We start from the raw sequence: 72,089 nt of genomic DNA, 5'->3' as shown, positions 1-72,089 counted from the left end.
ATGGCTCCCACGCCCACCTCTGACGCGTCAACCTCAACAACAAACTGACTAGAGATGTCAGGTGTAACAAGAATAGGTGCGGATGTAAAACGATTCTTAAGAAGATCAAAAGCTCCCTGGGCGGAAACGGACCACTTAAAGCACGTCTTAACAGAAGTAAGGGCTGTGAGGGGAGCTGCCACCTGACCGAAATTACGGATGAAACGACGATAGAAATTAGCGAAGCCCAGAAAGCGCTGCAGCTCGACGCGTGACTTAGGAACGGGCCAATCAATGACAGCCTGGACCTTAGCGGGATCCATCTTAATGCCCTCAGCGGAAATAACGGAACCGAGAAAGGGACAGAGGCGGCATGAAAAGTGCACTTCTCAGCCTTCACATAAAGACAGTTCTCCAAAAGGCGCTGAGGACGCGTCGCACGTGCTGAACATGAATCGAGAGAGACGGTGAAAAAATCAGGATATCGTCCATGTAAACGAAAACAAAAATGTTCAGCATGTCTCTCAGGACGTCGTTAACTAGTGCCTGAAAGACAGCTGGAGCGTTAACGAGGCCGAAAGGAAGAACCCGGTATTCAAAGTGCCCTAACGGAGTGTTAAACGCCGTCTTCCACTCGTCCCCCTCCCTGATGCGCACGAGATGGTAGGCGTTACGAAGGTCCAATTTGGTGAAAAACCTGGCTCCCTGCAGGATCTCGAAGGCTGAAGACATAAGAGGAAGCGGATAACGATTCTTAACTGTTATGTCATTCAGCCCTCGATAATCCACGCATGGGCGCAGGGACCCGTCCTTCTTCTGAACAAAAAAAAACCCCGCTCCGGCGGGAGAGGAGGAGGAGACTATGGTACCGGCGTCGAGCGAAACCGACAAATAATCCTCGAGAGCCTTACGTTCGGGAGCCGACAGAGAGTATAATCTACCCCGGGGGAGTAGTTCCCGGAAGGAGATCAATACTACAGTCATACGACCGGTGTGGAGGGAGAGAAGTGGCCTTGGAACGACTGAACACCGTGCGCAGATCGTGATACTCCTCCGGCACCCGTGTCAAATCGCCAGGCTCCTCCTGTGAAGAAGAGACAGAGGAAACAGGAGGGATAGCAGACATTAAACAGGTCACAGGACAAGAAACATTCCAGGATAGGATAGTATTACTAGACCAATTAATAGAAGGGTTATGGCGCACTAGCCAGGGATGACCCAAAACAACAGGTGTAAAAGGTGAACGAAAAATTAAAAAAGAAATGGTTTCGCTATGATTACCAGAGACAGTGAGGGTTAAAGGCAGCGTCTCACGCTGAATCTTGGGGAGAGAACTACCATCTAAAGCGAACAAGGCCGTGGGCTCCCTAACTGTCTGAGAGGAATGTCATGTTCCCGAGCCCAGGTCTCGTCCATAAAACAGCCCTCCGCCCCAGAGTCTATCAAGGCACTGCAGGAAGCAGATGAACCGGGCCAGCGGAGATGGACCGGAAAGGTAGTGCGTGATCCAGAAGGAGAGGCCTGAGGTTGCGCTCACCAGTAGCCCTCCTCTTACTGATGAGCTCTGGCTTTTACTGGACATGAGGTGACAAAATGACCAGCGGAGCCGCAGTAGAGACAGAGGCGATTGGTGATTCTCCGTTCCTTCTCCTTGGCCGAGATGCGGATACCCCCAGCTGCATAGGCTCAGCATCCGAGCCGGCGGAGGAGGGTGGCAGTGATGCGGCAGGTGGCAGTGATGTGGAGAGGGGAGCAACGGAGAACGCGAGCTCCTTTCCACGAGCTCGGCGACGAAGATCAAACCGTCGCTCTATGCGAATAGCGAGGGCTATTAAGGAGTCCAGACTGGAAGGAACCTCCCGGGAGAGGATCTCATCCTTAACCTCGACGAGGAGACCCTCCAGAAAACGAGCAAGCAAAGCCGGCTCGCTCCAGTCACTAGAGGCAGCGAGAGTGCGAAACTCAATAGAATAATCCGTTATGGATCGATTCCCCTGACATAGGGAAGACAGGGCCCTGGAAGCCTCCTCCCCAAAAACAGAACGGTCAAAAACCCGTATCATCTCCTCCTTAAAGTCCTGAAACTGGTTAATACACTCAGCCCTCGCCTCCCAGATTGCCGTGCCCCACTCACGCGCCCGTCCGGTAAGGAGAGAAATGACGTAGGCGATGCGGGCTGCGCTCCTGGAGTAAGTGTTGGGCTGGAGAGAGAACACCACATCACACTGAGTGAGGAATGAGCGGCACTCAGTGGGCTCCCCAGAGTAACAGGGCGGGTTGTTGATCCTGGGCTCCGGAGACTCGGAAACCCTGGAAGTGGGCGGTGGATCGAGGTGGAGTTGGTGAACCTGTCTTGTGAGGTCGGAGACTTGGACGGCCAGGGTCTCAACGGCATGTCGAGCAGCAGACAATTCCTCCTCGTGTCTGCCTAGCATCGCTCCCTGGATCTCGACGGCGGAGTGAAAAGGGTCCGGAGCCGCTGGGTCCATTCTTGGTCTGATTCTTCTGTTATGTACTTGAGTGAAGACCCAAAAGCGGTTTTAACAGAAAACAGAGTTCTTTAATGAAAAACAGGAATGGCATAAATCCTCTTCCAACGTTGACAATGGAACAAAAATAACGTAGTATAGTGCAGGATGCACCTGCCAGGCAGACTCCGACAGGATAGGACAAGGTGGAAGCAAACGAGACGACAGCTTGCTTCTGGCATCAAAAACACAAACAAGAATCAGACACTGAAAGTAGCAGGAACAGAGAGAGAAATAGAGACCTAATCAGAGGGGGAAGAGAGAACAGGTGAGAAAGAGTGAATGAGCTAGTTAGGGGAGATGTAGAACAGCTGAAGAATGAGAGACAGAGAAGGTAACCTAAAAAGACCAGCAGAGAGAGACAGAGTGAAGAGAAAGGACAGGAACAGACATAACAAGACATGACACTAGGGCCCTGTGAGTGTGCATAGAGACAGTGGTAAGAATAAAACAGAAGGGTCATGTCAGTCCTTGTAGCCATTTTGTTAGCTATTTAGCAGTCTTATGGCACGAAGCTGTTCAGGAGCCTGTTGGTATCAAACTTGATGCACCGGTACCGCTTGCCGTGTAGAAGCAGAGAGAACAGTCTAAGGCTTGGGTGGTTGGAGTCTTTAAGGATTTTCCAGCTTTCCTTTCACACCCCGTGATATATAGAGGTCCTGGAAGGCAGGGAGCTCGGCTCCAGTGATGTACTGGGCTGTCCACACCACCCTCTGTAGCGCTGTGCGATCGAGAGCGGTGCTATTGCTATACCAGGCAGGGATGCAGCCAGTCAAGATGCTTTCAATGGTACAGCTGTAAAACTTTTTGATGATCTGAGGGCCCATGCCAAAACTTTTGGACCTCCTGAGAGGGAAGAGGCACTGTCCCGGCTTCTTCACGACTGTGCGTGAAGAAGTCTTTAGTGATTTGGACACCAACAAACTTTGAAGCTCTCGACCCACTTCACTACAGCCCTGTCGATGTGGATGGGGGCGTGCTCAGCCCTCACCATTTCCTGTAGTCCATGATCAACACCTTGGTCTTACTGACGGTGAGGGAGAGGTTGTTGTTTCAGCACCACACTGCCATGTCACCAACCTCCTACCTGTAGGCTGTCTAATCGTTGCCGGTGATCAGACCTACCACTGTCATGTCATCAGCAAACTTGATGATGGTGTTGGAGTTGTGCATGGCCACGCAGTTATGGGTCAACAGGGAGTACAGGAGGGGACTAAGCACACACCCCTGAGGGTCAGCGTGGTCGGCTCGTCGGGAAGTCGAGGATCCAGTTGCAGAGAGTGGTGTTCAGTTCCAGTGTCCTAAGCTTGGTGAATAGCGTGGAGGGGACAATGGTGTTAAACACTGAGCTGTATTAATCTGTTCTAGGTGGGTGAGGGCAGAGTGGAGAGCAATTGAGGTTGCGTCGTCTATGCATCTGTTGGGGCAGTATGCAAATTGGAGTGGGTCTATGGTGTCTAGGATGATGGAGTTGATGTGTGCCATAACCAGCCTCAAAGCACTTCATGTGCTACAGGGCGGTAGTCATTGTGGCATGAAGCCTTAGAGTTCTTGGGAACAGGAATGATGGTGGTCATCTTAAAATGTATGGACTGTGACACCAGGAGGTTGAAATTACGGAAAATATGCCTGCCAGCTGTTCTGCGCATTCTCTGACAAAGCACCGTGGAATACCATCAGACCTTGAGGGTGTTCATCTGATTAAAGACTTTACTCACATCGGCCTCGGAGAGCGAGATCACCCAATCTTCTGGGTCTGTGGCGGCCCTCATACCCGAAACAATGTTATTATCAAAGTGTGCATAAAATACATTGAATTTGTCTGGTAGAGAGGCATCATTGGGCAGATCACGGCTGGGTCTTCGTTTTGTAATCCATTATGTACCGTAGGGCGTCGGAGCCTCTGTAATATGATTCCACTTTATTCCTATATTGTCCTTTAGCTAGTTTCGTGACTCTGCAGAGGTCATAGCGGGACTTCTTTTACTTGTTCCTAGCTGCCTTGTTGACAACATGACCGAGCGGCGCATATAACTATTTATTTTGAGAAAGGTGCTCCTCCCTCCCCACTTTCGCTCCATGATGTGCCGGGTCATTGCCAGGTTCAAACCCGTCCATCTTAATATAACGCCCCCAATATCAGTGTTGCCAACTTAGCAACGTTGTTGCTATATTTAGCGAGTATTAAGACCCCACTAGCGACACATTTTCAAAAAAGCGACAAGTGTTCTGGTGTTATTGGAGACTGATGTGAAAGCACGTATTGTTCTTACTCTTCTCAACGAGCAGCGGTATTGTTCTTACTCTTCTCAACGAGCAGCGGGTGAGTAACGGCCGTTGGTGGAAGAAGGTGAGGACCAAGGTGCAGCTTGGTACGTGTTCATATTGTTTAATAGGAATAGATCACTGAAAATACAAAAAACAACAAATTGAACGAACGAAACCGAAACAGTTCTGTCTGGTGCAGATACAAACACTCGACAGAAAACAACTACCAACAAAACCCATGTGGGCAAGAGCTACCTAAGTATGGTTCTCAATCAGAGACAACAATAGACAGATGTCCCTGATTGAGAACCATACCCGGCCAAAAACAAAGAAATACAAAAACATAGAAAAAAGAACCATAGAATGCCCACCCTAGTCACACCCTGGCCTAACCAAAATAGAGAATAAAAGCCTCTCTATGGCCAGGGCATGACAGGGTGCTGCCATGGGCCCCACCCCCGTCCACAACACTCACAGGCGGCCCAGTCCTCGCGCAGCAGTCCCTCCCAGCTGCAGTCAGAGCAGCTAATCTGAATTAGGGCCAGAATAGTTATCATAATTTTCTCACATTGTCATTGACAGTTTTTTCTATTGTCTCTTTTTGGTCCATTTAGATTGTTATTGTAGATTTTATACAAAAATAAAATGTAACAAATGTTATGGTTAAAAATGTTCATGTTTTACTGTGACTTGTTGTAGGCTCCTAAGTGGACCATAAGGTTAAAAACTAAACCAAATTAAATAAAAAATGAAAAACGATGTCACTCCGCCAGAGTGTCTCTTTTGGGTCACTTTTGCTGGTCCAAAGCCCGGATAAAGGAGGAAGGTTGGAATTGTTACATTAAAAAAAACAAGAATCGATAGAAAGTTCATTTGTAGTTCTAAACATATTTAGGATGTTTTTTACTCACTTTCTGTCTCTCCCACTATGTTATTCCTCTCTCCGACAGCATCCATCACAATTACATGCACATGGGCAATTATGCAAATTAGGTAATTTAGAGACTTAACTAGAGACTTTTAGGACAGCCAATAGCTACTTTCCTCCTTGGCAACACTGCGCTGTCTTGTCAATATAATGGATCATCACTCATGAAACTCACAACTGTGCAAACTATTGCACAACTTCAAATTCTATCCACTTTTTGCAGTAGAAGGCTCTGACCCGGTACAGAATAAAGCTTTCCGATATCAGATTTTCTCCGTAGGTGATCAATGTCCTTGACTCTACTGAAGATGGATGTACTTCATATTTTGCAGACGAACTTTGTGTCTATTGTAATCGGATTTGTCGTTATTATTTTATTGTGGATGAATCGAGGCAAACAAAGCAACTCACGTTTGCCTCCTGGTCCTTCACCGATTCCTCTGCTTGGTAACTTGTTGCGAATGGATGTGAAAGCGCCATACAAGCTCTACATGGAGGTCAGTCAAATACTTGAGACAGATCAGTGGGCAGGGTTAGTTCAAAGATGCAGAATCAGGTGTAGAATGGGATATCCATTTAATTACTTTTCCACAGACCTTGGCAAAAATTGATTATTTGCATTAATACAAGCTAAATGTGGGCTAGATTATTATTGTTTTACATGATTTTCTGTGTTGGTTACTGTAGCAATAAAGCAGTTCAGTATTTTCATGTGACTGCTAAGTTACTAGCCTTCTGTACATTTTTATTGAATTGCCCCTCTTGGTTCAATACTCATTCAAAGTATACTACATGCATGTATTTGAAAACTAAAAAAGTGTGTATATATATCGATTACATAAATTCATTTGTGGAATTTCTTTCCTTCTTAATGCGTTTGAGCCAATCAGTTGTGTTGTGACAAGGACATTTTCCGCTTTGACTGACCTTCATGTCTCAAAGTAATGATGGACTGTCGTTTCTCTTTGATTATTTGAGTTGATCTTGCCATAATATGGACTAGGTCTTTTACCAAATAGGGTTATCTTCTGTATACCACCCTTATCTTGTCACAATAGAACTGATTGGCTCAAACAAATTCGTTTGTAGAATTTCTTTTCTTATTATCTTTTAAAAAGGCACACCTGTTAATTGAAATGCATTCCAGGTGACTATCTCATAAAGCTGGTCAAGAGAATGCCAAGAGTGTGCAAAGCTGTCATCAAGGCAAATGGTGGCTACTTTGAAGAATCTAAAATATATTTTGATTGAACACTTTTTTGGTTACCACATGATTCCATATGTGTTATTTCATAGTTTTGAAGTCTTCACTATTATTCGAAAATGTAGAAAATAATACAAATAAATAAAAACCCTTGAATGAGTAGCTGTCAATCTTTGACTGGTACTGTATTTGCTTGTTTGTGCATGTGTTGGTTTGCAGCCTTTGTGCATTTACGACAACTACCGTAAAATGCAGTGATGAAAATGAAGTACATACTAACAATTAACGTCACACCTTGACAAATTTGGACTTTTTGTATAATGTGATATTATACATGATATTGAAGATTAACTTTTGGTTGAACAGATTTGTGGTTGCCAAAAACTTGATCGTTATTTACTCGTTAACCATCAGGTACTGACTGCCTTCTAAGCAAATCATTTCTATCTCTGAGGCCTCCAATGCCAACATATCAAACAGAGTAGACACAGACACATCCTGGTTGATATATTACTGTGGAAAAGGTGCTTCTGTAAAATATATTTGGGAACCAGTGGCGTGTATTCATGAATGCCAGGCTTCCCAAAATTGTTGACACATTTATTTTGTTTTAAATCTTTCGTCTCTGTTTTCATAATTTCCCTTCAATTTGCAAGAGGCTGAACGCATCTCACAGGAGAAAGCACTGAGCGAGTGAAACAACGCCCCTCTGTCTCTCTAGTTGTAGGCCATCTGTCTGATGCTGTCTGGTCCAAACGAGTATGACATTGTTCCAACCTCACTTTGCGGAATTCAAAATGATGATGCTTGTCTTCCATAATTCAGATATACAGTACCAGTTAAACGTTTGGACACACCTACTCATTCCAGGGGTTTATTTTCTTTTTTTACTATTTTCTACATTGATAAATAATAGAAGACACCAAAACTATGAAATAACACTCGGAATCATGTAGTCAACAAAAAAGTGTTAAACAAAACTAAATATGTTTTATATGAGATTCTTCAAAAGAAGCCACACTTTGCCTTGATGACAGCTTTGCACAATATTGGCAGTCTCTCAACCAGCTTCATGAGGTTGTCACCTGGAATGCATTTCAGTTAACAGGTGTGCCTTGTTTAAAGTTAATTTGTGGAATTTCTTTCCTTCTTAATTAATGTATTTGAGCCAATCAGTTGTGACAAGGTAGGGGTGGTACACAGAATATAGCCCTATTTGGTAAAAATCCATATTATGGCAAGAGCAGCTCAAATAAACAAGATAAATGACAGTCCATCATTACTTTAAGAGATGAAGGTCAGTCATTCCGAAAAACTTTGAAAGTTTCTTCAAGTGCAGTCGCAAAAACCATCAAGCGCTCTGATGAAACTGTCTCTCATGAGGACCGCCACTGGAAAGGAAGACCCAGAGTTACCTCTGCTGCAGAGGATGCAGAAGTTAATTAGAGTTGATGAGTCCAAATTTGAGATTTTTGGTCAAGTGAGGCTTCTGTTTACTCCTCATTACACACAACGGACCAACAAATAGTCTTTACATCAACATAGGAATCACTACAACTTTTTATGTGACCTCTTATACACTATATTAGGCCCAGCCTTTGGAACGTTGATCTTCCTAGATATGGCTACGATATTGTGATCACTACATCCGATGGGTCTAGATACTGCTTTCAAGCCTATTTTTGCAGCATTAGTCATGATTTGATCAATACATAGTGTTAAACAAAACTAGTGAGTCACTGGTGCTTCCAGCTTTAATTTTAGCTTGTAAGCAGGAATCATGAGGATAGAATTATGGTCAGATTTGCCAAATGGAGGGCGAGTGTCACGGCAGATTTTTTCCTCTTCCTCTGAAGAGGTATAACAAGGATCGGACCAATACGCGGCGTGGTAAGTGTCCATGGTTGTTAATGTGAAAAACTTAACATGAACACATATACAAAATAACAAAGTGAACTCTCAACGAAACAGTCCCGTGTGGCACAAATACAGACACAGGAAACAATCACCCAGAAAATACCTAAAGAATATGGCTGCCTAAATATGGTTCCCAATCAGAGACAACGATAGACAGCTGCCTCTAATTGAGAACCAATCTAGGCAACCATAGACATACAATTACCGAGACCGGACACAGCCCCATAAACTTACAAAACCCCTAGACAAGGAAAAACACATAAATCCCCCATGTCACACCATGACCTAACCAAAATAATAAAGAAAACAAAGATAACTGAGGCCAGGGCGTGACAGCGAGGGAGAGCTTTGTACTCGTCTCTGTGTGTGGAGTAAAGGTGGTCTAGAATTGATTTCTCTTTGGACACCGCCTCCTTTTTGCTTATGGCGGTATACAGCTCATTGAGTTCGGTTTTAGTGCCAGCATCGGTCCAAGGTGGTATGTAGACAGATGAAAACTCTCGAGGTAGATATTGTAGTCTACAGATTTTCATGAGATAGTCTACCTCAGGCGAGCAAAACCGTGAGACTTCCTTCCAGCTTTTGTTTACCCCGCCCCTTGTCTTACCAGAGGCTGCTGTTCTGTCTTGCCGATAGAGTGTATAACCCACCAGCTGTATGTTCTTAAAGTCATTGATCAGCCATATTATTTATTTATTACCCCCTTTTTCGTGGTATCCAAGTGTTAGTCTTGTCTCATTACTACAACTCCCGCATGGACTCGGGAGAGGCGAAGGCCGAGAGCCATGCGCCCTCCGAAAAAGAACCCAACCAAGCCACACTGCTTCTTATCACAGCACGCATCCAACCCGGAAGCGTGCTGTGTCAGAGGAAACACCGTACACCTAGCTACCTGGTTAGCATGCACTGCACCCGACAGGAGTCGCTAGTGTGCGATGAGACAAGGATATCCCTGCCGTCCAAACACTCCCTAACACGCAGGGCAGAACAGGGAACTGACAGGATGTACGAAAACAGCTGTTCATATACTGTGATAGACATAGTTCCAACCCGTCTGTTGGCCTATCACAGTAGAGGCTGAGCGTGGTTTAGACTTGCTCAGCCTATCGCAGGCGCTCAGGCTTGTCCCCGCCTCTTGGTGCTTCTTGGAGTCCTCCCTCTGTCGATGTATAGATTCTTACTGTTCTGGTATCGCAGCCTAGTTATAACAGTTGCTCAAAGGTGTTTTACAATAGGCTGTGAAGTATTTGTAGTTAATTATATCAGTAATGTTAGTAAATCATATCAGAGCTGTAGCACCGCACACTGTTGAAGTGGAGCAGATCATGCTGGGCTAGCTCCAGCTCAGAGAAGATCAGCTTGAGAGAAGTCGAGAGAAAGTTCCAACCATCCTTATTTTCCTACCAGTTAACTTTAATTTTGTTAGCCAAGTCCTTAATGATATGTAAGTTCATATTTCATATCTTTCAGGTGTTTATGTCTGAAGATGCACTCTGCGACGATAATGTTGTATTTATGGTTATGCGAATTAGTAGTTTCTATCACTAGCTACTATAGCTATTGTGCGCTGGCTAGCTCTGTTTTGGTTGTCGTTATTTTGGACATTTAACCCTGTATTTGGATAGGGTAACGCCCCCAGTGTGTCGTTTATATGCCCAGTAATTGTATACGTGTATGGTACATCATTATATGGCTATTAGATCCTATTTCACTGTTTAGAGGTATTCAAGTTAATTGTGCAATTGTAGCCTTGTACTGAAGATGATGGTATGCTTTGGAGTGCAGGTGCGGCGGCTCCCCTACAATCTCAAATGAGTACAGTCAGATTCAAGTTTTTTTGCACTGTATGGTCCTGTATAGTATTAAGTCATCATAGTCATGTTAAACCAGGCATATTGTTCATAAGAGATGTGATTTGGAGACTGTATTCTGTCATTTACTATTGTATCTTTATTTATCTCTTTACTTGCAGACCACGCACGCACGCACGCACACACACACACACACACACATTGGTTGAAGCAAGTTGCCAGACCACTAAGTGCCTTATCCCATCCATACTACATACACTCTGCGGTGCTGTTCTGTGCCTGTGCATCTTAGCCGTTATTAAACCACCTCAACTGGAATCCTACCTGTCTGTCATCTGTGCCTTTACCAGTGTAATGTAGTGAACATTAAACCACAATTCAGTCCGTGTATTGGTACTGTGGGATTCCAGGTCAATGTTTTACAGTAGCCAGACAGCGGGATTGATATGCTATGTGAACTGTGTAATACCAGCATACTTCTGAATGAAGTTAAACTAAAGTATACAAACGCCCCGACGTCAGTTCTTATAAACATAAGCAATCGAAATAACTGTGGATGTTACAACCAGCACACGGAAGAGAACACATAAAGTAAACCTAACCTACAGAATATACAGTCCACCAAGTCCTCACTTTCAGGTGTGGTTGAATGGTCTTCTTATTGGCTCGACCTTTAGGCCTATATATCGCAAGGCATATGAATTGAAAGGTTATGGAGCAAACAATTTAATTATCACAACACATAAGTTGTAATAAGGCTTGGGGGGGAGGGCTCGACTTCCTCAGTGATTTTACCCACACACCGCTACTGTTGGGAACATAAAATGACATGCTATAAATACACTTATTTTGACACATTTTCAATATCTAAGTGAGTATAATGTACTCTATCAATTTGCCACTGCATTTCTTGTTCTCTTGTGTCTCTCCATCACCTATCCAAAGGAATAGCAAGGCCACAATCATTTCACTTCCATGTCATACATCCCAGGACTGTCAGCTGTGCTCCATATAAACCTGGGATCTGAGACATCACTGTCCTGGTTCCCTAACTATAATCCTGTGGTTCTTCTCTCCTCAGCTCAGTAAGAAGTATGGCTCAGTGTTTACTGTATGGCTGGGCTCCAAACCTGTAGTGGTGATCTCTGGCTATCAGGCTATCAAGGATGCTTTTGTCACACAAGGAGAAGAGTTCAGTGGCAGAGCCAACTACCCCGTGATCATGACAGTCTCTAAAGGATATGGTGGGAGATATATATATATTTTTTTAATGGGAGTGGGTGGGTGTCATTGTCCTTGCCACTGTCAGTCTGTGTGGACATTACGTTACATTAGGTTTATGTTATGCTATTCTAATTCTTCCTCTTTGTGCTTCTGCCATACTGTTTACTGTAGGGGTGTTGGTGAGCAGTGGGAAGAGATCAAAAGATCTTCGCAGGTTCTCGCTGATGACCCTTAAAACCTTTGGGATGGGGCGCAGGAGCATCGAAGAACGTGTCCAAGAAGAGGCTAAGATGCTGGTGAAAGCCTTCGGTGAATATGGAGGTAGGTTGTTTTTCTTAGTATTTTTCTTGCCTTTGAAATACATTTTACAATAACTTTATGGGCAATAATACTCAGGTTGTTGGAATGTAAGAAACTGAAGATAAATGGTTTATTGCAGAATATAGTAACAGTAAAACCCATGGGGTGTACAGGGTTTTTATAGTATAGACATGTACCTTTTTAAGTTCTGAGGGATAACTGATGTTTGAGGTAGTTTCGATTAGATTAATTTTTTAAAACATGAAGTGCAGTATGCATTATGTGGGTTGAATGTTGTTATAACACAGAATGAAACAATCAATACAAGTGTTTGCCCGTTATTCATTTATTAACCCATAATTTCTTCACATTACTTTACTTTCCTTAGTTTCAGCCACTTGCTAATTTATCTCATCGGAGAAAGCATTCGAGCGAAACAACGCCCCTCTGTCTCACGGAAACCATTCAGACCCCCTGACTTTCCACATTTTGTTACGTTACAGCCCTATTCTAAAACTGATTAAATACTTTTTCCCCTCATCAGTCTACACGCAATACCTCATAATGACAAAGCGAAAACAGGTTTTTAGAAAATGTTGCAAATGTATAAAAATAAAAAAGACACCTTATTAACATAAGTCAGATCCTTTGCAATGAGACCTAAAATTGAGCTCTGGTGCATCCTGTTTCCATTGATCATCCTTGATGTTTCTACAACTTGATTGGAGTCCACCTGTGGTAAATTCAATTTATTGGACATGATTTGGAAAGGCACGCACCTGTCTATATAAGGTCCCACAGTTGACAGTGCATGTCAGAGCAACAACCAAGCCATGAGATCGAAGGAATTGTCCGTAGAGCTCCGAGACAGGATTGTGTCGAGGCACAGATCTGGGGAAGGGTACCAAATAAATTCTGCAGCATTGAAGTTTACCAAGAGCACGGTGGCCTCAAATGTTTTAATTGAAGAAGTTTGGAACCACCAATATTCTTCCAAGAAGGCCAGCATCCGAGTCGCCTCTTCACTGTTGACGTTGAGACTGGTGTTTTGCGGGTACTATTTAATGAAGCTGCCCGTTTTGGAATTGTGAGGCATCCGTTTCTCATACTAGACACTCTAATGTACTTGTACTCTTGCACAGTTGTGCACCGGGGCCTCCCACTCCTCTCCATAAAGGGAGTAGTACACAGCGTTGTACGAGATCATCAGTTTCTTGGCAATTTTTCGCATGGAATCGCCTAAATTTCTCAGAACAAGAAGTTTCAGAAGAAAGTGCTTTGTTTCTGGCCATTTTGAGCCTGTAATCGAACCCACAAATGCTGATGCTCCAGATACTCAACTATTTTAAAGATGGCCAGTTTTATTGCTTCTTTAATGAGAACAACAGTTTTCAGCTGTGCTAACATATTTGCAAAAGGGTTTTCTTGTCACGGTTGTGTGGAGAGACTGACGAAGGCGCAGCGTGATTAAAATTCCACATATTTATTTAAGCAAAACTTCAGAACAAAAAGAAACAAACAACGAACCGTGACATCAGCGGTGCTACATGCACTAACTCAAAACAGTATCGCACACAGCAGGTGGAAACAGGGAACCGTTAAGTATGATCCCCAATTAGAGACAACGAACCTCAGCTGCCTCTAATTGGGAACCATACCAAGAGCACCAACATAGAAATAATTAACCTAGAACAACCCCTAGTGACGCCCTGACTTACTGGGTCCTGTGTGGCTCAGTCGGTAGAGCATGGCGCTTGCAACGCCAAGCGTCGTGGGTTCGATTCCCGCTGGGGCCACCCATATGTAAAAGTAGTGGCCCCAGCCGACTTGTAAGTCGCTTTGGACAAAAGCGTCTGCTAAATGGGATATATTATTATACCATAGAGAACCAAGGGCTCTCTATGGTCAGGGTGTGACATTTCTAATGATCAATTAGCCTTTTAAAAAGACATGTTGTGTTAGCTAATTCAAGATTGTCATTGGAACACAGGAGTGATGGTTGCTGATAATGGGCCTATGTACGCCTATGTAGATATTCCATTAAAAAATCTGCCGTTTCCAGCTACAATAGTCATTTACAACTTAACAATGTCTACATTGTATTTCTGATCAATTTTATGTTATTTTAATGGACACATTTTTTTGCTTTTCTTTCAAAAACAAGGACATTTCTAAGTGACCTCAAACTTTTGAACAGTAGTGTATGTAAATGATATATTTCCGGTTTTTATTTTTATAAATTTGCTAAAATTTCTAAACCTGTTTTTGCTTTGTCATTATGGGCTATTGTGTGTCGATGGATGAGGGGGAAAAAATATTGAATCAATTGTAGAATAAGGCTGTAACATAACGTGGAAAAAGTCAAGGGGTCTGAAAGGTATGACATGCCATACTTTTTGTCCAGACAGCATCAGATACATGGGCTGTACATACATGTCCTCAGACTCCACCACAATGCCATTGTCTGCAGCACCTGTCCTTTTTTACCAAATAAATGTAAGATTTAATTTTAACAAGAAATGACCTTTCTTTTCTCTGCCCTGCTCGGAAAGTGCCTCATTTTGCTGCAGTTTAATTTCAATAAGTTACTTTTGCAATAATATTGTGGGAACTCAGTAAGGGTGGAATGGTCCATTATTATGAACCTGTCCGTGACTAATGGGGTGGCAGGGCAGCCTAGTGGGTAGAGTGTTGGACTAGTAACCAAAAGGTTGCAAGTTCAAATCCCCAAGCTGACAAGGTACAAATCTGTTGTTCTGCCCCTGAACAGTTGTTCTGCCCCCAACTGTTCCTAGGCTCTCATTGAACATAAGAATTTGTTCTTAACTGACTTGCCTAGTTAAATGAAGGTAAAATAAATTAGATGTATCTACTATTATGAGAAACTTTGATTATATTGATGTGAAATATATGTATGGAAATTAGTTATTTGTGTACTATGAATTATTATTGGATGGATTAATTTACTTTTTTCAAAGCCCCCCCCCCCCAACAATGTGGCCTCATTAACCTGGGCACAGTGGCCAGGCAAAACCTCCCTCCCTCCCAATTTCCCTTGCAACCATAAAGCTTCCTGCAGATTTTTCTGCTTCTGAACCAACCTGATGATGCAGAATGAGAGCTGAAGACAGAATGAGAGAGACGAGCTGAGCAGTACACAACAGCAGGTTGGGGGGGCCTCGAGTGGTGCATGGGGGGGGGGGGGGCATCAAGCTTTGAAATGATTTATTTAAAACAACAAAAATATTATGCCCAGCTCACGAGCGAGGCCCCTTGATGATGTGAGCCTAATAGTAAGTCCACCATTGGTTAAACCTCCGCACTACAAAACCAGACAGCGCACTTTGCCAGGGCCTGCCTGTCCCTCCAGGACCCTAGGGATAACGTTTGTTTTGTAATCAGTGTAACTGAGATACATTATTCTGTAATCCATGTAACTGTATACATTATTCTCAGTATATTATCTTCAGAAAGGTTTTAACACTAAACATGTCATTGGAAAGGTACCATTTTACGTTAAAATACATGGAAAAAAGAGTGTTTAATTCAAACGTAGTTGTTGCTTCTCACAGATATTACTAAAAGTTTCACCATCACAATATTATATATGGATAACCAATCAGGTATTTTAAAAGTATCTGTGTGTTCTTGCCTTCCTTCTCTAATCTAGATTCAGTTGTCAATCCCAAAGAATTGCTTTGCAATTGTGTTGGCAATGTGATCTGCTCCATAGTCTTTGGGCACAGGTTTGAAAATGACGACCCAATGTTTCTGCTCATCCAAAAGGCTGTTGATGCCTACTTCCATGTACTCAGCAGCCCTATTGGAGCGGTACAGTAACTTTTCAGATCATCTCTTTTCATAGAATCTTCCATTGCTCTCAACGCCCTGCTAAACTGAAGGTCTATCACAGTAATTGCACAAAATGCCCTTGGGCTGACCAAGCCATTGTTTTCACTAACAAAACCCCCTCCCCTTCCATCCCCTTTCTTTCAGATGTACAACATGTTCCCTAGACTCGTTTGGTGCTTTCCAGGCAATCACCATGAGATGTTTGCTATCGTAAACAAGGCCAAAGCTTACATACAAGGGCAAGCAGAAATCCGTCTTAAAACCCTTAACATCTCTGAACCTCAGGACTTCATCGAGGCCTTCCTGGTTAAAATGCTGGAGGTAGAAAACACAGTATGATCCTCACATTGGAGGTTGACCCTCTTACACATTATGAAAATATGGAATGTGGCTGGAATTAAGATACCATCCATGTCCACTTATGTGAGTTTGGCTATCATGACGGAAAAGACAAGTGAGAGGCCAATGTCTGGTTTTCCAACGTATTTAGAGGCAATAAGTATGTGGAGATGGCAACAACTAGCCACCAGATGTCGCTGTTTACTTACATAACTGATGGTGACTTATTCTCTTCTCTTAGGAGAAAGAAGATCCCAACACTGAGTTCAACAATGATAATATGGTGATGACTGCATGGAGCCTGTTTGCTGCTGGAACAGAAACCACATCATCCACCCTAAGACAATCATTTCTGATAATGATAAAGTACCCTCACATTCAAGGTACCCTACTGCCCAAGTCTTTATCGATTGTGTCCAAGTCTCCTAGACCTATTAGATAACATTGTAGTACAAAAAAAGTATCATTTTGGACTATGAATTGTTTCAAATGTGTTATTACGATGTTGTGACATGTAATAACTCCAACAACAAAATCATGGTATCAGTGTAATGTAAAGTGTGACTTAAATCTTCCTAAGAGAGTGTTCAGAAGGAGATAGACGAGGTGATTGGCTCAAGAGTGCCCACGGTTGACTACAGAGTTAAAATGCCCTACACGGACGCTGTCATTCACGAAGTCCAGCGATACATGGACCTCAGTCCCACCTCTGTACCCCACAAAGTGATGAGAGATACAGAGTTCCACAACTACCACATTCCAGAGGTGATCACAATTGTGTAACTGTACAAACACTGAATGTTCAATCTCACTGTGTCTTGTTTGACGTGGTGGAACTGTTGTTTAAAAAAGATGATTTACATTTTATGGATCAACATGCAGTTTTGATAGCAAGTGGTGGGTGTTATTTTGAAATTATTTCAGGGTACCATGGTCCTGCCTCTGCTGTCCTCTGTGCTTGCTGATCCCAAACTGTTTAAAAACCCAGATGAGTTTGACCCAGAGAACTTCCTGGATGAAAATGGAGTCTTTAAGAAAAATGATGGATTCTTTGCTTTTGGAGTGGGTAAGATCATACTCCAAGTAGTTTGTGGATTATGTGAGTTATAAACAAGAAACCTAGTGGCCTGGGGTGGTCTTGCAGTCGACAGTAAGCTGCTGCCTCTCTGGAGGTACTATGTTCCTCTGCCAGCATGGGTTTGGTTTGAATCTGACCCGCTGCTTTTCAGCACACTCTCCTAATAACTTTCCTGTATCTCTCTATCCTATCCACAAAAAAAACAGGGAAGCGGGCTTGTCCTGGAGAGGCTCTGGCCAGAGTGGAGCTCTTTCTCTTCTTTACCTCCCTCCTGCAGCGCTTCACGTTCACGGGCACCAAACCTCCAGAGGAGATCAACATCGAGCCAGCGTGCTCCAGCTTTGGCCGCATGCCGCGTTCCTATGATTGCTACATCAAACTCAGGACTGAGGAGTGACCACTTTACTGTGGAGAGGTCACAGGCTCAGCTTCACAGGCAGCTGCTTGTCATTATACAGTAACCATAACCTTACATATACCTCCTTTTTTCTTGTAGACAACTATATAAGCGTTAGTGAGTTGTATGCCTCTTGCTATCATTCTCAGGTAGGATCTCTAAAGTATGGGTTGATATTTTAATGCTAATAAGCAACTGTAAGCAACTTAAATTGGTCTTGTTTTGTAGGTTGACTGTACATCTATACTGGCAAAGCACTTGGGGGTACTGTACACTATGTATACTGTGGGGGTCACTTTGTTATTCTGCTGATGTATTGTAACACAACATTTGGTTGTCATTTTTGCTTCAAGTAATAAATAGTACTGCATACTTCAGCCAGATTCAAACAATATCTTGTGTGTCCAGACCTGTCATTAAAAAGCAAGCTTCGTGTTCCGATTACCTGCTCACATATAACTCGTTTTGGCCTTAAGTGTAGACACATAAGTATAGCCATATCCATGTACTGTCACGGCTTTCGTTGTGGGAAGGAGGAGCGGACCAAAATGCAGCGTAGTTGTGATTCATTTTATTTAATACGGAAACTATACACGATAAACTAATAAAATAACAAACGAACGAAAACCGAAAACAGCACAATCTGGTGCAAAACACAGAGACAGGAACAATCACCCACAAACACACAGTGAAACCCAGGCTACCTAAATATGGTTCCCAATCAGAGACAATGACTAGCACCTGCCCCTGATTGAGAACCATATCAGGCCAAACACAGAAATAGACAAACAAGACATCCAACATAGAATGCCCACTCAGATCACACCCTGACCAATCAAAACATAGAAACATACAAAGTAAACTATGGCCAGGGCGTGACATGTACATATATAATATCTGCTTGACAGAAGAAGAACTCTGTTACTGGAATGTTAGTGGTTACCAGAAAAATGTGTCAACTAACTCATGAAAATAGTGACTTGTATCCTTTCTGAAAGTATTCAGGCCCCTTCACTTTTTCTGAAAATGTTTACGTAACAGCCTCATTCTAAAATTGTTTACACACAATACCCCAGAATGACAAAGTGAAAACAGATTTTTAGACATTTTTGCAAATCTATTTATCACATTACCTAAGTATTCATACCCTTTACTCGGTACTTTGTTGAAGCACCTTTGGCAGCGATTACAGCCTCAAATCAAATCAAAATGTATTTGTCACATACACATGGTTAGCAGATGTTAATGCGAGTGTAGCGAAATGCTTGTGCTTCTAGTTCCGACCATGCAGTAATATCTAACAAGAAATATAACCTTACAATTTAACAACTACCTTATACACACAAGTGTAAAGGAATAAATACAAATATCTACATAAAAAATAAATGAATGAGTGATGCCCAAACGGCATAGGCAAGATGCAGTAGATGGTATAGAGTACAGTATATACATATGAGATGAGTGATGTAGGGTATGAAAACATTATGTAAAGTGGCATTGTTTAAAGTGGCTCGTGACACATTTCATTACATCAAGATGGCAAGATGCAGTAGATGGTATAGCGTACAGTATGTACATATCAGATGAGTAATGTATGGTATGTAAGCATTATATAAAGTGACTACTCGATTACATCAATTTTTCCATTATTGGCTGAAGTTGAGTCAGTATGTTGGAAGCAGCCACTCAATGTTAGCGATTGCTGTTTAACAGTCTGATGGCCTTGACATATAAGCTGTTTTTCAGTCTCTTGGACCGCGCTTTGATTCACCTGTACTGACCTCGCTTTCTGGATGATAGCGGGGTGAACAGGCAGTTGCTCGGGTGGTTGTTGTCCTTGATGATCTTTTTGGCCTTCCTGTGACATCGGGTGGTGTAGGTGTCCTGGAGGGCAGGTAGTTTGCACCCGGTGATGCATTGTGCAGACCTCACTACCCTCTAGAGAGCCTTACGGTTATGGGCTGAGCAGCTGCCGTACCACGCGGTGATACAGCTCGACAGGATGCTCTCGATTGTGCATCTGTAAAGGTTTGTGAGTGTTTTTGGTGACAAGCCAAATTTCTTCAGCCTCCTGAGGTTGAAATGGCACTGCTGTGCCTTCTTCACCACACTGTCTGTGTGGGTGGACCATTTCAGTTTATCCGTGATGTGTACGCCGAGGAACTTAAAACTTTCCACCCTCTCCACTACTGTCCCGTCAATGTAGATAGGGGGCTGCTCCCTCTGCTGTTTCCTGAAGTCCACGATCATCTCCTTTGTTTTGTTGACATTGAGTGTGAGGTTATTTTCCTGACACCACACTCCGAGGGCCCAAACCTCCTCCCTGTAGGCCGTCTCGTCGTTGTTGGTAATCAAGCCTACCACTGTAGTGTCATCTGCAAACTTGATGATTGAGTTGGAGGCGTGCATGGCTACGCAGTCGTGGATGAACAGGGAGTACAGGAGAGGGCTGAGAACGCACCTTTGTGGGGACCCAGTGTTGAGGATCAGTAGGGTGGAGATGTTGTTACCTACCCTCACCATCTGGGGGTGGCCCGTCAAGAAGTCCAGGACCCAGTTGCACAGGGCAGGGTCGAGACCCATGACGAGTTTGGAGGGTACTATGGTGTTAAATGCTGAGCTGTTAATCGATGAACAGCATTCTTACATAGGTATTCCTCTTGTCCAGATGGGTTAGGGCAGTGTGCATTGTGATGGAGATTGTGTCGTCTGTGGACCAATTGGGGCGGTAAGCAAATTGGAGTGGGTCGAGGGTGTCAGGTAGGGTGGAGGTGATATGGTCCTTGACTAGTCTCTCAAAGCACTTCATAATGACAGTGAGTGCTATGTGGCAGTAGTTATTTAGCTCAGTTACCTTAGCTTTCTTGAGAACAGGAACAATGGTGGCCCTCTTGAAGCATGTGGGAACAGCAGACTGGTATAAGGATTGATTGAATATGTCTGTAAACACACCAGCCAGCTGGTCTGCACATGCTCTGAGGGCGCGGCCGGGGATGCCATCTGGGCTTGCAGCCTTGCGAGGGTTAACACGTTTAAATGTTTTACTCACGTTGGCTACATTGAAGGAGAGCCCGCAGGTTTTGGTAGCGGCCATGTCAGTGGCACTATATTGTCCTCAAAGCGAGCAAAAAAGTTTTTTAGTCTGTCTGGGAGCAAAGCATTGTTGTCCGCGACAAGGCTGTTTTTTCTTTTGTAGTCCGTGATTGACTGTAGACCCTGCCACATACCTCTCGTGTCTGAGCCGTTGAATTGCGACTCCACATTGCCTCTATACTCACGCTTAGCGTATTTGTCAATGTTGTTGTTCGACGTTATGTGGAACATATCCCAGTCCACGTGATTGAAGCAATCTTGAAGCATGGAATCTGATTGGTCGGACCAGCGTTGAACAGACCTGAGCGCGGGTGCTTCCTGTTTTAGTTTCTGTCTATAGGCTGGAAGCAACAAAATGGAGTCGTGGTCAGCTTTTCCAAAGGGAGGGCCGGGGCGGGCATTATATGCGTCGCGGAAGTTAGAATAACAGTGGTCTAGGGTTTTGCCAGCCCTGGTAGCACAATCGATATGCTGATAGAATTTGGGGAGCCTTGTTTTAAGATTAGTCTTGTTAAAATCCACAGCTATGATAAATGCAGCCTCAGGATATGTGGTTTCCAGTTTACATAGAGTCGAATGAAGTTCTTTCAGGGCCGTCGATGTGTCTGCTAGGGGGGGGGGTATATACACGACTGTGATTATGATCGAAGAGAATTCTCTTGGTAGATAATGCAGTCGGCATTTAATTGTGAGGAATTCTAAGTCAGGTGAACAAAAGGACTTGAGTTCCTGTATGTTGTTATGATCACACCATGTTTCGTTTATCATAAGGCATACACCCCCGCCCTTCTTCTTACCAGAGAGATGCTTGTTTCAGTTGGCGCGATGCGTGAAGAAACCAGGTGGCTGTATCAACTCAGATAGCGTGTCTCGAGTGAGCCATGTTTCCGTGAAACAAAGGATGTTACAGTCTCTGATGTCTCTACAGAAGGCAGCTCAGATTTCGTCTACCTTGTCATCAGGAGACTGGACATTGGCGAGTAGTGTGCTCGGGAGCGATGCGCGATGTGCCCGTCTACGGAGCCTGACCAGAAGACCGCTCCGTCTGCCCCTTCTACGGCGTCATTGCTTTGGGTCGCCGGCTGGGATCCGATCCATTGTCCTGGGTGGTAGGCCGAACCGAGGATCCACTTCGGGAAAGTCGTATTCCTGGTCGTAATGTCGGTGAGTTGATGTTACTCTTATATCCAATAGTTCCTCCCGACTGTATGTAATAAAAAAAATATGATTTTCTGGTGTAACATTGTAAGAAATAACACATTAAAAAAAACAAAATTCTGCATAGTTTCCTAGGAAGGTGAAGCGAGGCGGCCATCCCTGTCGGCATCGGAAGTCTGCTTTGTATGACGCTACAAGCTTGGCACACCTGTATTTGGGCAGTTTGTCCTATTCTCTGCAGATCCTCTCAAGCTCTGTCAGGTTGGATGGGGAGTGTCACTGCACAGCTATTTTCAGGTCTCTCCAGAGATGTTCGATCGGGTTCAAGTCCAGGCTCTGGCGAGGCCACTCAAGGACAAATTAGAGACACACCCCAAGCGACTTACAGCTGTAATCACAGCAAAAGGTGGCGCTACAAAGTATTAACTTAAGGGGGCTGAATAATTTAGCACACCCAATTTTTCAGTTTTTGATTTGTTAAAAAAGTTTGAATTATCCAATTAATGTCGTTCCACTTCATGATTGTGTCCCACTTGTTGTTGATTCTTCACAAAAAATACAGTTTTATATCTTTATGTTTGAAGCCTGAAATGTGGCAAAAGGTCGCAAAGTTCAAGGGGGCCGATTAATTTCGCAAGGCACTGTACCTTTCTCACTTCCCTCTCTCTTGACTCTACAGAGGGACTCTCGAATAGCCTTTGTTAAACATAGAGAGTCTGGGAACATCAAACAAGTGGAGGGAAACTAACCATATTTCGGTAATAGAACCAGTTGAAAATATGCGTTGGTACTTAATGAATATGATGTCAGTTCGGTTGTCATCTGAGACATTATGAGTGATGACAGGATGACATAAACTGTATCTGGGAAAGTCTACACATTATAGTTATCAGATTCACATGGAATTGTTGTGCAATTCCAAGTGTTTAAATATAAAATTATTTGTGAAAAGATGAAATGTAATTTTAGCTTCCAAATGAGAGATTTGGGTTTTCATAAGGTTAGGGCTCTGCTCAATCAGTGGCCCGCCCCTGTGAAGAGACATGGGTTGTAACTATGAAACACACCCTTCTCTCCCTCCACTATATAAGCCCTTGACGAAAATGAAACCTCCTGTTCCGGGTACATTAGGATGACGGTCCGATGTCAGAAGGATTCAGATAATAACTACAGAAAGAAGCCAACCTCAGTGTGAGCTTTGGTTGCGAATGGTATGAACATTGAACTCTTATTCGTTACAGAAGTGATACCTCCTAGCCATTGAGTTAGCAGCGACCTCTGTAAATGTGGGCTAGGAGAGGACAGACAGAGCATTCCGTCTACCACACAACGACGACACTACAACGTATCCCATTCACACCCAGACACACTCTTCAAATGACAAAGAACTCTGTTGGGCATCATGGCCTTCCATCTACCACCAACCTATTACAGCTCAGAGTAAATATTTATTGCATATTCCTTTTCCAAATGGGCGGTAATTTAGAATGCATAAGATTCTGTATTTACGATAGAGTAGCTGCCTACGGCCCGATAGAGACATCGCTTCTCCCTTTGTTCTTCAGTCTTCCCGCTCTTTCACTCAAACCCAACCCCCTTTTCTTTGTGTAACCAGCTGTCATATCTGTTCCGTCCGCTAGGGACGTTTTCCTTTATGACATCATTTGTAATCAAGGTATGATTCATTCTGTGTATATGTAATTCTGTGTGATTAGTTAGGTATTTAGTAAATAAATAATTCAACCCAATTTTGTATTGCTGATTCAACTTGTTAACCAGGGTTCGTGAAGATAACCAAGAATTTACAACTTTCAGATGAGACTGAAATAAGGTGACGATTAATATTGACTGCTATTGATGTAAAATATTACTAGGTCTTTCAGAGTTTATTTGGAAGACAACAGCTCTATAATCACTCTTTCGTGGTGCCCCGACTTTCTAGTTAATTACATTTACATGATTAGCTGAATCAGGTAATATTAATTACAGTAAAAGGATTTTATAGAATAGCATGTCATATCACTTAACCCGGCATAGCCAAAGACACGACAGCTGTTTAAGTCCATAGACAAGACCAAAGCTTACATACAAGACTACTTCGAAGTCTTCCTGGTTAAAACACTGAAGGTAGAACAGTGATACATTCGTGGAATTGGATATTGGACCTCTCTACACATTATGAAAATAAAATCTAGCCACCAGAGCCAAATCTCTACATCATTGTATGAGTTAGCAAATTAGTATGTTAAGTTTGGTATGGTTACATAAGACTGAAGGATCGGTTCAATGGAAACTGACATTTTGACACTGACACAAGGTCTATAACCTCTCACATACTGTGTGGCCTTAATATTTAACTCCAGCAGAATTAAGCATTTCTTGCAGTCTAACGATACACCAAATGTAGGCAAAATGTTGACTCGGTAACAGAAGTGGAGAAACATGATTTCTTTCTTTCTTTCTTTCAGCATCTTGAGAGAATGTGAATGCTCAGTTAGATGCCGTCTGTAGCAGTTGCCAATGGGTTATTAGCCATTTCGGGAGGGTGAACAAACAGCTGACACGCACACCACTATCCCACACATGGAAACAAGTTGTCACAGTTTAACTCAGTCACAGGCCGATCCTTCTAGGAATATACGTCTAAATTCAGCCTGGTCTCAGAGCATTTTGTATTATTTTGTAAGTAATTCTCCATTTAATATGATATGTTAAATTTCGTATGTATTCATTTGTGGATGTCCAGCATCCACTTCGTCTGATATGTTACGAATTACAATTCGTATGATATATTACTAATTTGAAACGCATATGAAATGTTACGAATTCCAATTTGTTGTGGCTAACGCTAGCTAGCTAAACATCGTAGACTGCCTGGATCAAGGAATTGATGTGATGGGGCTCGGCCTTCCACAACTCGGATTATGTGACCTTACGCTCCACCGCTTGCCCTCATCTTCTATAGGCTCTTTGTTGCCACATTCCGACCATCCTGCTGGCTCAATCCTCCTTTACTGCTGCTCGCACTTCCCCTGTCTTGCATTGGGCCTTGTTGTAGTGTGGTGTTGTAATGCTACCAAGGCCAGCTCTTCCGGTAATCATCGTGCTCACCAGCACGCTGTGCTGTACCTGTGACCAGCCTGATCCACTGCATCCTGAGCCCTCCACTTCCTTCCTGTCTTCACCTCTATACCGGCCTGGGAGAATAATGAAATCTAATCAAACAAAATATATCCAATAAGCATGAAGGATAGTAATCTTAACTGAAAACAAGCCTTGTCAATTTTCTCAAGCTTTTCCTCGCCATGATATTTTTCGGTCTAGCTAGATAAGAACAGCAATGATGGTGCTAAGGATGCTGCTACTTCTGCCAAGGTCTTTCTCTTTGCCCCGCCCATGGACCACGATGTAGGCTACAAGGATTCACTCAAAATGACCAACCAAGCTTGATATTGCAATCTTTTTATAGAGTAAAGGAAGTGTGACCGTGTCATCAAGCATCTTATTTATGGTGGCGAAAGAGAGTGGGCCTACTTTGGTGATTAAAAGTGTTTTATTTTATTTTAAATGTTATTTGAAACATGATATCACTTGGCCTATTACACCATCTCATATGCAGGCATAGCCATGTGTTTATAATAAACCATTACCACAACATAAACCATTATTATGACAATTCATAATAAACCCAGCATGTAAAAGATCCAAACCATACATAATTCAAAAAGTATAGGTATTAGGAAACCATAGCTGAATTCAAATACCCATACTAACATACTGTAAACTACATACTTAATGACTATATACTACATACTATTAGTTCATTATAGTATACTGTAAACAAACAGTATCCTTTCAGTTGAGCATACCAGCTCTTCGCCTGTCTACCGGAAGTTGATGCTGTTGCTATGCATCCTCTTGCTAGCTAGTTAGCATAACAAATTATGAGTTAGACATCTTACGACTTCGGGTGTGTTCTTAAATTCAATCTGGAGTGCCAGAGTGCGCTCGTAAATTTTGAGCGTTGTCATATTTTCCGGTTGTAAAATCAGATCTTTTCGCTCTTGGTGAGAACACTGGACACTCGGGCCAAGGAGTAGGGTTGATTTGAGCATTCTGACCTTACAACGGCAGTCAAGCAACCAAGCTTATGTTGGCTAGCTTTCTAGCTACTTCCATACACAAATGAGACCACTCTGACCATTTTACTCGCCCCAGCAGAGCTGGTTAGGCAGTTTTTATGTTATCCAAAGCGTTGGTAACTGTGCTGCTGGCAACTATATGTTGTGTCTTTACTATCATTAAATTAAGACTTTTAGTTATCAAAGATTCTCTGTAATTAGCATTTCTTGATTAACTAATTAATCATGTAACTGTAATTAACTAGGAAGTCGGGCACCAAGGAAAATATTCAGATTAACTTTTCAGATATTTTCATATCTGATTAATAGTCTTCTGATTAATTCATTATTTATTTTACCTCACGTTAGTCTCATTCCAAACGTCATAAATTGTTGGTTATCTGCACGAACCCAGTCTTCACTATGAGTCAGCCATACATCAATTGTCTTAAATCATTTATTTATTAACTAACTAAACGATCACAGAAGTGCACACACAAACAAACAAAGTAAATATGGTTACAAGAAATGATAGGGGAATGTGCCCTAGTGGGCTAAACTGGCATGGCGGCTTGTTAGACAAAAGGGGAGTGGGGGTCAGATGAGAAGTCACTACAGAGTTAATAATTTTAACAATTGAAATGCTAATCCTTTGCACATGAACGCTCACTCATTCGGGAACAATTGCAATCAATATATTTATTTACGCTAAGTGTGTCATCTTGATCTTGATGAAAAGTTTGTTTCTTTTGTAGAATTGTCCATCTCTCTCTCTCTGGGTCAGAATGGATACTTCAGAGTAACATTCAGCGATGTTGTTATAGAATGGATGTTTTGGCAGTTCTCGGTCTTCCCGTTCAATTATATCGAATTCCTAGCAGCAGACTAGTAATTAATATCAAAGACTTGTTATTTTTCTGTCGATATCGATAGTCTAAGAGTTTAACCACGTGGTATGGTTAAAAGATTCAGCCATCTACTCAAACCTTGGCCCTCTCGTTATCGAGGTAAGCTGGTCTGCAACCTTTGTCCTCTCGTGATTGAGAGAAACATGGTCTGTTGAGAAATTCTCAAAGTTGGGGTTTTATTCGAGAGTTGCAGAAAAGGGCCTGTGACCCTAACTGGGCTGATGGGCGGTCCTCTGATTTAGTTATACTCAAAAGGGAATTGGAGTTTCCTTCATTAAACTATCCAAAATCCCATTACGCAATTACAATTCGTATGAGGAGACTGAGTGTATCAGGCCTCCATGGTCGAATAACTGAAAAGAAATCACCACTAAAGGACACCAATAATAAGAAGAGACTTGCTGAGGCCAAGAAACATGAGCAATGGACATTAGACCGGTGGAAATTTGTCCTTTGGTCTGGAGTCCAAATTTGCGATTTTTGGTTTCAACCGCTGTTGACGTTGTCACGTTCGTCGTATGAATCGGACCAAGGCGCAGCGTAGTATTCGTACATTCTTTATTATTATAAGAATGAACACTGAACAAACTAACCAAAATAACAAAACGATATGTGACGCTATACAAATGAGTGCTGACAGGCAACTACACATAGACAAGAACCCACGAACACAAAAGGGAAAATGGCTACCTAAATATGATCCCCAATCAGAGACAAGTGGGAACTGTCGCCGGAAGCTCTGGACTGGGAACTGTCGCCGGATGCTCTGGACTGGGTACTGTCGCCGGAAGCTCTGGACTGGGAACTGTCGCCGGAAGCTCTGGACTGGGAACAGTCGCCTGAAGCTCTGGACTGGGAACTGTCGCCGGAAGCTCTGGACTGGGAACTGTCGCCGGATGCTCTGGACTGGTAACTGGGAACTGTCGCCGGATGCTCTGGACTGGGAACTGTTGCCGGAAGCTCTGGACTGTGGAGGCACACTGGAGACCTGATGCGTGGTGCAGGCACTGGTGGTACAGGGCTGAAGACACGCATCTCGGGGCGAGTGCGGGGAGCAGGCACAGGACATACTGGACTCTGGAGGCGCACTGGAGGCCTGGTGCGTGGGACTGGTACAGTTGGCACCGGCTGAAGACACCCGCCTCAGGACGTGTGCGAAGAGCAGGCACAGGACATACTTGACTGTGGAGGCGCACTGGAGATCTGGAGCGTAGAGCTGGCACAATGAGTCCTGGCTGATTGCTCTCTTGAGCCAGGAAAGTGCGGGCGCTGGCACAGGATGCACTGGGCTGTGCAGACGCACCGTAGACATAGTAGGCAGAGCCGGTACAGGATATTGTCGTCGTCATACCCTGACCTAACCACAATATAAAGAAAACAGAGATATCTAAAGTCAGAGTGTAATAAATTCATTAAAAAATCCTACAATGTAATTTTCTGGATGTTTTTTCCTCATTTTGTCTGTCATAGTTGAAGTGTACCTATGATGAAAATTACAGGCCCCTCTCATCTTTTTAAGTGGGAGAACTTGCACAATTGGTGGCTGACTGAATACTTTTTTTGCCCCACTGTATAACGTGATTTGACATTTTATCTGTGGCCAATGACCTTGAGCCTTCTTGGATAGGCACTTCACAACTTTGGGATGGGGCGCAGGAGCATCGAAGAACATGTCCAAGAAGAGGCTAAGGTGCTGGTGAAAGCCTTCAGTGAATATTGAGGTAGATTGTTTTCTGAGTATTTTTCTTGCTTTTGAAATATATTTTATCATAACTTTATTGGCAATATCCTCGAGCGGAGCATGGGGGCCTCAAGCGTAGAAATAATTGAATTATATATATTATTATTTTTTGCCAAATCATGAGCAAGGCCCCTTGATTAGGGAATTGTCTCTTCTGCCTAATGGTAAATCTGCCACTGGTAAAACCTCCCCAGTACAAAACCAGACAGAGCATTTTGCCAGGACCTGCCTCTCCCTCCAGGACCCTAGAATTAAATTACAAGGGAGTTTAACATTTGTTTTGTAATCAGTGTAACTGAGAACTGGGGCAGGGGTAATGTCATCACAGATAAGGAAGTATTTGTATACATTATTCTCAGTATATTATCTTCAGCAAGGTTTTCACGCTAAACATGTGATTGAAAAGTTAACATTTTACTTTAAAAGACATGGAAAATCTAGTGTTTAATTCAAACGTAGTTGTTGCTTCTCACAGCTATTTCTAAACGTTTCACCATCATAATATTATATACTTCATGGATAACCAATCAATTATTTTAATGTATTTGTCTGTCCTTGCCTTCCTTCTCTAATCCAGATTCAGTTGTCAATCCCAAATAATTGCTTTGCAATTGTGTTGGCAATGTGATCTGCTCCGTAGTCTTTGGGCCCAGGTTTGAAAATGACGACCCAATGTTTCTGCTCATCCAAAAGGCTGTTGATGCCTACTTCCTTGTACTCAACAGCCCTATTGGAGTGGTACAGTAACTTTTCAGATCATCTCTTTTCATAGAATCTTCCATTGCTCTCAACGCCATCACAGTAATTGCACAAAATGGCCTTGGGCTGACCAAGCCATTGTTTTCACTAACAAAACCCCCTCCCATTTCTTTCAGATGTACAACATGTTCCCTAGAATTGTTTGCTGCTTTCCAGGCAAACACCATGGGATGTTTGCTTTCATAAACAAGGCCAGAGACTACACACAAAGGCAAGCAGAAATCCATCTTAATTCTTGGTACTACCCATCCCAGATCCGGGAGCGTTGTCATCAACTGACACGAATTAGCATAACGCAACGGACATAAATATTACGAGAAAATATTCCTATTCATGAAATCACAAGTTAAATATATTGAAACACAGCTTAGCCTTTTGTTAATCACCCTGTTATCTCAGATTTTGGCATAAAATGCTTTACAGCCAAAGCAAGACAATCATTTGTGTAAGTTTATCGATAGCCTAGCATAGCATTATGCCTAGCTAGCAGCAGGCAACCTGGTTGCGAAAATCAGAAAAGCAATCAAATTAAATTGTTTACCTTTGATGAGCTTCGGATGTTCACTCACGAGACTCCCAGTTAGATAGCAAATGTTCCTTTTTTCCCAAAATAGCCGATATAGCTCCGTTAGTTCTTCACGTTTGGCTGAGAAATCGACCGGAAATTGCGGTCACGACAACGCCGAAAAATATTCCAAATTAGCTCCATAATATCGACAGAAACATAGCAAACGTTGTTTATAATCAATCCTCAATGTGTTTTTCAAATATCTATTCGATAATACAGTATATCAACCGGGACAGATGGCTTCTTAGTAGGAAAGAGAGAAACAATGGCCGCATTTGTCCTTTACGCACAAAACACTCTGAGAGACTTCAGCTGACCACTGACGCAATGTTGACGTTCAAGCTCATTTTTCAAAATAGAAGCCTGAAACTATGTATTGTTACACTAGACACATTAGGGAAGCCATAGAAAAAGGAATCTGGTTGATATCTCATTCACTGCTCAATAGGGATGCATAGGAACGCAGAGGTTTCTAAATAAGTCACTTCCTGATTGGATTTTTCTCATGCTTTCGCCTGCAATATCAGTTCTGTTATACTCACAGACAATATTGTTACAGTTTTGGAAACTTTAGAGTGTTTTCTATCCTAAGCTGTCAATTATATGCATATTCTAGCATCTTGTCCTGACAAAATAGCCTGTTTACTTAGTTATTTCTTGTCACGCTTCAGCCTTGGAAAATATTTGTTTGTAAATTTGATTCAAGCATATTGCTAGTGATGGTAATCTTGTCATTGATAGAATTGCTTACTTTAGCAATGTTAGTTGGTTGCATTTACTCACACAAATTGCCTTGCCTTTCATGTATGCCGTCAGCTGTATTACTTTGCTTGTGCGTTATGTAAACTAATCGTGCGTCATGTAAACGAACTGTTTCTGGTGTAATATGCTTTGTTATTGTACAGAGGTGGTTGCACATTTTTGGAGTAATTAAAGAGTTAGCCAATTACCATATGAGTAACAATTAGCTATATGGTTTGGCATCATGCCAGATGCATGGTACCTTAGCATGTGCTTTGTATTTATGCAACTTCAAATGTATAATGTACAGCTATTTTTTATTTATTTAATTTTTTACCTTATTTATTATTATTTATTATTATTATTTAACCAGGTAGGCTAGTTGAGAGCAAGTTCTCATTTGCAACTGCGACCTGGCCAAGATAAAGCATAGCAGTGTGATCAGATAACAACACAGAGTTACACATGGAGTAAATAATAAACAAGTCAATAACACAGTATAAAAAAAATAAAAAAAAGAGTCTATAGACATTGTGTGCAAAAGGCATGAGGAGGTAGGCAAATAATTACAATTTAGCAGATTACACTGGAGTGATAAATGACCAGATGGTCATGTGCAGGTAGAGATACTGGTGTGCAAAAGAGCAGAAAAGTAAATAAATAAAAACAGTATAGGGATGAGGTAGGTAAAATGGGTAGGCTGGGTCGCAGTGGTGGGTGGTATAAGTTGCTTTAGTAACAAAACGGATGGCACTGTGATAAACTGCATCAAGTTTGCTGAGTAGAGTATTGGAAGCTATTTTGTAGATGACATCGCCGAAGTCGAGGAACGGTAGGATAGTCAGTTTTACTAGGGTAAGTTTGGCGGCGTGAGTGAAGGAGGCTTTGTTGCGGAATAGAAAGCCAACTCTAGATTTGATTTTAGATTGGAGATGTTTGATATGAGTCTGGAAGGAGAGTTTACAGTCTAGCCAGACACCTAGGTACTTATAGATGTCCACATATTCCAGGTCGGAACCATCCAGGGTGTTGATGCTAGTGGGGCGTGCGGGTGCAGGCAGCGAATGGTTGAAAAGCATGCATTTGGTATTAGAGTTCAAGAGCAGTTGGAGGCCACGAAAGGAGTGTTGTATGGCTTTGAAGCTCGTTTGGAGGTTAGATAGCACAGTGTCCAAGGTCTGTGTAGAGGTGGATCAGGGAATCGCCCGCAGCAAAAGAGTCGGCCTGAGAATTGAGCCATGTGGCACCCCCATAGAGACTGCCAGAGGACCGGACAACATGCCCTCCGATTTGACACACTGAACTCTGTCTGCAAAGTAGTTGGTGAACCAGACAAGGCAGTCATTAGAAAAACCGAGGCTACTGAGTCTGCCGATAAGAATATGGTGATTGACAGAGTCGAAAGCCTTGGCCAGGTCGATGAAGACGGCTGCACAGTACTGTCTTTTATCGATGGCGGTTATGACATCGTTTAGTACCTTGCGAACAGTATATCAATGTGAATTGAATACTAAAGTATATTATTTTCTGTATTTTGCAGTCTCACAACATAAACATTTTCAATATATTCATTCATTCAAGTCACACTTTAGGAGTTTTATTGAAGACTTAGTTGTTAACTATCTGTCTAGTTTTGCATGGGAACACAATTCAAGTGCACAATAACTCCTCTGAACCTCAGGAATTCATCGAGGCCTTCCTGGTTAAAATGCTGGAGGTACAAAACACGGCACGATCCTCACATTGGAGGGTGAACTTCTTACACATGATGAAAATATGGAATGTGGCTGGAATTAAGATACTATCTATGTCCACTTATGTGAGTTTGGCTATCATGAGTGAATAGACAAGTGAGAGGCCAATTTTTGGTTTTCCAATGTATTTAGTGACAATACGTATGTGGAGATGGCAACAACTAGCCACCAGATATCGCTGTTTACTTACATAACTGATGGTGACTTATTCTCTTCTCTTAGGAGAAAGAAGATCCCAACAATGAGACTATGGTGATGACTGCATGGAACATTTTTGCTGCTGAAACAGAAACCACAACATCCACCCGAGAACACTAATTTCTGATGCTGTTAAAGTACCCTCACATTCAAGGTTCGCTGCTACCCAGCTCTTTATAGATTGCGTCCAAGTCTCCTAGACCTATTAGATAACATTGTAATCCCCAAAAGAATAGTCCTGGACTATAAATAGTTTGACATTTATTACGATGTAGTTACATGTAATAACTCCAACAACAATCCGTACATGGTATCAGTGCAGCATAAAGTGTGACTTAAATCTTCCTAAGAGAGAAGGAGATAGACAAGATGATTGGCTCAAGAGTGCCCACGGTTGACAACAGAGTTAAAATGCCCTACACAGATGCTCTCATCCACGAAGCCCAGCGATACATGGACCTCAGTCTCACCTCTGTACCCCACAAAGTGATCAGAGATACAGAGTTCTACAACTACCACATTCCAGAGGTGACCACAATTATGTAACTGTACCAACACTGAATGTTACATTCCACCGTATTTTGTTTGACGTGGAAGTGTTAAAATTGTTTTACTGATCAACATGCAGTTTTCATAGCAAGTGAAGGGTGTTATTTTGTCATTCTTTCAGGGTACCATGGTCCTGCCTCTGCTGTCCTCTGTGCTTGTTGATCCCAAACTGTTTAAAAACCCAGATGAGTTTGACCCAGAGAACTTCCTGGATGAAAATGGATGCTTCAAGAAAAATGGATTCTTCGCTTTTGGAGTGGGTAAGATCATGCTGCAAGTAGTTTGTGGATTAAGTGAGTTCCTGTATTTAGCCTATCCACAAACAAACATTACAATATGAGAGGATTGTGACTGCTCTTATCATGACACAAGGCGAGACCCAGATGCAGGAGGCAGATGGTTGGAGTCTTACAATATTTAATAATCCAATAGGGTAAGGCAAGAGAATGGTCATGGACAGGCAAAAGGTCAAAACCAGTTCAGAGTTCAAAAGGTACCAAAAGGCAGGCAGAATCAAGGTCAGGACAGGCAGGATGATCAGGCAGGGGTCAAAACCGGAAAGACTATCAAAAGGAGAATAGCAAAAGGAGAACAGGAAAAACACACTGACTTGACAAACATACAAGATGAACTGGCACAGAGAGACAGGAAACACAGGGATAAATACACTGGGGAAAATAAGCGACACCTGGAGGGGGTGGAGAACATCACAAGGACAGGTGAAACAGATCAGGGTGTGACAGCCCTAGCCTGGTGGAGCTAGCCTGATCCACCAGCCTAGGATTTCCCCACTCATTTAAAAAATTTAACAAGAAACCTCTGGTCAACTTCAATTCAGTTATAGGCTCAGCTGACTGACAATGACCTCTCCCTTCTCTTTTCCCTCAGGGAAGCGGGTGTGTCTGGGAGAGGCTCTGGCCAGAGTGGAGCTCTTTCTCTTCTTTACCTCCCTCCTGCAGAGCTTCACTTTCACCAGCACCAAACCTCCAGAGGAGATCAACATCGAGCCAGCGTGCTCCAGCTTTGGCCGCGTGCCGCGTTCCTATGATTGCTACATCAAACTCAGGACTGAGGAGTGACCACTTTACTGTGGAGAGGTCACAGGCTCAGCTTCACAGGCAGCTGCTTGTCATTATACAGTAACCATAACCTTACATTTACCTCCTTTTTTCTTGTAGACAACTATATAAGCGTTAGTGAGTTGTATGTATCTTGCTATTTTTCTCAGGTAGGATCTCTAAGGTATGGGTTGATATTTCAAGGCTAATTTCTGTCCACATTCATGTATTTTTAAGCTTGTTTTTGGTCAGGTTTCAAGAATTCCCATCAGAGATGTTGCTTACCATATCTCCATACTTTTCATCATACTCCCCTGCTTTGTGCCCTTGTTAAACAGGACAACATTTCTGCACATGCCTATAGGTTCATATTAAGTTCTCTATTGAAATGTTATGGAAACAGGACCAGAAGTTCTGTGTTAAAATGTAAGCCAATGAAATGTGTTTTGTTTTGTAGGTTGCTACATGGTTAGGACTGTACATATATACATGCAAACCACTTAGGGGTACTGTACACTATGTATACTGTGGGGGTCACTATGTTATTCTGCCTTTTGTATTCAACATGACTGATGTGTGGTAACACAACATTTGGTTGTGACTTTTGCTTCAACTAATAAATAGTACTGCACACTTCAGCCAGATTCAAACAATATCTTGTGTGCCCAGACCTGTCCTTAAAAAATGAGCTTCGTGTTCCGATTTACCTGCTCACATATAACTGTTGTTTTGGACTTGTGTAGACACACAAGTATATCCATGTAGACATATATCTGTTTGACAGAAGCAGAACGCTGTGACTGGAATGTTAGAGGTTACCAGAAAAATAATTCAATTACCTCATGAAGGTAACATTTTGCATATGCTTTTGACACAATGGTTGTGATTGGCACAACTGATATTATTGAGTTTGTTCGCAAACTTAAACCTACAGTGGTGTGAAAGTATTTTCCCCTTGTCCTAATTTTCTCCACTTTTACATGTTTGCTATTGAATGTACTCAGATCTTCAACCGAAATCTATTAGATAAAGGGAACACATAACACAACGATTACATACTTACTTCATAAACAAAGTTATCCAACACCCAATGCCACTGTGAAAAAGTAATTGCCCCCTTACACTCATAACTGGTTGTGCCAGATTTAGCTGCAACGACTCCAACCAAACTCTTACTATAGTTGTTGATCAGCCTCTCACGTCGCTGTGGAGGAATTTTGGCCCACTCTTGCATGCAGAACTTCTTTAACTTTCAAGCATTAACTGCTCGTTTCAAGTCTTGCCACAACAGCTCAATTGGGATTTGGTCTGGACTTTTGACTAGGCCATTCCAAAACTTCAAATGTGTTGCTTTTGAACCATTTTCATGTACACTTGATTGTGTGTTTTGAAACACTGTCTTGTGGCAAAACCCACAAATGTTGCTAAGTTAAAGCAGTTCTGCATGCAAGTGTGGGCCGAAATTCCTCCACGGAGATGTCAGAGACTTATCAACAGCTACAGGAAGCATTTGGCTGCAGGCATTGCAGCTAAAGATGGTACAACCAGTTATTGAGTGCAAGGGGGCAATTACTTTTTCACACAGGGGAATTGGGTGTTGGATAACTTTGTTCATTAAATAAATTAAATAAGTATACATTTTGTTTGTTATTTGTAAATGCAGGTTTCCCTTATCTAATAAGATCTGAAAGTAATCCGTTTAAAAAAAATGTGCAAAAATAGAGAAAATCAGCAAGGGAGCAAGTACTTTTTCACTGTCAGTGATACTGGCAAGAAAATAGACTGGCTAGCTAACAACGTCATGAAAACAATGTTCGCTTCAAATGGACAGAAAGTATGTATGTTATGGTTCTGGATGGCCAGATAGCTAACAACAATGACACGAAACTGCCATGTCGTGGACCGTAAGTGTCTCGTTTCAGCTCATTTGATCTTGCTGTTGATACAATATCTTGTTTTGAGGTGTTTTGACTGTCACATTTCTGCTAATAAGGCTAATATTAGCTATCTAGCTAGCTACCAACAACCATAACGATGTATTTGAGAGACCGGTGCTCACAAAATATAGTTGACATGTTATCAACAATCTAAGCCAATTCAGTCTGTTTTGCCCCATAGTTGTGCACACATCGGTTTTGTTGCTAGACAACCAACACCATAGTGCACTCCAAGCTCATCATTAAGCTTCAAGTTCATCTGCTTCCACATCACTGACAACCCGAAATGGTCAGTCCATACAGACAATGTGGTCAAGAAGGTGCAAACTCAGGAGGCTGAAGAAATTTGGCTTTGCCCCTGCCCCTGCCCCATCCTCAAGGACCTCAGCCACCCGAGCCACAGCCTGTTCACCCCGCTACAATCTAGAAGGAGGAGACAGTACAGGTGCATCAAAGCTTGCACAGAGAGCCTGAAAAACAGCTTCTATCTCTAGGACATCAGACTGCTAAATAGTCACCAGAAGCTGGCCTCCGCCCAGTACTCTGCCCTGTACTTAGTCACTGTTACTAGCCAGTCTCCACCCAGTACCCTGCCCTGAACTTAGTCACTGTTACTAGCCAGCCTCCGCCCAGTACCCTGCCCTGAATTTAGTCAATGTTACGAGTCGGCTACCACCCAATACTTTACTCTGCACCTTAGAGACTGCTGCCCTATATACAGTTGAAGTCGGAAGTTTACATACACTTAGGTTGGAATCATTAAAACTCATTTTTCATCCACGCCACACATTTCTTGTTAACAAACTATAGTTTTGGCAAGTCGGTTAGGACATCTACTTTGTGCATGACACAAGTAATTTTTCCAACAATTGTTTACAGATTATTTCACCTATAATTCACTGTATCACAATTCCAGTGGGTCAGAAGTTTACATACACTGAGTTGACCGTGCCTTTATTAAACAGCTTGGAAAATTCCAGAAAAGGATGTCATGTCTTTAGAAGCTTCTGATTGACTAATTGACATAATTTGAGCCAATTGGAGGTGTACCTGTGTATGTATTTCAAGGCCTATCTTCAAACTCAGTGCCTCTTTGCTTGACATCATGGGAAAATCAAAAGAAATCAGCCAAGACCTCAGAAAAAGTTGGTAGACCTCCACAAGTCTGGTTCATCCCTGGGAGCAATTTCCAAACGCCCGAAGGTACCACGTTCATCTGTACAAACACTAGTACGCAAGTATAAACACCATGGGACCACGCAGCTGTCATACTGCTCAGGAAGGAGAGGCGTTCTGTCTCCTAGAGATGAACGTACTTTGGTGCGAAAAGTGCAAATCAATCCCAAAACAACAGCAAAGGACCTAGTGAAGATGTTAGAGGAAACAGGTACAAAAGTATCTATATCCACAGTAAAACTAGTCTTATATCGACATAACATGAAAGGCCGTTCAGCAAGGAAGAAGCCACTGCTCCAAAAACGCCATAAAAAAGTCAGACTATGGTATGCAACTGCACATGGGGACAAAGATTGTACTTTGTGGAGAAATGTCCTCTGGTCTGATGAACAAAAATAGAACTGTTTGGCTATAATGACCATCTTTATGTTTGGAGGGAAAAGGGTGAGGCTTGCAAGCCGAAGAACATCATCCCAACTGTGAAGCACAGGGGTGTTGTGGGGGTGTTTTGCTGCACGAGGGACTGGTGCACTTCACAAAATAGATGGCATCATGAGGCAGGAAAATTATGTGGATATATTGAAGCAACATCTCAAGACATCAGTCAGGAAGTTTAAGCTTGGTCGCAAATGGGTCTTCCAAATGGACAATGACCCCAAGCATACTTCAAAAGTTGTAGCAAAATGGCTTTAGGACAACTAAGTCAAAGTATTGGAGTGGCCATCACAAAGCCCCGACCTCAATCCTATAGACAATTTGTGGGCAGAACTGAAAAAGCGTGAGCGAGCAAGGAGGCCAGTTACACCAGCTCTGTCAGGAGGAATGGGCCAAAATTCACCCAACTTATTGTGGGAAGCTTGTGGAAGGCTACCCGAAATGTTTGACCCAAGTTAAACAATTTAAAGGCAATGCTACCAAATACTAATTGAGTGTATGTAAACTTCTGACCCCACTGGGAATGTGATGAAAGAAATTAAAGCTGAAATAAATCATTCTCTCTACTATTATTCTGACATTTCACATTATTGAAAGAAAGTGGGGATCCTAACTGACCTAAGACAGGGAATTTTTACTAGGACTACATTTCAGGAATTGTGAAAACTGAGTTTAAATGTATTTGGCTAAGCTGTATGTAAATTGCCGCCTTCAACTGTACATAGTCATTTAATACTGGTGACTTTAATAATGTTTACATACTGTTTTACCCACTTCATATGTATATACTGTTGTCTAGGCAAGGCTCATCCTTATAGAACAGGCGCTGTTCACACCTTTTCACACCTTCTCTATTCATGTCCATAATGTCTATACACACCATCATAAACATATATATTTATATTCTGGAGTCTGACGTTGCTCGTTCTGAAATTTCTTAATTGAATTTTTTGGCTTTGTGTGTATTGTCTTGTATTGTTAGGTATTACTGCACTGGTGGAGCGAGAAACAGAAGCATTTCGTTGCACCTGCAATAATATCTGCAACATATGTGTACACAACCAATATATTTTGATTTGAACCCGTTTATTGTGCGGTTTATTTTCTTAACTGATTTTTGTCTGCGTAGCGTTTTTACAAATCAGCTACACACGTTGTCTGTTAAAATAGGCTACATAGAGTGCAGGGGAGTGTACTCTACATACCCCAAGGGTGTTGAGAGGAGCCCTTAAAAGAGTCACTATTTTTTATGACAGTCGTCAGACACATCTTTCTTGTTTATTAGTCATTCACGAAATGATAGTTCCTGTCTAAACTCCAACCACAGCTTTCCTGTAACATCTTGCACACAACGTTCTACTTTCTCTCTTTGCCTACAGTATTGCTACAGTGTGGAGTTGCCACACTGCTCGGACACATCTTAGTCCTTAAGTGACTTGAACATGGATTTACTACATGTACTGCAGACTAACATTTTGTCCATAATAATGGCTATAGTGGTTATTATTTTACTTTGGAAGTACATGGGGAAACAGAGCAGCTATGGCCGTTTGCCTCCGGGTCCTTCACCAATTCCTCTGCTTGGTAACTTGTTACAAATGGATCTGAAACGACCGGACAAGTCCTACATGAAGGTCAGTTAAAAGCTACAATCTGTTTGACTCTCTTAAAGTCATAGATGCAGCTACGGATGCAAGTACTGCAGTCATAGATCAATATTATAGTTTTAATAATTTGACGCTACAGTGTACATTGTTTGCAGTGTTGAGGATGGACTAATTACATGTACTGTGATCAGTTACATGTAATCTGATTACAAAACTAATCAGTTACGTACCACCAAAAATATTGTAATCAGATTACAGATACTTTTGAAAAATGAGATGATTACTTATTGGATTATTCAGAAAGGCTGTTCGCAATAAAAATATATACTTTTTTTGTCAATGACATTTAATTCTGCATTTAAAAAAGGCACATGTTGAAGTTTGTTCCACCTGAGCGAGTCTGATCACGAGTCAGAGACCACTATGAAGACACACCAAATTAGTTTGATGGATCATTTGTGTCTTTTTCTATTGCCTCTTGAGGGGAAACTAATGTTACTGAGTTTGGATATTTCAAAAGTTAACATTACTGATTCTTATTTTGGACAGGTACCTAGCAACTGTAACAGATTATATTTCCAAAGTAATCTACTCAGCCCTGATCGTTTGCTTAAAGACAATGGGATAAAATGAAGGGATAAGACAGTTGTACTAAGTTCATGAAGGAGTTATAAGTTATATTCTTCAAGAATCAATGGGTTCCTCTCATCTCTCTTCAGCTCAGTAAGACATATGGCTCAGTGTTTACTGTATGGCTGGGCTCCAAACCTGTAGTGGTGATCTCTGGCTATCAGGCTATCAAGGATGCTTTTTTCAACCAAGGAGAAGAGTTCAATGGAAGAGCCAACTCTGCCATTACCCTGAAACTCGTTAATGAACATGGTGAGTAAAATGACTGGAAGAGGGATGTAGTAAGATACACGAGTCATAGTGTCGTAATCTGTGTGGAAATGGACTTTGCTTAGAAAAGGGAAGTACTGTGCATTGTTCATCCTATCTCTCTGTCCTGTTGTACACATCAATCTAGGGGTGGGATTGAGTAATGGGCAGAGGTGGAAAACTCTTCGCAGTTTCTCCTCGATGTCCCTGAAAAACCTTGGAAAAGGATGCAGGAGCCTCGAGGAGAGGGTCCAAGAGGAAGCTAGGAGTCTAGTGAAAGCCTTCAGTGAATATGGAGGTATGTTGTTTTTGTCTGTGACATCTGTCGGTACATAATAATGTATGGAAAATAGTGAATGGAATGGCATCAAACACATAGAAACCATGTGTTTTCATGTATTTGATACCTTACCACTTATTCCGGCTGGGATATCCTTGTCCCATCACGCTCTAGTGCCTCCTTGTGGCGAGTCGGGTGCATGCACGCTGACTTCGGTCAAGAAGCAGTAAGGCTGGGCAGGGTCGTGTTTCGGAGGACGCATGGCTCTCGACCTTCGCCTCCCGGTTCCGTATGGGAGTTGCAGCGATGGGACAAGTCTGTAACTACCAATAGGATATCATGAAATTGGGGAGAAAAAGGGGTACACATATATATATATATATATAATTTGTCACCAACCTCCTGTGGTGTGCAAGCATGTGTGTTTATGCTTGTCTGCTGTCTCTATTCCAGATTCCACTGTCAACCCCAAAGAACTCCTGTTCCATTCTATTATCAACCTATTCTGGTCCATCGTCTTTGGGCGCAAGTTTGAATACAACGACCCAGAGTTTCAGATCCTCTACAAGCCTGTCTATACATACTTCGACATGCTAAAAAGCAAAATGGCAATGGTATGGTAGCACATTCAGTGCCTTCAATTACCTGTAAGGTCCCTCAGTCAACCAGTGAATTTCAAATGCAGATTCAAACACAAAGACCAGGGAGTCTTGAAAGATGGGCCCCTATTGATAGATGGGAGGGGGGGAAGGGTGTCCTTCCTAACTCAGTTGCCAGAAAGGAAGGAAACCGCTCAGTGATTTCACTTTTTTTTAGGATTGGTTGTATTGATACACAATCTAAAGCCTAATTAATAACTTTACCACGCTCAAGGAGTTATTCAGTGTCTGTACAAAAACAATCATTTGTGTATACCAATTGGTGCCTTTCTTTGCGAGGCATTGGAAAAGCCAATGTGGTTGAATCTGTGCTCAAAAAACATTACTCAAGGGAAGGTACTTACAGATAATTGTATGTGTGGGGTACAGAGACGGTGTCGTCATTCAATAAATCATGTTCACCCCTATTATTGTCCATGCAACTTCTATGATTTGTTAGGTAAATGGACTCTTGAACCTAATAAGGCTTGCCACAACAAAGGGGGCAAATACTTATATAACCAATTTAATTTGTAGAAATGTATAGAATGTTATTTTCACTGACAATATTTGGTATTTTGTGTAGATCAGTGACAAAGAAATCATAAATATATACATTTCAAACCCAGTTTGTAATGCAACAAAATGTGAAAAAAATCCAAGGTGGATAAATACTTATGATATGCCTGTTATTTATCTATACCAGATCTTCCAAAGCATGACTTGATTGTGTCTTATAAGCTTGCCTGCCGAAATGGATAATGATAACAAAAGTATGTGGGTCACCATTTGAATATAACAACCACTCCTTCTTTCCTTCCCATGTTTCCAATGTTGCGTCTCTTCCAGCTGTACAACATTTCCCCGAGAATTGTTGAGTGCTTTCCAGGAAAACACCACAAGCTGTTTAAGGCCATAGACAAGGCCAAAGCTTACATACGAGAGGAAGCAGATCGTCGCCTTAAAAACATGGACACCTTTAACCCCAAGGACTACTTCGACGTCTTCCTGGTTAAAATGCTGGAGGTAAAACAGTGATTGATTCCTGGAATTTGATGTTGAACCTCTTACACGGTATCAAAATATTGTAGTAGCACCAACAATATATGAACAATGTTTACGTGGGTCTGAATCTTTGTCTGAATCTTTGTGCAAAAATCGTACTTTTTCACAAATCTATCAGTATAGGATTTAGAGGTGTCTTCCAACTTTCCTTAGGAGAAGGGTCAGCCCGAGACCGAGTTCAACTATGACAACTTGTTTCCGTGTGTGTGGGATCTGTTTGCTGCCGGCACGGAGACCCAGTCCTCCACCCTATCACACGCCTGTCTGATGATGATCAAGTACCCTGACATCCAAGGTATTCTTTCTTCTGTATCACTGTTATTGAAATTATACTAATTTATTGCTAAATAGAAAATAGTACTGGTAAACCAGCCAAATATCTGCAACAGAGAGTTTACATTACACACCATGTAAGCAGCACATACATGCGGGCATTTCTTAATTCCCAACAGACTATAAACACTGTATATTAACCCAAATGCTATGAAGGCCTATGACTGTCTCTCTCCCTCAGAGAAAGTTCAGAAGGAGATAGACGAGGTGATTGGCTCAAACAGAGTCCCCACAGTTGACGACAGACATAAGATGCCATACACGGACGCTGTCATCCACGAAATCCAGAGAAGTATGAGTCTTGCTCCCATTGCTTTCCCTCACCAAATGACCCGAGACACAACGTTCCACAACTACCGCATCCCAAAGGTGACCAACATTTCCGCGAACCTATCCTACACGTCTGTTATTTTTTACTTGTTAACCTGTCAATTGTTTTATGTAAGTACTCTTTTGTAATTCTTCCAGGGAACCACAGTGTTTCCACTGTTGTCATCTGTGCTGTTTGACCCCAAACTGTTCAAGAACCCGGATGAGTTTGACCCAGAGAACTTCCTGGATGACAATGGAGTCTTTAAGGAAAACAACGGATTTCTTGTTTTTGGACTGGGTAAAATGATGTTACAATTGTCTAATAGAATAATATGAGAATGTGAAAAACAATAACCACTCTGTAGTAGCTCTCAGAGAAAAAAATACTCAACATCATCACACAATGTACATACACATGGCTAGCATCTTGTTTGATAGGTTTTGCATATATCAATCCAGGCCAATGTGTAGGTTTCAGTCTCAGGATTGTAGGTTGACCGCTGAAGGTAACTTCTCTCCTCTCCCACTGTCCATCAGGGAAGCGGTGCTGCCTGGGAGATGAGATGGGGATTCCCAGGACGGTGCTCTTCCTATTCTTTACTTCCCTTCTTCAGCGCTTCACCTTCAGGGGCACCAAACCTCCAGAGGAAATTGACGCCAGTGTAGTTTCCTACTTTCATGGTCGCCTGGCGCGCCCCTACACCTGCTATGTCAAACTCAGGACACCAAATATTTAATTGCTCAAACAGCTTTTAATCTGGATGAAATTCAATGTGATTCACTTTCTGAATAAAGGAAGGTCAACAGCAAAGTTGCCATGTCATTATTAATGTCCCATTTTTTGTTAGATACAAAAATAACAATAGACAAACACTGTCAGATTAAGAATAATTTAATTTAAATAACAAACATGTAAATAAAAAGTGAGTAAAAATAGTGTCCATTCATGTCACATAGTCTTATATGTGAGATTTAGTGCTGCTCTTTGTACAGTAATCTCCCTGTGATGATAACCTACTCACACAGAGTGTCAGTGAGCCAAGTTTACCCATTGACAGGTATATAGAACATGTGGAGTCACGTCAGAAGGTCATGTCCGTTTATGTAACACGTTCCACCTCTGCCACAATGGACCCAATGTATTTTTGGGTCCAGGGTGACAGTACAGTACTAACCCACTGCAAGGTTCTAACATAAGCATCCACTGAATCTACCTCTCTTTGACCTCGGTTTACTGGGTCCACTCTCTAGATCCAGGTCACGGCACAACTGTAACACATACTAGCAATGCTAACTAACTATATGCTACATCTGGTCATTTTTTAATTGAAAGGTCAATGTCTGACGTAAGCTGTTTTACAAACAACACAGTATTTTGTAATGTTTGCCAAAGAAATTTCAAAGGCTACGCGTGCATGTTGCCAAAGGTACATTATACTAGAAGATATTTGTGAAGTGCAATGCTCAGTTTGTGAATGCTATTTCAGTTGTGAGGATCAGCCAAGCCACTTTGGAAATTAAGATAATAGCGCGCGCACACACACACACACACACACACACACACACACACACACACACACACACACACACACACACACACACACACACACACACACACACACACACACACACACACACACACACACACACACACACACACACAAAAACACACACACACTATGCCACCAGAGGCGTTGAGGCCCCTCTGTCAAGCACCAGTAATGACCCTAGTAGGAATATACCTGGTGATAAAATGAATGTTCATTAGTATGACATGCTACATTTTGATGACACTGAGAGATGGTGGACATGTTTGGGTAACGGGTTAGCCCCATTTGGAGTGAATGGGAAGACAGAAAAACAAGGCTACCTCATTACTCCATTGGTATGTGTGAAGATGGGGCCTCTGTGTATGCGGGTTAGAGGAGCTATTTCAAAAGGGAAGTTGGAAATTGTCTGGTTTAATTGCCTACATTTATACAGAACCCCTGTTCAACCGGTGGGGAGCCTTTAGGTGCAATGTGACCCTCAAGAAGAGACTAATTACAAACAGTAAAATGAGCTGAGGGCTCTGGATGCTCAGACAGATCCATACACACCGAGTAGTCAAGCTATATCTGGAGAAGTTAGGGTTGTGCTGTACTAGTTTTAGATTGAAACCAGTCTTTAAATAGGAGTGGGGGATTATTAGCTGAGTTAAAATAAAGCACCTTTAGCTAAACTCATATTGGGTAATTTGTATTTCACAACTTCACTGAGGGTGAGATCAGTGCAAAATATTTAGTTTCTCACAGATTCCGGCATGGAGAACCGAGTTTTTGGCAACCTTACACAGATGTATGTAACGTACCAGACATCTTCACAGAGGATGAACAGAATGGATCCTAGCTTGTCTGACGTCAGGCATGTAGACCTACAGCATACCATCGACACTCACGCAGCAGAATACTAAATGTGTATTTTGTGGCTGTGGTCTATCGTGTAGAGAGCCATTTCCTATTGCCCCATTTTAATTTAAACTACATGGCAGCAGGGGTGCTTGGACCTTAATCCCCAGAAGCAGAGGAGGGGTGCCATCTTGGCATGTTACGACCTGCGCTCAGCGGGATGTAAAGCCTTCAGCTGGGTGGTAAGTGGTTAGTCTGGAAAAGCTACAAGAAAAAAACAATTGTATGACTAGAGAGCAAGGGGCATGACAGGTTTTCAACGGTTGGGTGAGAGGAATTCAAAACACAGAGTTGCCTAGGGAAACCATAGTGTGTATGTGTGTGTGTGTGTGTGTGTGTGTGTGTGTGTGTGTGTGTGTGTGTGTGTGTGTGTGTGTGTGTGTGTGTGTGTGTGTGTGTGTGTGTGTGTGTGTGTGTGTGTGTGTGTGTGTGTGTGTGTGTGTGTGTGTGTGTGTGTGGCTAACTCACTGGGGAAGACAATATTGGTTTGCTCACCTCTTGCCTTCTCTAAGTCCCTCACAGAGACTTTTTCCAATACCAACATATAAAACAAACTATTGTTATAATATCCATTGCACATGAAAAGATGGTCCACGGTTGGTACGTAACCTTTCCATTTTGTCCACAAGTAGAGAGAGAGGTAGAGAACAAAGAGGCAAACCCCCCAAAACAGTCAAATCTGAGCAGATAAAGGTTGGACGGTGTTCATTTCCTAATTTAAGTAGTAGCTTTCCTCAACATCTGGGTCGATTGCGGCGATATTGCACTTGGGATGGGTCATCTTATCTCCCACTGGAAGCCTATGGGAGTCACAACACATAGCCTGATTGGCCAGGGCAGAAAAGGCATTCTGGCAATCATCCAAAGAGTCCCGGATCATGTTCACACAATTATTAAGACATGGGTTCCACGAAACACCAAGTAGGCCACATAGATCTGGGAGCAGGTGATTGTCTGGTTCGGATTTCTTCCACTAGAAATTATAAAGGTAGCCAGCTACTCGTTAGCCCTCATTAGACCCCAACAAGGCCACTCAGCAGTAGCTCTCAGAGTATTTGATGACTCCTTCTCCTCCCCCGTTGCCCAGCGGAGTTCCATCAAGGCCGTTCAGCACCTGCTTGCGGGCGGAAATGTAGCAGTAGGCCTTGCCCTTCTTGGCCCCTGGGTGGTGGTGTGGGCGCGGGTGGGCATGCGGCCCTGAGGCGGCGGCGTCTGAGGAGAGGTTGTGGGTATCCTCCTGTGGACAGTCTGGCTGGCAGGGCGGGTCGTGGTGGCACTGCCCGCCGCTGGTGCCCCCCTGTAGCGTGTTGCTGCCGGTGTTGCGAAGGTCGTCCAGGACGTTCATGCCCAGCTTCCATCGTTGCCACTTCTTCTTTATCTCTGACTGCACCTGGGTCAGATGGACAGAGGGAGAGAGAGGGATGAACGAGGGAATGTAATGTGTTTTCCCTGACCTTTTGATCTGGTCAGACCAAAAGACAAATTATATCAAATTTGATCATTATTCTCTTTACTCACTACTCTGTAGGCTACCTCACCCAAACTAGCCCATATCTCCACAGGAAATACATTGGACCCTACATGTCACAGTGGCCTATACACTTCTTGACTCTACACATGGCTAGGCCCCTCACTGACATCCCGTTGCCCCATTGACGTAGGTAGTGAGCTTCTCTGTGTGACAGCTAACCCACAGTGACAAGGTGACATACCCAGCAGGTCACAGAAAGCGCTGGCTTCTCATAGGAACAAACAGAGATGAATGTGCCATCACCTCGGGTGTTTGCTACTGATGTTCACGTGCACTTGTTTTGACCTGGGCTTGGTTGAGAGCACACTTCACTTCGTTACTCACCTCTTTATTGACGAAGCAGTACAGGATGGCAACCAGGAGACCCTGCGGGAAGAGAGAGAGACTGGTATCAGAAGAAGAGTGCTCTCCATTTTTGAACACACACATGTAACACACACCTAACAGAAGCACCACTGAGAGAAATACCATGCAGTAACAAGAAAGAATGCCTGCACGCACGCACACACACACACACACACACACACACACACACACACACACACACACACACACACACACACACACACACACACACACACACACACACACACACACACACACACACACACACACACACACAAATGCGTAACCTTTGTACCTCATCATATTACCTGGAAAGAATTGAAGAAAAGTTCAAAGAAGAGGTTGATATTTCGGAGCATGCCCTCTGTCTGTTCCTCTGACATCACGGCAAAGACAACCTCATGGATGCCCAGGAGAGGGATGAGGGTAAGAGTGGACTTTGCCAACCTGCACACACAGAGCATCCTTTACAGAGCCAAGTAAGGGCAACTATTAGAGAGGTCTGTTTGGTCCTATATGGTGAATCTCTTTCATCAATGACATCAATGGATGGTTCACGTTTCACACAAACACAAACACATAAAACGCCAAACAAGGAAAGCCACTACTTCCACACCTGGACTCAGAGTCAGGGAGCGTAAGTAACGGCTTCAAACAAAGCATCTTGGGAAATCAAAAAAAGCCTCCTCTTCCCGTGACTCTTTTGGTGGATCAGAATCTTGTGTATCAGCTGCATTTGTGCTTAGATTCCAATCAGACTCATGTTGTCCAGCGTGCCTCGAGGCCAGGCTTAGTTCAGAGGATTAGGTATGCGACTGGTTTCCTGGATGTGACTGGTTCCATTAAAAAAAAAAGTCTATGCCGTCTCAAAGGACCACGGCTCACAATCAAAGGACGGGAAGGCCCCTTCGAATACCACAGAAACATCAAAGGGATTCCACAGCTCCCTTTACTCTGCATGCCATAAAGGGTTAGTAGAAGTGCAAGTCAACTTAGTGATGGATTATTGAGGTAATGGATGTCAACGGAGTTTGAAGCAAATGTCTTTAGTGTGGATAGTGTTAGGTCATCACAATGTCTTCTGGCTCGCACAAGAGCAGAGTCCTTGCGTGTTCACGCCAGACGATAGTTGACAACATCGTACAGCAATGTTCCGTGAATGGAAGGGCGATTAACAAGGCATACGACAGAGGCAAAAGTTACGTGGCAAGAAACACATAGACATGTGTAAGCAATGAGTTGACTAAATCAGTTTCAGAAGCTACAATACGGTGTTTGTTTTGTGTTTTTATTCTGGTTTGCTGTTACGTAATTCATGGATTAGAAGGTGCTGAATCTTTCTTACCTGAATTTATAATCTGTGTACCTCATTTGGCGTGCCTTTAATTTGGAGACAAGGATCTGTATGATCCGAATAAATATGAAAAAGTTGACCTGGAATAAAAAAAAAATGAACATCAAACCACCCAATATTAGCTTTATTGACGCCAACAAGAAAATATAACAATCTGACATCTAAAAAGGATATATATCCTAATAGGTCTCTTCTGCGGCATTTCAGTATTATATGAGAAAGGGAAACAAGGATAACTGCTACTGTTGAAGTAGGGTGAGTATGTGAGAATTCCACAATAATGTCAAAAGCTAAAGTTTGAGTTCCAAAGCCAGACTGCAGCATGTTAGGGGTATTAACTGCAAAGTCCAGGTGACAGAGTGCAGCTGCACGCCATATTACGTATGAATTACTCCTTTTATTTATTTAACCTTTATTTTGACAGGGAGTCATGCTGAGACCAAGGCCTCTTTTACAGATGAGCCATGTAATTAAAAAAAATATACACATTAGTACAATACGGAAGGTGAAACAGAAATGCAAAACACAGTAATTGTCTAACATTCGTGATTATGTCAAACCATGTTAGGCATTTTGAGGGGAAATGCGAGAGTTGTGGGACAAATGGCAAGTCATATATGAATCCTCATCTCTTCTGGCATGTTGCTTCTGATGCAAAATACCACAGAAAAAAAGTATATTCTCTTCCTCGCGGAGTTTCACTGAGAGATGCTAATTAAACACTCTTAAGATAAGGTGGATTCAAGCTTCAACAACGTGTTAAGCATAAATATAAAGCATAAAGTCTAGGTCCTTATTCCTAAGTGTTACTAAGAAAAGAATAGAAACCAGGTGACATTCATTTTTATCTCTTCTGGGTTTATGAGTCATCCATTCATTTTAAGGCACAGTGCATTCCGGAAACCAAAACATGCACCAGTCAGCTTTCACGTTCGCACAATTTCCCCAGGTTTGTCACGGTCTGCTAACTTCAAAGAGACCAAACTGCAGGGGGGGGGGGAGCATTGACGAATGACTCACCCATAGGCCCCCATTGCTTTAGGGTCGCACGACACAGTCGACACGCACATCAACACACACTCACCAGAATGGCCAGGAGGATGGGTGTGCGGATGATCCACCAGTGTGCCATGTTCTCGTTGATCTCCCAGCACCTGCGAGGAGGTGAGTCATAATCTCTTAGTTGTAATTTTGTTTTTAGTAACAGATGAGGAGGAAATGAAACGGAATGGAAATGAGAGTGACTCACCGTGTGTTTTCATACAGGTACCGAACTATAATCCAGGGGACCACAAATAACACTGGGGTTCCTACACACAGTGTCATAAACCCATACATTACTGTCAGGAAACAGCATTTATATCATTTATCATATGTGTGTGTGTGGGTGTGTGTCCATCTGTATGTGTGAGTGTGTGTATGTATCTACCCCAGCCGATGAAGAGGTATCCACAGAAGTAGCTGTTCTCGGAGAAGACCATGAGCACCAGCAGGTTGTGAAGGTACAGTCCTTCCACCAGCAGCCAGTAGTAGTTAGCCCCCACACAGTACTGCATCAGCACCTGGGCTACACGGCAGCCAGAGAGAGCCTGGGGGCAAAGGTCAGGGGAAGAGGTCAAGGATGGCTGTCCAAAGTACGAGTGATGAATTGAGTCTGTAAACTGTTTGTTTGTGTGAGTGTGTGTTTCTATAACCTGCATTAGTGTGTATAGCCTTTAGTTCCCGACCTGATCACTGAGGACATTGGACACGTCTCTGTTGTCTCTGAACTCGGGGGTGTCCCTGGTGAGAACAGCATCTCTGGTGAGGATGGATATGGCTCGCAGGATGAAGGACGCAAACAGATTGGTGTGGATATAGTTCCTGGTGCACCTTAGTTTCCTAGGGTACACCACTTGACATTGAGATTACTGTATCACAAAATTCTTTCCAGCATCATGTATATGTCATATACAGAGGTAGGATCTTAATTTGATCACTCTTTTGTTACTGAGAATTTTCCTGCACAGCAGGAAATGCAAACTTGAAGTGTATCCAAGGTTCTAAAGTTTGTAATTTACACTTTAAAATGTCAGAATTTGCAGTAACAAAACATATCCATTAATTAGAATTTCCTGTTGTGGCAGGGTTATTTCCCTACTACTGTATGATTTACATTTTACTAATTCACATCAGAATACTAGAAGTGAAGCCATTGCCTTGTCCAAACAGTCCCATAGAGTCAAATCCTGACATATAAAGATGTACTGTATGCTGTTTACGACTGTGGTCAGAGCCAGTATTTACCTGAAGATGAGCAGTATGACGAGGGCCAGGGAAAGGCTGGCCAGGGACAGCGAGTAGCCCACAGTGTACATCACCCGGAAGTAGGCCAAGATCACCATCTGGTTCTCCTGTGGACACACAAAGACCTGCACTCAAATCCCAAGTAGACGAGGGAACAACATGACCCTGTTTTCATCCTATAACTCTCTGACTCTCTTATGGATGTGCTGTACTGAATGAATGTCCTGTCCTTTTAGTAGAGTGCAAACAGGGACACAGATACAGACGAAGCAGATGCACTGACTGCAAGAAGTCCTCTTGTCTTGATGCCTATTATGCCTCGGAAAATGCTCATGAACGCTTTAATGACGCTCAGTACACTAATAAGCTCCTGTTGAAAATATGTGACACTCCATTATTGTATACTCTAGGTTTATGAATCTCACAGATTAGAACATGTGAGTGTAACTGGTGTCAAACAATGGTGAAGTGGAGCGTAAAACGCACATTTACCCACCTATCATGGAAAAATGCATTGGAAACATAAGGAGCGTTGTTTTATTCACTACGAATGGCCGTGAACGGTGATAAACGTTTGCCCACCTATTTTTCTTATCATCAGAAAGTCTGGCTGCAGACTGGAGTACATTTCAGTTGTGGGGCCAATGAGGCAAAGCAGCGTTGCATCATCGGTTGCCAGCAGCAACATAACCCCTAGGTGACGGCTGTCTCCCTCTTCATAAAGAAAGGACTGTGTGTCTTTCAGAGCTCACCCCCCGTAGCCCTGGCAGATCTATAACCCTGTATGTAATACCGACTAATTAATAAGATCTTTTATATTTACGCAGTAAACGGCCCATTCATTACTGAGCTCGTAATGGAGTGCGGCACTAGATGTGAAATTAAGAGAGGGTAAGGAGGACGCGAGTTGAGCATGCTGATAGGGATGAGTGGACGTCAACATTAGGGCACAGCGATGGCTGCTGCTGCTGCTAGCCCACCTCAACATTCATAAGCAATCAGAGCACTCTAGCATTATCGTAAAAGAATGGCCATTCTGGTAATTGCGTTTCTATGTCCCCAACAGGTGGAATCCCAATGGAGTACCTACTCTATTAATCCTTGCTTTTTGAATGGCTATTAATTAGTTTACCTCTCAAAACATCTGTCAGTACTTGGTGGGTCTCCTAAGACTACTGGTGTAGTTTTCTAAAAGTCACATTCAGTCATTAAAAGCATGAATCCTTTGAAAGTCTACTGTCCTACTCTTAGTCATGCATGTTATTATGTGCTCTGAGAGGAGGGTCTACTTCAGGAATGGTGCATGATGGGTATTACCTGTGCCACCTGCTGGTTATTGTCTGCGTTGCACTGGGAGTGGTCCCTCCAGGTGCTACTGGTGTTGTTAATGGCCCACTGGCCATCAGGCCCACACTCCCGCAACACATATCCATTACGAACTGCACAGACATGGGGAGGGAGAGATAAAGGAAGAAGGCAAACAGATGAGACAAATTCAATTCTGCATATAGACATTAAAAGCAGCAGATAGTGATAGCGCTGACGTCATACACGTATTCCCGATGACGCATGAAGCCGGAACTATTTGAATGTTAAGCACGCCATTTTGCTGAATGGGCATGAATGGCACCACAAAATTGTTAAGGATCATGTTGGAAGTGGCAATAACTAGCAAAGGATCATGGTTAATGTAGTCGCTTGCATCCTGACTGAGCGTTGACCGGGAGCCTCATACGAGCCTGTGCTGTGTCTGTGTCAGCACACGGTCCTGTGTGACGATAAATGTAGTAGTCAGAATGGATCACAATTTAATTTAATATTTCGATTTGTATTTCGACTTTAAAATTATTCACAGTGGGGGTCAAACATAATCATAATAAACTAATTTTAGTGGCCAAAATTGTTTTTTGCTGGGTCCGTTCTGTCGATCGTAATTTACATAGGCTTTTTTTTACATAGGCTTTTTAGGGCAGACCAGGGGCCTCCTTTATAAACCGTGCGTATGTACAAAATATAGCCCAAAATGCGCGTGCGCCAGTTTTCACGCAAAAGTAGGTATTTACTTCAAAAATTACTTGAAATGTTCACTTTCCCGCAAACTTTAGACCATGCAAAAGCACATCTGCTAGTGGTTGAGATATTGTATGGCAAGCTGGTAAGTAAGTGTTTTGTGCAAATGGGGGATATGATGAAAAGCTTACTCATAAAAAACTAAAAACAGGAAAACATATTAACAAGAATGCAACATTTTCCATTAGTTAGAAGGGCGAAAATCTATGTTAGATTCGTTTGGTCAAAAACAATTTGACATAGGAATCTTATCATTAGACGTAGAAATGTCTTTCCTATTTTCATAACTATTGCAGAATATATTCCTCACTTTTCTGTCCGTGATGGGTTCATATTCCCGAAGGAGCCATACAACAATTACCATGTGCATCTCTCTTTAATTGGACCAAGTAGCCATGTAAAGAGGCTATATGCATTTCAGGATTTGCAATAGCATAGGCAGCGCAGTTTATAATACAGAATTTAGGCTACAGTCGAATTTAACAGCCGATCGATTACATTGAAGTAGGTCTACAGTATGAATCAAGTTTCACATTTTAATTGTCACTTGCATAAATACAGTGAAATGCCTTTCTTGCATACTCTTTCCCAACAATACATTAATGAAAATCAGTAGTACTATGATAAATAAAAAAGCCAAATAGAACAAAAGTACACGAGAAATAGAACTGTAAGTACCTTGATTTAAAAAATGTAGCGGCTTTACAATGTTTCAGAATGAGCGGGCAGTCCATTGTATTTAGGTTGGGGGAAAAGTCAATATAAAATTGAATTCAAACGTTCTGCTGGCAGGTCCATGACAATTTGCCATTGTTTTCACGTTCAGAAACGGACACAGTCCTGTTCCAGACACATCATAAATCACTGCTAAAGATGAAAACATTTTGCCAACACAGTAAATACGCTGGTAGCTTATGTAAAATATTTGACAGGGTAAGGTTACAGTATTGCTGTGCGATAGGAGCGCGACATCATTGCTTATTTAATCTCAGAGTCTATACCAAGGCAGGACAACCAAAAACCCAATAATCTTTTGATAAACAACAACGTGTCTCTTGTGTGCCATGGCGTAATTCCAATAGTTCCAAATTATACAGCAAATAAAGGGCGTTATTGTCACCATAAAAGGTGAAGCGTTTTCCAGGCATATTTTGAATGCTCGTTCACGTATCCACAGTTTTACGACAGGGCTGATTTATAATGGGAAATATGCATACACATATGGCGTGCATCAAGTTTATAAACCTCAATATTTTTTATGTGCGCAGACTTCCAGAAATGGCGCACGGTTATAAATAAGGCCCCAGGGCTCCCCCCCCCCCTCTAGGTTTCTACGCAGTATCCGACGAGCAGAGCTTGTGATTTCACGCACCAGACCAGACACTGGGGGCCTGATTCTGCACGGCTTTAGATAGAAACGGTGTTAGCATTAACCTCCTAGCTAGAAGTTGGATGAAACAGAATCTCATTTCTTCTACCAAACAATAAAGCACTAACCAATGCCACACCAGTACCTTGGTTGTACCAGGGGAGGTACCACGGGCAGGGCACTTTAACGGTGGTGTTGAGGATGCCCTCCGGCCAGCAGGCGTACATGTCAAACATGCGGCTGCAGAATAAGCCTGGGGGTAGAAGTAAGTATATAAGCAGTAAGCAGACCCTGAATCCCTAAGATTTTGTCTTAAACTAAGCAAGATAGAGAAAACATTAGCAATGATGAGGATACTGCCCCGCAATGGATCCAGTCCTTTGGGTCAGACATTAAGTTGAAGCCTGACTCATGGTACTTATCCTAAGAATTGGGTAGATTCTGTGGATGAAGCTCCTGGTGTTTTTTTATAACTGTGAAGCCAAAGGCATATTTCTACTGTCTACCGGGTATTTCTACTGTCTACTGTCTAACAAGGCAGAGTTCATCTCAGCCTATGCCTCCCTCCAGTCCCTCGACTTCTTGGCACTGACGGAAACATGGATCACCACAGATAACACTGCTACTCCCACTGCTCTCTCTTCGTCCTCCCACGTGTTCTCGCACACCCCGAGAGCTTCTGGTCAGCGGGGTGGTGGCACCGGGATCCTCATCTCTCCCAAGTGGTCATTCTCTCTTTCTCCCCTTACCCATCTGTCTATCGCCTCCTTTGAATTCCATGCTGTCACAGTTACCAGCCCTTTCAAGCTTAACATCCTTATCATTTATCGCCCTCCAGGTTCCCTCGGAGAGTTCATCAATGAGCTTGATGCCTTGATAAGCTCCTTTCCTGAGGACGGCTCACCTCTCACAGTCCTGGGCAACTTTAACCTCCCCACGTCTACCTTTGACTCATTCCTCTCTGCCTCCTTCTTTCCACTCCTCTCCTCTTTTGACCTCACCCTCTCACCTTCCCCCTACTCACAAGGCAGGCAATACGCTCGACCTCATCTTTACTAGATGCTGTTCTTCCACTAACCTCATTGCAACTCCCCTCCAAGTCTCCGACCACTACCTTGTATCCTTTTCCCTCTCGCTCTCATCCAACACTTCCCACACTGCCCCTACTGGATGGTATCGCGCCGTCCCAACCTTCGCTCTCTCTCCCGCTACTCTCTCCTATTCCATCCTATCATCTCTTCCTCTGCTCATACCTTCTCCAACCTATCTCCTGATTCTGCCTCCTCAACCCTCCTCTCTTCCCTTTCTGCATCCTTTTACTCTCTATGTCCCCTATCCTCCAGGCCGGCTCGGTCCTCCCCCCGCTCCGTGGCTCGACGACTCATTGCGAGCTCACAGAACAGTGCTCCGGGCAGCCGAGCGGAAATGGAGGAAAACTCGCCTCCCTGCGGACCTGGCATCCTTTCACTCCCTCCTCTCTACATTTTCCTCCTCTGTCTCTGCTGCTAAAGCCACTTTCTACCACTCTAAATTCCAAGCATCTGCCTCTAACCCTAGGAAGCTCTTTGCCACCTTCTCCTCCCTCCTGAATCCTCCTCCCCCTCCCCCCTCCTCCCTCTCTGCAGATGACTTCGTCAACCATTTTGAAAAGAAGGTCGACGACATCCGATCCTCGTTTGCTAAGTCAAACGACACCGCTGGTTCTGCTCACACTGCCCTACCCTGTGCTCTGACCTCTTTCTCCCCTCTCTCTCCAGATGAAATCTCGCTTCTTGTGACGGCCGGCCGCCCAACAACCTGCCCGCTTGACCCTATCCCCTCCTCTCTTCTCCAGACCATTTCCGGAGACCTTCTCCCTTACCTCACCTCGCTCATCAACTCATCCCTGACCGCTGGCTACGTCCCTTCCGTCTTCAAGAGAGCGAGAGTTGCACCCCTTCTGAAAAAACCTACACTTGACCCCTCCGATGTCAACAACTACAGACCAGTATCCCTTCTTTCTTTTCTCTCCAAAACTCTTGAACGTGCCGTCCTTGGCCAGCTCTCCCGCTATCTCTCTCAGAATGACCTTCTTGATCCAAATCAGTCAGGTTTCAAGACTAGTCATTCAACTGAGACTGCTCTTCTCTGTATCACGGAGGCGCTCCGCACTGCTAAAGCTAACTCTCTCTCCTCTGCTCTCATCCTTCTAGACCTATCGGCTGCCTTCGATACTGTGAACCATCAGATCCTCCTCTCCACCCTCTCCGAGTTGGGCATCTCCGGCGCGGCCCACGCTTGATTGCGTCCTACCTGACAGGTCGCTCCTACCAGGTGGCGTGGCGAGAATCTGTCTCCTCGCCACGCGCTCACACCACTGGTGTCCCCCAGGGCTCTGTTCTAGGCCCTCTCCTATTCTCGCTATACACCAAGTCACTTGGCTCTGTCATAACCTCACATGGTCTCTCCTATCATTGCTATGCAGACGACACACAATTAATCTTCTCCTTTCCCCTTCTGATGACCAGGTGGCGAATCGCATCTCTGCATGTCTGGCAGACATATCAGTGTGGATGACGGATCACCACCTCAAGCTGAACCTCGGCAAGACGGAGCTGCTCTTCCTCCCGGGGAAGGACTGCCCGTTCCATGATCTCGCCATCACGGTTGACAACTCCATTGTGTCCTCCTCCCAGAGCGCTAAGAACCTTGGCGTGATCCTGGACAACACCCTGTCGTTCTCAACTAACATCATGGCGGTGGCCCGTTCCTGTAGGTTCATGCTCTACAACATCCGCAGAGTACCCTGCCTCACACAGGAAGCGGCGCAGGTCCTAATCCAGGCACTTGTCATCTCCCGTCTGGATTACTGCAACTCGCTGTTGGCTGGGCTCCCTGCCTGTGCCATTAAACCCCTACAACTCATCCAGAACGCCGCAGCCCGTCTGGTGTTCAACCTTCCTAAGTTCTCTCACGTCACCCCGCTCCTCCGCTCTCTCCACTGGCTTCCAGTTGAAGCTCGCATCCGCTACAAGACCATGGTGCTTGCCTACGGAGCTGTGAGGGGAACGGCACCGCAGTACCTCCAGGCTCTGATCAGGCCCTACACCCAAACAAGGGCACTGCGTTCATCCACCTCTGGCCTGCTCGCCTCCCTACCACTGAGGAAGTACAGTTCCCGCTCAGCCCAGTCAAAACTGTTCGCTGCTCTGGCCCCCAATGGTGGAACAAACTCCCTCACGACGCCAGGACAGCGGAGTCAATCACCACCTTCCAGAGACACCTGAAACCCCACCTCTTCAAGGAATACCTAGGATAGGATAAAGTAATCCTTCTCACCCCCCCCCCTCCTTAAATGATTTAGATGCACTATTGTAAAGTGGCTGTTCCACTGGATGTCAGAAGGTGAATTCACCAATTTGTAAGTCGCTCTGGATAAGAGCGTCTGCTAAATGACTTAAATGTAATGTAAATGTAGACTCTACCCAATAACGTTTTAGATGTTATTCTATTCAATTAGTTAACCCACAATCGGGTGTGCCTGATTAGGACATAGGACAGGTCTTCGAGTCTTACCTGGGGGTGTGGGGTCCGTGCTCATTCTCAGCAGGCACTCGCTCCTGTATTTGTTCCATTCCTCCACTGTGTGCTTCACCGACTTCGTTGACACAAGCTGCCAGACACAAATCACAGGATGGATGGTCAGGGGTCAACCCCAGCGGGCTCATCAGGGTAAGCCCCACAATATCTAACTGTAGTGGGCCTGACTGGGTGTAAAATCTGACTGGATATAAAACACAAATTCCTTGGCTTACTGTAGTAGTGGTGTAACTTAAGTTCTCCATAAGAGCTGACACATCCACTAAACCAGCTGCATCGATTGAGGATGCAAAGCACATTACACTGGCACTGCTGTTCGGATCAGCTTCCCAGCACACTGATTGTGTTCTATATAGCACACTGAGACCATTATGAACCGCAGTGATTCAGAACGGTGAATCATCATCGCATGACTTACATTTCATAACAGCTCCTAAGGATAATCCAACAAACTAACGACGACAGCGGCTAATGACCTGACACACTTCTATGGATGGATTGAAGTTGAAAAGTAATGTTAAGTACAATCACTACTGCCGTAATGAGCAGAAACAAAGTTAAAAGTGCCTACCACAGTTCTGCACAGGACAGACAGGATGAGGAGGAGGATGGCAGGGGTCTTCATCACTTAGAGGAGTGCCAGGGCGGAGGGCCACTCATCATCTCAGGGCTACTGGGTGTTGTTCACCCAGGGGGCCCAGAACCAGGCCATGCCTCAGACCTCCACACCATAGCCCGCACCCTGCAAAACAACACACACAATCAGTTAGACCTACGGCATACAGTATAGAGCGATCACATAATATGGGTTTGGGTTACAATCCTTATCATTGATTACGCTAAAACAAGCTTGTGGTCCACAATGGGCATAGGATTTGGCATTTGATTTGTGGAAAGGAAGTCAAAACGTTGGCCAATTAGACCATGTAGCTGATTAGAGCACTAAAGGTTTCAGCCCACTATTTCCCAATGACACTGACAACAAGACACCCATTTTGTTGCTACTGTAGTGTGGGCTAATTACAGGTTTCTCTGTGAGCATGACACTAATGGGGATTGGAGACAATGGCATGCGTTACTAGACAAATGGCAGCACAATTTGAGCATCGACGTCGTGTCCACACCCACGTCTCCCAAAAACTTCTCAATGAAATCTAACCAGAGTGCTATCTGACAATCTGATGGGAGAGCCAATCGTTGTAATGTTGTGAACATCTACATAAAGAAGCCCAGAGACATGTACTGTATTTAGAGAGGACATTGAGGTTTCTGCATTGTGATGCATTTGCATGACACTACAACATTCTATGGCAGCCATGTTTGCCAACCATTGACATTACATGGGGAATATTTAAACAAGTCAGGGATAATTAACACGGGGCTACTGAAGTAGCTAACAAGTTTAATAGATACTGTATCTACAGTAGGTGCCTTGGTAACCATACATGCAGACTTGCTAGTTTAGCTAACCAAACCATCAGTCCTAGCTTGCTATTATACACCGTATACCGTGCGTTATAGGAAAATAATCCACACTCTGGAATGCCCTTCAAGCTAATCAGAAACGAGTATTCAACAATGCCATGGTATAATGCTATATAACTGAATATCTCAAATGAAAACAATATTCAAAATTCAAAAAGTTGGCCTAACTCTCTAAATATAGCTCTGAAGAAGCCTCGTGCCTGTATCCAGAGACAAAGTGTTCTGTTAAATCATGTATGACCGGGTTGCAGTCAATTATGAATAGTTTTGTGTGGGGGGTGTTGTGCTAAACAGTGTAGACAACTGCGTGATTTCTCTTCAAAAAATACATACGCTGAACATAACATATTGTCCCATTGTCCCTGCTATGTTACTTAAAGAGCTGGAACACATTGGTCTATACAGCAACTCCCTCAATGTACATACTGTGCTGTGATAGCATCATTGTTTGTGCTTTTGGGGCCTTGCTTCATGCACGCAGAGGATCCAATTAAAGTGCTGTAATCTAATCAACTAATCTAATCAATTTATTTTCCTTTATGACGGGTCATTTTTTTCTGCACAAGTCATTTGGAAATTTGTATGCATTAACATCAGTCACATTGACAAGACGTATTTTTCTCTGAATTCTGTTTTTTCTTGTGCTAATGCTCTCATGATTTGAAAAACGTTCTAAGCCTACAAAAATAACCCCAACTGTGTACATTTATCGAACATGACATGTTTAAGTTTTAGGCCAGAAAAGAGTTGAGGGGGAGTTGCACTGTAGTCTGCTTTCATTCTCAATGAGCTTATTTTTCTTTTCAGGGGCCAATTCCCAGCAGGTGTCTCTATTTTTTTCCTCTATACAAAAGAAAATCCAGTAAGTCTGCAGTCAAACACTGTAGCATATACACAACATCAAGAGTAGCTACTCAAAACACAGATTGTGATTCAAATTACACTGCCTGGGCTTTATTCCTTCGCAAACTATGAGCAGCCATTTCAAAACACCCTGAAAAGCTTCGACTTCACTCCAGAAGAACGCTCTGAAAATAACAATTAAGGTCCAAAGCTGGAGACGCCATTGGATTAACTTGTTTAGTAACTCCTGAACAAGCACACTAACTGTGAGGGTTTCCTTGACCCATGAAGGTATTAGACTAAAACCAAGAAGCCACATATAACAACAACCTGATAGGCCATTATTACCATGTCATCTCATCATGATAAACACCTCTTCGTTTAAGTCAACATGTCAGCCAAGCTACTGAACCCTAATCCAACCCTTACAGCACATATGTCAGAGTCAAGGCCCGCGGGCTATGAGAAGGTTTTTTACGGCCCCTGGGATGATCTTGATTTATTATTAGAACCGGCCCGCAGACCGCAAAGCCGGCAGCCCGCAGATCTTTTACACGCACCAATACTACATTTCCCATGCAACGGTGACGCAGAGTAGGCTGCTTCATTTCAATATTTATTGGCACAGCAGTCGTCAATCACAGTAAAATTAACTTTCAGATACCCATCAAAAATGGCAAAACGGAAGGTGGACACTGAGAACCGGGGTTTCAAACAAGGTGGGAGTCGGAGTATATGTTCACGGAGGTAGCTGGAAAACCTGTGTGTCTTCTGTGTGGAGAAAAGTGTGGCGGTACTGAAAGAGTATAATCTGAGACGACATTATGAAACTCAAAAACAAGAATATGGACATGGAACAAAGGCTACAAAAGGCAGAGAATTAAAACGAGGCCTCAAATCTCGACAGGCTCTGTTCAAAAAAGCCAAATCACAAGGTATTTCAATCCAATTATATTTTAAAAATATTTCAGTTGAGTGGATGATAGAAAATTGCTATTATTGTTTTTTTTTGAAGTAAATTTAGCCCACTTTTGCTAAAATAGAAAATATAGGCTACTGATGGTGCCTTGAATACCGGTTTCTTTCATTTAATGTTCATGTTATGGGGATTTTTATATAAAGGAAATTTGTCTTTTGTGTCTGTTGAAAATTAAAGATTACTGACAGAGCCATAAGAAAATATTGCTTTATTTATCTGATCATATTGGAATATTTTGTTAGGTTTTCAGTAGGTTCAATTAGGTTCACTAGGCATTTAAAAAATTTTCAATGAACATTCGAACAGTCCGGCCCTCGGCTTGTAGCTAAATTTTTTATTTGGCCCTCCGTCCATTTGACTTTGACACCCCTGCCTTACAGGTACTATGGACGCACAAAACAGAAAAGGAAGTTCCACATTATCCAACAGACAATATTTTACATAGGAACATACAGTGGCGACCTGGCAGAGCCCCACATTTTTTGCTAAATAAATAAAGAATATCTCTTTTGGGGGGCAGCTCCAAAATGCAGGTGTTTCAGCCTAGCTCAGTGCTTTCTGTGATGGTGGGGCAGTCCAGCAGAAAATAGGAGCATTGCACCATGATTGGCTCAGTGTTCTGTCACTCATGGGGACACTACGTCACCCTCCTTAAGTACAGGTACACATCAAGAATGTGAGCCCTTTGGGTCCTGTCATAGACAGATTAGAAGTTCCCTTCCAAGAAGGCTCAAGGTCATTGGCCACAGATAAAATGATGTCAAATCAAGTTATATCTACAGCAGCTTTGATTGGACTGATCATGTCAATATATTACTTTCAAAATCTTATCTAGCAGTCATCACCATGAATCAAGTAGACAATCTACTGGCAAATCCTTTCTAATCCTTGTCATATGAAGAGAAATAATGAAGATAAATTATAGATAAAACGTATCGGTGCTCATCGGCAATTGGATATAAACATTACACAACAAGTTGGAAATCGCAAATTCAACAATGAGTTGTTTGGAAGGAATCGGTGACAATGGCTAACCGCAAGCATTGCAACTGGGAAGTCGGAAATAAACCCGCTCAAACTGGGAAAATATGTTTTGAACGGTTATCCAACTTGGAATTGTAAATCTTTCTCTTTCTTTGATGACAAAATTTACCCATGAAGGACCGCCGTGCCACCTTCCTGTTTAAGTGAGCACATCACAACAAGATGAGTCCAAAAATGTATTATACTGTATGCTGCTGCATAAATTATGTAATATGCCAGGGATATATGTATATTGTAGCTAAGAAAGTAATATTAAGTATATGTTGTGTAGTAAGCTGTTAGTAGCCCATGTGCCTCACCCTAATAATTTGGTCTATTTTCACCTCTTAATTTTGCCTAATGTTACTCTTCTGACTCGGCGGTGCACATGTAGCCTATAACCTGGTTTTGAGAAATGCCATCATCTAATATTGTAAGAGCTTTCATTGTCTGCTTAAATGCCCCCTTTATTTATCCTACGGTTCTCACTTGGTGTACAGGGAAAATACTGTAAAAGCAGGCCATGTTCTGCATTCTGTTGCTGTACATTTCAAAAGTGCTGAACACATAGTTATATTGACTATATCCATCTTAGCTCGCTCATTAATGTCTTAATCGAAATTACGGAATGTCTCTTATCCGCTCATCGTTCCCTTATGCCATAGTTTGCACATCTCAAATGTCAGTATAAACCACATTTGTTTAAGCAAGTCAGCCATATCAGCTATGTTTTTTAAAAAGGCAGTAAACGAGGCTGAATGAATTGTTTCGCTGCCAGACAAGGCTCCGCTGATTACCAGGTGAAGCGGTGGGAGGGATTCACTCCATGGTGCAGAAAAGAAAGCTCTACTGTTGGGGTAGCTTTATGTAGGAGGTAACAGTTTGTGGGCACCGCTTGTCGCCGTTATAGTGCAATTCATGTATTGTTTAGTGTTGTGTTGTGGCTTTGCTGGCAAGCATCTAAAACATTTATTTTGAGTTTGCCCCACCAAGATTTACATGATAAAATTGCCACTGGTAACATATGAGGAAATTATCACACATCTGCTGGGTGACAGCCTGCTCGTTATGTGGTGGGGGATATTTGCACGTTAATGAATCCTAATTAAAAACCAACTCGCTAGTGAGGCCTCGGGCAATTCCAGTGTACCACGGTGAACAAAACATGACTTTTTATGAGAGTTTACATTCTGCCAGAATATTCCGGATTGAATTATCTCATTATTGGAATTGGGTCTCACAAAACATCCAGGGGATTCTACCGTTGAAGCTGCTGAGGTTTTAGGCAAACAATTACAGCATTGTCATCTCAAAAAATACATATTTTCTGTGGGGTCTCAGTGGAATGTACAGCTACAGTATGCACCTAGACTGTAGCTATACATAGAGCTAGCCTACACATGTATACTCTGCAAAGAAAGTGAAAAGATAATTGAAATCCAGGCATGAGATGGGAGTGATAATAACCTGCCTCAATGCCAGTCAGACCTGGCAGGAAACCACTCAAACTCGAACCCATCTGACGCCAGAGTGTAGACGGGTAAGAGGCAGCATCATGAGACAACCTGGGCTGCCATAACAGGTTTGGACAACGTTTGTGAGACGTGAGCAATAGGGAGAAAGCCAACATAGCAAGGATGACTCACTCTATGTCATGACAGGAATTCCTTCTCAAAAACCAAGCTACGGTACAGACACTCATGGTAACATGTGCTTTTCAAAAAGTGATAGAATCTAGAGAATTTTATATCATTAGTGGCATGATTATCATGCGTCTTTTCCTGAGGTGTTATACGCTTGCAATGTTTTGACATATCTGGGTAGGTTTAATCCATCCCTGTACTGTGTCGGCATTGACAAGTCTGGCCTATTGAAGGAACACATATACGCTTCCATCCACCAGATGAAGTGATGAGTGAAATGCCCTCTGTTGAAGGTTCCTTCAAACATTGGCTCAGGTTTTCCCTGATGACACGCTTTGAAGGAGACAACGGATCCTATTCCTGTGTCTTTGGCAAACCTCTGTCAACCCTGCTTTAGCCAGGTGCAATAATCTGCAAAGGCTGTTGTGAAACATCTGACTTACCTTTAAAGAGATCCAAAGCTCTGACTGACAGTTCACTGCATAGAGTGAATCATGCACTCAGTGATTTTGAATCTGGTGGGAAATATTACATCAGAATTGAGCAATTTTCAGGGATAGTTGTTACAAATGTTATTTTTAAACTCAAATGACATCTTCATGACATATTTGAGGGAAAACACACAGGGCGTCTATGACTAGATCCATTAGAGGAAAATTGAAAAAAGAATATCGCTTTGGGGCAGAATGGTGCTTCGCCTGGAATCAAATAGACACAAGCAGGTGAAGAGATGTTGAAGAAAGCCGTAAAATGGGACTGCCAGGTGGAGTAATAGTCACCAATGACAGCCTGGAGATTTGGCTGATATAGTGTCTATAGTGCACAGATCTAGACGGTTATTTATTTCTTGTATTTCAGGTCTACTTACCATGGCAATGACCTCATGTATCAATGCCAGCCTGGTGATATAGAATAGTGTCACAGTCCTTTAAGAATGAAAACAAGAGAAACCCAAGGTATAAGGATATCTGGTCAGTTGTGTTATCTAAACTGCGCTATAGTTTTTCAGCTTTTTTTCCTATTTCCCAAAGTTTCTACAATAGAGTTAATCTTGTGTCCATGGAAGCTGGTATCTTACAAAGGCAGATATACTTTTAAAACAGAGTGGATGGCGTGTGACCCTCTCCATCATGGTCAAACGGGAAACGGTTTGGGCAGGAGGTGTAAGAGGATCAGAGCTAGGCTACTGGGTCTCCTTAACACCAGGGCTATTTCAGGCCAGTCCAGTGGCCCTTGTGGCCCCTCCAACTCATTGTCTGTGACTAAGGTAATAACACTAACCAAGGTCTGGAAGCACGGCAGCTTCAAACGGGGGAAAGATTAGAACTGGAGATTTGAGCTTGTGTGCACAACTAGGGGAAAGACGGGTGGGACCTGATCCGATCGGTTTCAGACAGACAGAGGTCGTCTAGCTACGGCAAGCTGGTGCAAGCCAGCACAACCCACTGCTCCCTTTACACTGCTGTAGACACAGGAAGCGGGGAATAATTAAACCTTCTCTATGCATTAGCACTTTGACATGTAGCCAGCATATTTCAAAAATGAAATGTGTGGTGCATGGATGATGGAATCTACAGCGATAAAATGGATGAATGCCTTTTCAAATTCAGATTCAGTACTATAGCCTGCAAGAGCAGAGGAGAGGAATTGTTGTTGAATTCCTGCTGCTGTAGTATCACTGAGGCAGATCAGAGCTCTGATGAGCAGTGGAAGGTTACAAGAATCTGCGGACACGTTGGCCCCTCTCCCTGTGTGACATCCATTTTCCAATCATCTTGTTGTGTAGAAGAGGGGAAGGAGGGCTTGTGGGGATCCACATAGTAACCACTGAATGATTTTTACTTCAGAGAGAGAGTTGTCATTTCCACATGGCTCTTTTTATGCACAGACACTGGTATACTGTATGGCAAAGTACACAAATATGGGCAAAGACATGCATGCAGATATGCACAGGCACGCCAGCCAGCACACCCACCCACCCACACAATAAAGATAAAACACAATGTCTGACACCTCATAATTTGGGCCAAGTGTTTTGGGTCACTTTTGCAGCATTGTGCTTTTATTTGGTATTTCCAGCATTATCCACTAGTGTTGCTGCAGGTAGGAAATGCTAGGAAACATTCAGTAACGGTTAAACTGTTGGCATGATAGTTACTGGACCTGGGTTTGAGTCCTGGTCGGGGCTACCCCTGGAATTTGCTCCAATATACTTTCATGGTTGGTTTCATTGACTCTCCACTTTAATAACTGCCCCAAATTGACCTATTTTTTGGAGAGGATCAGCTTGAGCAAATTGAGAAATAGAATCACTGATCTACAAATAGTATTCCCTGCCAAATAATAGGTTACGTGCGATTAAGATTCACAGAGCTACGCCTCCCCTGGCTTAGGCAATCTCCCCACCGAACACACACGCACAACCAGACATTGATGAACATGTGTCAATTATAGAACGTTTTCTAGGATTTCTTACCTGCAGCAACACTAGTGGACAATGCTGGAAATACTGGTAAAAGCACAGCACCTCAGGCTTCCCGAGTGGCGCAGTGGTCTACGGCACTGCATCATAGTACTAGAGGCATCACCACAGACCCGAGTTCGATCCCAGGCTGTGTTGCAGCCGGCTGCGACCGAGAGACCCATGAGGAGGCACAGAATTTACCTACCTCGTGAGGATTTGGCCAGCCGGGATGTCCTTGTCCCATTGCACTCTAGCAACTCCTGTGGCGGGCCAGGCGCATGCACACTGACACGGTCGCCTAGTGTTTCTTCCGACACATTGGTGCTTCCGGGTTAAGTGAGCAGTGTGTCAAGAAGCAGTGCAGTTGGCAGGGTTGTGTTTCGGAGGATGAATGGCTCTTGACCAACTCCTCTCGAGTCCGTACGGGAGTTGCAGTGATGGGACAACCACTTGGCCCTAATTATGAGATGTCAAATATGATGTTTTATCATTAATCGTGTGTATGCATATATAATAGATTGAGGCGACATCATATTATTTTCCTGATAAATCATGATACTCTCCACAATGCCAAAGAGGAAAGGGTGATTCAATTACAATTTCAACCACACAGGAGGAGCATTGATGGCAAGACACCAGAGGTTGTAGGTCTACAAAGAACCGGTCTAGGTTCCTTCAGAGAGAGAGGTTCCTCTCTGTTTGCTTTTATAAAAAATATATCCACACAAAGTTCACCAGGGCTGATAACATTCCAAGAAAATGTATACAAAGAATTGTGGAGGACGGGCTCATGGTAACTACCGGAGCGGAATTAGTGGGACGGTATCAAATACATCAAACACATGGTTTCCATGTGTTTGATGCCATTCCATTTTCTCCATTCCAGACATTATTATGAGCCATCCTCCCCTCAGCAGCCTACACTGGTGTGGATGAAAGAGAACTTCCTCCAGATGAACAGTAGCAAGACTGAGGTTATGCTTATTGGGACACCCAAGCAGGTCACCAGCGCTGGAAACATCTGCCCTACAATCAGCGGCCAGGCCATCCACCTGTCCTCTGTCATCTCCAACTTAGAAGTCAAGTTTGATCCTTCTCTGTCTCCACTGACATAAAACAAATAGGTAAAACATAATTTTTCCATCTTAAAAATATTACCTGGGTTATACCATCACTCTTCCAGCCATATGCAGAGAAACTCTTCGCAACTTCACCTTCGCTCGGATCGACTACGTCAATGTGCGGTTTGGGGGCCTCCAAGCCAAATCACTACAGAGGCTCCAACTAATCCAGATGAGTACTGCCACGGTCCTGACCAGGACCAAGAAGTCAGACCACATCACCCCAATCCTAGCCCAACTCCACCGGTTACCGGTCAACTACAGGACCGACTATGAAATCCTCATGCTTGCATTTAAAGCCTTGATGGATTGAGCCCCATCTACATCAGCGAACCACCTCGTACTCTTCACTCCAGCTACTTTCAAGTCCCCAAGTCACGTCTCCAAACTATTGGGGACCAAGACTTCTGCTCCCTTGCCCCCATACTGTTTATATTTATTTACTTTTCTGCTCTTTTGCACACCAATATCTCTACCTGTACATGACCATCTGATCATTTATCACTCCAGTATTAATCTGCAAAATTGTAATTATTCGCCTACCTCCTCATGCCTTTTGCACACAATGTATATAGACTCTCTTTTTTCTTCTGTGTTATTGACTTGTTCATTGTTTACTCCATGTGTAACTCTGTGTTGTCTGTTCACACTGCTATGCTTTATCTTGGCCAGGTCGCAGTTGCAAATGAGAACTTGTTCTCAACTAGCCTACCTGGTTAAATAAAGGTGAAATAAATAAATAAAAATATTTTTAAAACAGGCCTTAAACCCACTTTAAAACTCACTTCTACAGACTATTTTTTACAGTCCCAATCTAAAATCTATTTAGCACTAGCACACTCTCTAATTTTACCTGCCTTGATTCTAAATGTGTTGTTTTAATTGTATACAATTGTAACAAAAAAATCCCCAGTAGAGCTTTGAGAAAACTTTGTAATTAAAAGCGCTATACAAATTAAATGTATTATTATTATTATTATGCACGCACACACACACACACGCTTGTCACCACCCCACCAGGTGTCTCCCATCTCCCCTCATTATCCCCTGTGTATTTATACCTGTGTTCTCTGTTTGTCTGTTGCCAGTTCATTTTGTTTGTAGAACCTAACAGCATTTTTACCCTTGCTCCTCTTTTCTGTTTTTTCACGGCTTTGACCCTTCTACCTGTCCTGACCCTGAGCCTGCCTGCTTGCCGTCCTGTACCTTTGCCCCATTACTCTGCTTTACCGGCCTCTGCCTGACCTGACCCTGAGCCTGCCTGATGTCCTGTACCTTTGCCCCTGTTGTTGTAATAAACATTTTTACTTCGACACAGTCTTCATCTTGGTCTTACCTTGAAATGTGATAATGATAAAACAAACAATAGCAATGTCTGACATCTCATAACAGATAGGTTACATTAGGATCTTTCCCTGATAAATCATGAGGCAACCACAATGACAAATAAAAGAGGAAGGCATCATTAAATTCCCATGTTTATTTTTCTCTGTCCTGAAGGCTTGATGATAGGCATATGTTTCCTCATCAGTGGACCTTAGTCCTGACAGCCATGACATGGCAAGACAGTTAATCAATCATTAAGCAGACATTCCCTGGGAGTAACTTAGGCTGTACAAACCATAGATCAGTAAATTCAGAGGTGAAATATGGAGGACTGAGTAAACATAAGAAATGTTTCCCTATAAATGAAATAGCCTACCTACTGTAAACAGAACAAACAGGACTTCACCTACTCTGTCAAGACCAAAGAAAAATCTAACATGATTTTTTTTTAACCTTTATTTAACTAGGCAAGTCAGTTAAGAACAAATTCTTATTTTCAATGCCGGCCTAGGAACAGTGGGTTAACTGCTTGTTCAGGGGCAGAACGACAGATTTGTACCTTGTCAGCTTGGGATATGAACCTGCAACCTTTCGGTTACTAGTCCAACGTGCGGCAAGGTAGTGAGAGACACGGTACATTCATGCGAACTCTATAGTTTCTTAACACATGCTTGGACTTCTGGAGCTTTGCGTGTTGCTTCACATCCAATATCATCCTTAATAGCGTAAAGAGATTCAGATCTCATATTTGCACTAATACCTCAGATTCCCTCTCTACACGACACAGATAAGAAAATGTCACGGCTGTTGAAGGAAGAACTGGACCAAGGTGCAGCGTGGTGAGCGTACATACTTTTAATAGTAGATGTCGCCAACAATAAACAATACCAAACCAAGACGCTTAAGGCAATGTGCCATCAAACAAAGTTAACTTCCCACCAACACAGGTGGGAAAAAAAGGGTACCTAAGTATGTTTCCCAATCAGAGACAACGATAGACAGCTGTTCCTGATTGAGAACCATACCCGGCCAAAACATGGAAATAGAAAATCATAGCAACACAAAACATAGAATGCCCACCCCAACTCACGCCCTGACCAAACCAAAATAGAGACATAAAAAGGATCTAATGTCAGGGTGTGACAGAAAAGCTCTATGCGCTGTTTGACTTCAGCCCGGGTGCAGCAGGGCTATGCCTTGGCACATCCTCAATATTTATTTATTTAACCAGGTAGGCAAGTTGAGAACAAGTTCTCATTTACAATTGCAACCTGGCCAAGATAAAGCAAAGCAGTTCGACACATACAACAACACAGATTTACACATGGAGTAAAACAAACATACAGTCAATAATATAGTAGAAAAATAAGTCTATATACAATGTGAGCAAGTGAGGTGAGATAGGGGAGGTAAAGACAAAAAAGGCCATGGTGGCGAAGTAAATACAATATAGCAAGTAAAACACTGGAATGGTTGATTTGCAGTGGAAGAATGTGCAAAGTAGAGATATAAATAATGGAGCGCAAAGGAACAAAATAAATAAATAAATACAGTAGGGAAAGAGATAGTTGTTTGGGCTAAATTATAGATGGGCTATGTACAGGTGCAGTAATCAGTGAGCTGCTCTGACAGCTGGTGCTTAAAGCAAGTGAGGGAGATAAGTGTTTCCAGTTTCAGAGATTTTTGTAGTTCGTTCCAGTCATTAGCAGCAGAGAACTGGAAGGAGAGGCGGCCAAAGGAAGAATTGGTTTTGGGGGCGACCAGGGAGATATACCTGCTGGAGCGTGTGCTACAGGTGGGTGCTGCTATGGTGATCAGCGAGCTGAGATAAGGGGGGACTTTACCTAGCAGGGTCTTGTAGATGACCTGGAGCCAGTGGGTTTGGCGACGAGTATGAAGCGAGGGCCAGCCAACGATAGGGTACAGGTTGCAGTGGTGGGTAGTATATGGGGCTTTGGTGACAAAACGGATGGCACTGTGATAGACTGCATCCAATTTATTGAGTAGGGTATTGGAGGCTATTTTCTGCACAGTATTGTTTCTTATCGATGGCGGTTAAGATATCGTTTAGGACCTTGAGCGTGGCTGTGGTGCACCCATGACCAGCTCTGAAACCAGATTGCATAGCGGAGAAGGTATGGTGGGATTCGAAATGGTCGGTAATCTGTGTGTTGACTTAGCTTTCGAAGACCTTAGAAAGGCAGGGTAGGATAGATATAGGTCTGTAGCAGTTTGCGTCAAGAGTGTCCCCCTCCTTTGAAGAGGGGGGTGACCGCAACTGTTTTCCAATCTTTGGGAATCTCAGACGACATGAAAGAGAGGTTGAACAGGCTAGTAATAGGGGTGGCAACAATTTCGGCAGATCATTTTTTTGAAAGAAAGGGTCCAGATTGTCTAGCCCGGCTGATTTGTAGGGGTCCAGATTTTGTAGCTCTTTCAGAACATCAGCTGACTGGATTTGGGAGAAGAGAAGGAGAAATGGGGAAGGCTTGGGCGAGTTGCTTTGGGGGGGTGCAGTGCTGTTGACCAGGGTAGGGGTAGCTAGTTGGAAAGCATGGCCAGCCGTAGAAAAATGCTTATTGAAATTCTCAATTATAGTGGATTTATCGGTGGTGAAAGTGTTTCCTATCTTCAGTGCAGTGGGCAGCTGGGAGGAGGTGTTCTTATTCTCCATGGACTTTACAGTGTCCCAGAACTTTTTTGAGTTTGTGTTGCAGGAAGCAAATTTCTGCTTTAAAAAGCTAGCACTGGCTTTTCTAACTGCTTGTGTATATTGGTTTCTAGCTTCCCTGAAAAGTTGCATATCACGGGGGCTGTTCGATGCTAATGCAGAATGCCATAGGATGTTTTTGTGTTGGTTAAGGACAGTCAGGTCTGGAGAGAACCAAGGGCTATATCTGTTCCTGGTTCTAAATTTCTTGACTGGGGCATGCTTATTTAAGATTTAAGGCTTTTTTTTAATAACCAGGCATCCTCTACTGATGGGATGAGATCAATCTCCTTCCAGGAAACCCGGCCAGGTCGATTAGAAAGGCCTACTCGCTGAAGTGTTTCAAGGAGCGTTTGACAGTGATGAGTGGAGGTCGTTT

The 72,089-nt window shown here is 43.0% G+C and overlaps 3 protein-coding genes and 1 pseudogene across 3 annotated transcripts; 3 read left to right on the top strand and 1 right to left on the bottom strand.

The window, feature by feature from the left end:
- Window positions 1-6,011: 6,011 nt before the first annotated feature.
- Window positions 6,012-17,825, top strand: LOC135551497 (cytochrome P450 2M1). The gene is made up of 9 exons (XM_064982707.1): window positions 6,012-6,200; window positions 11,717-11,879; window positions 12,031-12,180; window positions 15,830-15,990; window positions 16,156-16,332; window positions 16,592-16,733; window positions 16,931-17,115; window positions 17,275-17,416; window positions 17,635-17,825. Exons 1-9 carry the CDS (start codon window positions 6,012-6,014, stop codon window positions 17,823-17,825), a joined length of 1,500 nt encoding a protein of 499 aa, XP_064838779.1.
- Window positions 17,826-22,076: 4,251 nt separating this feature from the next.
- On the top strand, window positions 22,077-34,494 carry LOC135553358 (cytochrome P450 2M1-like; annotated as a pseudogene).
- Window positions 34,495-39,294: 4,800 nt separating this feature from the next.
- Window positions 39,295-43,946, top strand: LOC135552631 (cytochrome P450 2M1-like). Its single transcript, XM_064984355.1, has 9 exons — window positions 39,295-39,655; window positions 40,348-40,510; window positions 40,656-40,805; window positions 41,241-41,401; window positions 42,275-42,451; window positions 42,644-42,785; window positions 43,005-43,192; window positions 43,292-43,433; window positions 43,673-43,946. Exons 1-9 carry the CDS (start codon window positions 39,464-39,466, stop codon window positions 43,870-43,872), a joined length of 1,515 nt encoding a protein of 504 aa, XP_064840427.1. The 5' UTR covers window positions 39,295-39,463; the 3' UTR covers window positions 43,873-43,946.
- A 2,027-nt stretch (window positions 43,947-45,973) lies between these two features.
- On the bottom strand, window positions 45,974-58,846 carry LOC135552630 (glucagon receptor-like). The gene is made up of 13 exons (XM_064984354.1): window positions 58,688-58,846; window positions 58,093-58,189; window positions 54,683-54,790; window positions 52,416-52,537; window positions 51,099-51,205; window positions 50,540-50,693; window positions 50,242-50,401; window positions 50,062-50,122; window positions 49,897-49,966; window positions 48,804-48,892; window positions 47,767-47,905; window positions 47,438-47,479; window positions 45,974-46,972 (listed from the first exon to the last, which is right to left on the bottom strand). The coding sequence occupies exons 1-13, from the start codon at window positions 58,739-58,741 to the stop codon at window positions 46,616-46,618; spliced, it is 1,560 nt and encodes a 519-aa protein (XP_064840426.1). The 5' UTR covers window positions 58,742-58,846; the 3' UTR covers window positions 45,974-46,615.
- Between the last annotated feature and the right edge of the window lie 13,243 nt (window positions 58,847-72,089).

This window comes from Oncorhynchus masou, chromosome 13 (genome assembly GCF_036934945.1).
Source record: "Oncorhynchus masou masou isolate Uvic2021 chromosome 13, UVic_Omas_1.1, whole genome shotgun sequence".
Lineage (NCBI taxonomy): Eukaryota > Metazoa > Chordata > Actinopteri > Salmoniformes > Salmonidae > Oncorhynchus > Oncorhynchus masou.
The sequence above is the reverse complement of the archived record's forward strand: the minus strand, read 5'-3'. Positions and strand labels throughout refer to the sequence as shown.

Coding starts and splice junctions, on each gene's coding strand:
- LOC135552630 (XM_064984354.1), bottom strand. CDS start 58,741: ATGAAGACCCCTGCCATCCTCCTCCTCATCCTGTCTGTCCTGTGCAGA. Junction 58,190..58,687: donor CTGTCCTGTGCAGAACTGTG/GTAGGCACTTTT, acceptor TGTGTCTGGCAG/CTTGTGTCAACGAAGTCGGT. Junction 50,694..51,098: donor GTCATACTGCTCATCTTCAG/GTAAATACTGGC, acceptor GGTGTACCCTAG/GAAACTAAGGTGCACCAGGA.
- LOC135552631 (XM_064984355.1), top strand. CDS start 39,464: ATGGATTTACTACATGTACTGCAGACTAACATTTTGTCCATAATAATG. Junction 40,511..40,655: donor GAAACTCGTTAATGAACATG/GTGAGTAAAATG, acceptor ACATCAATCTAG/GGGTGGGATTGAGTAATGGG. Junction 41,402..42,274: donor TAAAAAGCAAAATGGCAATG/GTATGGTAGCAC, acceptor CGTCTCTTCCAG/CTGTACAACATTTCCCCGAG.
- LOC135551497 (XM_064982707.1), top strand. CDS start 6,012: ATGGATGTACTTCATATTTTGCAGACGAACTTTGTGTCTATTGTAATC. Junction 12,181..15,829: donor AGCCTTCGGTGAATATGGAG/GTAGGTTGTTTT, acceptor TCTCTAATCTAG/ATTCAGTTGTCAATCCCAAA. Junction 17,116..17,274: donor ACAACTACCACATTCCAGAG/GTGATCACAATT, acceptor AAATTATTTCAG/GGTACCATGGTCCTGCCTCT.